This window comes from Arachis hypogaea, chromosome 11 (genome assembly GCF_003086295.3).
Source record: "Arachis hypogaea cultivar Tifrunner chromosome 11, arahy.Tifrunner.gnm2.J5K5, whole genome shotgun sequence".
In the NCBI taxonomy this organism is placed as follows: domain Eukaryota; kingdom Viridiplantae; phylum Streptophyta; class Magnoliopsida; order Fabales; family Fabaceae; genus Arachis; species Arachis hypogaea.
In genome coordinates this window covers 128093619-128165707 of record NC_092046.1, presented here as the reverse complement: position 1 = coordinate 128165707, position 72089 = coordinate 128093619, and the positions used below count along the sequence as shown (strand labels likewise).

At 36.8% G+C, this 72089-nt stretch overlaps 2 protein-coding genes and 2 long non-coding RNA genes across 4 annotated transcripts in view; 2 read left to right on the top strand and 2 right to left on the bottom strand.

Annotated features, from left to right (window-relative positions):
* The window catches only part of LOC112724052 (uncharacterized), a 3321-nt gene extending 2441 nt beyond the window's left edge, over window positions 1-880 (top strand). Inside the window, exon 3 of the long non-coding RNA XR_003163283.3 lies at window positions 437-880. This is a non-coding gene — a long non-coding RNA (uncharacterized lncRNA). The remainder of the gene's footprint in view (window positions 1-436) is intronic.
* A 29041-nt stretch (window positions 881-29921) lies between these two features.
* LOC112722583 (DNAJ protein JJJ1 homolog) lies at window positions 29922-33825 on the top strand. Its single transcript, XM_025773665.3, has 3 exons — window positions 29922-31753; window positions 33278-33336; window positions 33481-33825. Exons 1-3 carry the CDS (start codon window positions 30023-30025, stop codon window positions 33536-33538), a joined length of 1848 nt encoding a protein of 615 aa, XP_025629450.1. The 5' UTR covers window positions 29922-30022; the 3' UTR covers window positions 33539-33825.
* Window positions 33826-34702: 877 nt separating this feature from the next.
* On the bottom strand, window positions 34703-37275 carry LOC140176399 (uncharacterized). The gene is made up of 2 exons (XR_011867741.1): window positions 36983-37275; window positions 34703-36681 (listed from the first exon to the last, which is right to left on the bottom strand). It is a non-coding gene; the product is annotated as an uncharacterized lncRNA (long non-coding RNA).
* Window positions 37276-37566: 291 nt separating this feature from the next.
* On the bottom strand, window positions 37567-67066 carry LOC112722582 (histone deacetylase 5). Its single transcript, XM_025773664.3, has 14 exons — window positions 66747-67066; window positions 65027-65225; window positions 63714-63860; window positions 63486-63598; window positions 62630-62841; window positions 62335-62399; window positions 61832-62002; window positions 61537-61620; window positions 60885-61005; window positions 39162-39283; window positions 38712-38905; window positions 38411-38537; window positions 38227-38291; window positions 37567-38032 (listed from the first exon to the last, which is right to left on the bottom strand). The coding sequence occupies exons 1-14, from the start codon at window positions 66920-66922 to the stop codon at window positions 37861-37863; spliced, it is 1968 nt and encodes a 655-aa protein (XP_025629449.1). The 5' UTR covers window positions 66923-67066; the 3' UTR covers window positions 37567-37860.
* Window positions 67067-72089: the final 5023 nt, after the last annotated feature.

The following is a 72089-nucleotide window of genomic DNA, read 5'->3' as shown; positions in this document are numbered from 1 at the left end:
CTAAATATTTATTTGATCTAATAGTTAAAATAAAGATAACTTTACAATTAACACTTAGGATCACAGATAAAATACTTTATGGTTTTCTTAAATAAAATACTCAAAATTATCTAACAGCACTATTTTTTATTCCTCATTTTATTGAAGTGTCTTAGATAAATATTTTTTTTTTTTGCTTATCTTGCTTCATCATGGAAGTGTTTATTTATTGTACTTTTGGTTTTTTGAAAAACTTTTATGCTCTTTGGAAGTGTTGAGTTTTATTGCTTGATTATGCTAAGTAGTACTACTACTATTCTGAAGTTGAATCATTTCAAATTAAACTGAATTTAGCCCTGAAGACATGAACTACCAAATGGTAACTTGGAAGTTTAGGTATCTAGATATACTAATATGTACATTGTGCTTATGGTCATTTGATAATATGCATTTTCAGGTGGTCGCACCAAAGTCAGGTTCATTTTTCCCAAGCAAAAAAATTGGTAGCCTTGAGCGGAAAGGGAGTAATAAGGATCGCTAGGTATCTGACGTCTTCAACGGATATCACAAGTTAGCACATCAGAATCTGCTCTTTTTTTGTGGTACTCTTAACTAATATGCTATAGGCCTACAACTTTGGTTCTGAGGCTTTTCCCTTCAAAAAACACTTTGATCTGTTTGTAGATTCTTTCAGGAATTTAAAGATTGTGGTTTTGTCTTTGTTGTGAGCTCTGCAGTGTATTCAAATGCATTGTTAATTAAGTTGGCCATTTTTTTCTAACAGGTATTTTGACCTGTTTCTCTATTACAGCCAGCATGAATGTCTGTCTTTTATATATGTTTCCATGGAAACTATATTTTCCTTTAAGAAGTAATTGAAACCCTTTAATTCTGATATGAAGACACTTGATTTATGTGATGCTATTTTCAGCAAAAATAGTTCTATTGACTTGAATATAATGTTATGATCCTTTCAACTCCAACTTTATTTGTGGCATAGAAGTAGTTTACTTCTTTAAAATTTCTAAAGTTGAATATTTTTTTTAGCATTTTGAAGGCAACTCATATTGAGAAATAGTGAAATAGCAACCTTTGATGCCATCTTCAATTTCAAGTAACCACCTATATTGTGTTCCCTTTTTTTCCTGTTTCTCATATCACCATTGCAGGTTGTTCATTTTTTTATAACATTATTTTAATCCAGATGTGGAATATCTTAATTTCATATTTTCCATTATTGCATGTTTGAGTGATGAGAATTGAGAATTGAGAATTGAGAATTGAGATGGGTCTTTTTGTGCAGTGGAACAAAATCCCGATTATCTTGGAGAGCAGAAAAATCCTTTATCATTAGCTTTGTTTCCAGAAACTAAGAACTACATATCAACATATGAGAATATCACTTATACCATTCATTATGTTAATTTAACTATCGGTTTTCAAGTGCTCTTTGGCATCTCAGTTATCTTATTTTTGGTGCATGTATGAATAATATTATATCTAGCAGTAGTTGATTATATAGGGTGTATAAATTTTCAAATTGTACCCACTAGAACTTGATTTCATCAAAACACTTCGTCAGATATATTCTCTAGCTAATTGAAATGGCACAAGATAACAATAGTTTCTTTTAATGTGGATTAGGAATTTGAATTTTAACAACTATATATAAGCTTGCTAATACCACGATAAATGAACATTCAAGTTTATTCCGATGCACCGGATGGAAATGAACCATTGGCTTTGGACATAGAAAACATGGGAAATGGTCAGATATGGATTAATGGAGAGAGCATATGAAGATACTGATTGTAGAATTGAAAGAGGGGTTGTTCTTAAGTTCAAAGTTGCTCATGTATTTTTAACCACAAATTAGAATTTCTTTAAATCACATTAGGATTAATAAAAGTATGCGCTATGATGTTTTTTTTTTTGTGTATTATTTGAAATTTCAGCACATTGCAAATCTTGCTGCAACAAAACTTTGGTATTACCTATAGCTGCATTTAACTGATTATATTTTGTTGTAAGTTGTTGATAAGCGTGACTAGCAGAAAAACGCATATAGCAATATGTGTCAATAAGCATTTCCGTTAAGCTAAGTAGGGTAACACTTTCAAAAAACTTCTGGGAATATGAATTACCTTGAACCTAAAAAAAATTTAATATAACGATATTCAATTTGTATGTTATGTACTCTTTAAAAGTAATTCATGTGAACCAATCAGATTTACTTGGTCCCCCCTTTGTTTTTTCCATTTTCAGTACTTTAGGGCAGAATCGGTATTTGGTTTCATTTTCTATTTCATTTTTCCATCTTCCATTATTGATTTTATATTTTTGTTCTTATTGAGTGATTTTTATTTTCTAAAGAACAGTATATGAAAAAAGTGAAAGCATGATATAACAAAAGAAAATAGGAAATCTTTTGTTGACTTTATCTTAAAAATAGAGAATTGGTTTATGTGAAGGAAAGATTGAACTATTTTTTATATTTGTTTTTTATTTTCACTATTTATCTAACAAAATTGTGAACAAAACCAAACAAATGCGTGAAAAGCTAACAATTTTATTTTGGTAATTCTATATTTTGAAAAGCTTTCAAGCTTAATGGCCATCAAAATTTTTCTGTTTGGTGTTTGTGCACTTTTCATTTTAAGTGGATTGCTAAGTTATTTAAAGATCATATTAGGAATTTGGTCCTTCAAAAATATACTTGACATGATCTTAAAAATATTTGTGGTATTTTCACTCTTAATTGACAACTTTAAATTCTTTAGAATAATATTTTGGATTTTCGTCTTGCTTCTTATATTGAGTATGAGACTCAACCTACAAATTAAAATATAAGTTTCCACCATTTCATTAAGTTTGTGTATTTATTTATTTAAATTTTATGATTTTGAATTCTTTGTTGTAACTAATATTGTATGTGCTCTACTTTTAGGTTTGATCTTCTTGACATTATAAATTCATTGTTTGTAATGAAAAGCTGCTGATGCTGCATGATAAGATCTAAAGTGTCATCCTTCTAGACGGTCCTTTAACTTGCGAGGTATTAATTGGACTTTCATTTTGTCCATTGCAAGAGGTCTTTTAACTCCTTCAAACCCTTATATTTAGGAATAAAGATGGAAACATGGTAACTAACCTCATCCATTCTAATAACTATCTTTCATCAATGAATCTTCAATTATTGTTCTTAATCTATTTATTTTGTCTGTTAAAGCTTTGGTGGCTAATTGGTTTATGAAAATCCCATTAAATTCTTCTTCTAAGAAATTGTGCTGCTTTTATTATAAGGATTTTACTTTGGAGTTGTTTTTGTTTTTTTTTCGAAGAATGACAGCTTCAAGTTCCATTGCTCTATGATAAGCAAGGTTCTGAAAACCGGTTCGGACTGGCCGGTCGAACCGGTTGAACCGTAAACTGCACAGAAAAATGAATCGGTTAAAAAGCAAAACCACAGAATTTAAAAACCAGAATTGAACCGGTGAACCGGCCAGTTATCGGTCGGTCGAACCAAACCATGACCCGGCCGGTTTTTGAAATTGTGCCAAAAACGCAGCGTTTGGCATTTGTAGCTGAAAGGAACCCTAGCCTAGTCTTCCCCCAAACACCACACCCACAGACCCACTCTCGAGCCTCCAGCCCTCCATTCTCACCTCTCGCTCTCAGTTCCCACGTCTCCAATCTCCACCTCGAGCTTCCGGCGCAACCTCCGTCCAACCACCGCCGTCATCGCAAGTTCCGTGGAAGTCACTCACCGTCGCAAGTTCCTTTCAGCCAGCTTTTCGTTCGCGCAGCCACTTTCCGTCGTGAAGTCAGCCGTCGAAATCGCAGCCACCGCCACGCCACTTGCTGTCGTGCAGTGTCTTCCCACCAGCGCCAGCTCTGTTCGACCCTTCCACCCCTTCAGCTCTGTTCGCCGCCAGCTCTGTATTCTTCCCTATCTTCCACTAACCCTAGGTATAAATCTAATTTGTTGTAATAATAATTGTTGAAGCATGATTAATTGTTGGTTCTAAACCTTGCTGTTGATTGCTTGAAGCATGAATAATTGTTGTTGATTAATTTTTTGGTGCTGATTGCTTGAAGCATTATTAAAGGATTAATTGTTGAAGCTGATTGCTTGAAGCATTATAAAAAATAACAAGTTTGTTTTTGGAGAATTTCTTGATTCCTCTTACAAAAATTCTACAAGATAAATTTGAAATGGAATTGTTTGTTTTCTGTTTCCATATACATATTTACTATGCCATTAAACATGTTCATGAATTGGACAATTTCTGCAGAAAAACTTGGTAAAGAATAAATAACTTCAACATTACAGGATTGAACACCTTTATCTATAGGTTTTGAGGGGCCATCGAAACTTGCAAGATCTTTTTTCAAATATTTTGCTAGAGTCATATGATTAGCCTTCTCTCTTACATTTCTTTTTAGTGCACTACTATGACAAACCTCAGAAGCATGTTGAAGGAGTTCCCTATACAGATATCCCTATTTTTCTCTTAGGGCAATATAGACAAGTGAAGGTCTCATCTGATATTCTCACAATGTGAATTCCCTTCTTGAGCTCTTCATAAGATTCATCTACATACCATGAATTTATTTGAGGTGCACTTGCACTAGTATCCGTGTTAGATATGGAGCAATGAGCCATTACAATTTCTCCCAGCCAAGGTATTACAATAACTGAAACACAGATATTAACACTAGAACAGTGTATAGATGGTTGCCATTTTGGTTTACCTATCGCTTCCATGAAAAAAATAAAAAAATAAACAAACATTGTGAAGTAGCGAATTTCTTCAAAAAATTCTCCAATTTAATCAAATTTAATGTGTTTATTTATATTTATTTATTATTTTATTATAAAACGGTTTTTTCGGTTCAACCACGGTCGAGCCGGTTGAACCTATAAACCAGTGAACTAGTAACTAGAACGGTTCGATGATCGATTCGATTTTCAGAACCTTGATGATAAGTAGTGAATTAAAGTTCTTCATCATCTTTTTTGTTCTTTTTTTAACATTTTTATTAGAATAATTGTTTTATCTTTGTAATTTTTAATGAATTCATTTAAGTGTTTGGATTAGAATTTATAGATTCAGGAATTTATTATAATAATTTTTATATTTAAGTAAAATTTATTAATATAGACTAAAAAAATAATAAAATTATTTTGGTCTCTATAAGTAAAAAATATAATAATATTATATTCTGTATAATAAATTTTTATTACGAAAACCTTTTCAAGTTAAAAATAATAACTATTAATATTAATGAGTAGGTACTAATAAATTTTTATACTGAAAAAATCGTCCGGGTTTTACACTAATTCACATTAATGGAGAGTAATAACATATTAGGACGTTACAATATTTTTTTGTGCCCGTTATTGATAACATCTATAAACCGAGTTATAGTATTAAGGACGAGTTATAACAATCTGCCGAGTTATAGCATTAAAGATGAATTATAACAATCATATAACGTATACTACCAAATTATAGTATTAAGGACAAGTTATAGCGACCATATCACAAGTCATAACAATAAACTAACATAAGCAACCTACTTTAAACTTTAGGCGTAGACTATAGTGCAAATTGAATATAAAAATATTTGCACATGTAAAAATGTATTGTTAAAGTGTAGACGTGATAAATAGTCGATAGAAAAGATAACTTCTACAACTTTTACACGAATATAAAAAGAAAAATTATAGTTTACAGATTCTATTGTATAAATATTTACAGATGTTTGGATTGGAAGAAGCTAAAAGTGACATGTGTCCCTGAGAGATGTGGCTGAGAGCATCTTGAAGGTCTGTGTAGAAGGGTGTGTACGGAAGCCACCACGGAGCCGAACTGCTGAAGCTGGAATGGTGGATGGCTCCGTTTGGTATATATATATATATATATATATTTTGGAGAATTTCAAAATGGATAGTTGGAGCTGAGCATGCTATTGTAATGATTGGGCCTGGAGACCAAAAAACATTGCACAAAAGGCCTTGGTTGATGTAGATGGTATTATGAATAGGAAAAATCATGATGTAAGAGTTATATCATTGAAGAGTATATGACCCCTGAATAAAAAAATAAAAGTATATGACCCAAATGAAGAAAAAAAGGATATGTATATATATAAGGCCAGAAAAAAATATTTTTAAGTTAATATAGTAAATATGATTTTGTTAACATTAAATATGTGATTAGGCACTGTAGTATTAATAATAGTCTTAATAGATGTATGAGACCGTCAATGTTGTCCAAAAATTATAATAAAAAAATATTTTTAAGTGGGTAAATTACTTAAATAAAACAAATGGACCAAATATTTACCCAAATATAATAATTAAAAATTCATTACTTATTTATCCTATTTTTACTCTATGTAAACCGTGGAATCTATTTTTTTAGAAAACATGTAAACAGTGGTACAGCTTTCATGGTTTATGAATAAAGTAGACAACACATAAATAATGGTATCTCTCTCATGGTTTATGAATAATAAGCATGCATTCATAATCCTCTCTTCCCCTTCCATGGTTTATGAGGAGTAATTGACACAGCCAGAGACGGAGCTTTATTGGGGCAATGAGACCATGACCCTCCAAATATTTTATAAAACAACGAGTAGTGATGTTGTATATGATATTTTTCATCTAATTAGTTTGTTGTTTTTGTTTTTCTAACTCAACTATATGAGCACTATTCACATCATGTTACACTTTATTTTTTAAAAAATACTCTCAAAGCAATGAAATGATATTTAGACTTTTACAAAATATACTAATAATTCAAAAAAAATTTATAGAATATGGTAATAATAAATTTAAAAATAATCAATTTAATAAGTAAAAAGTATTTTATTTTATAAATTATACCTAATAAAAGACATTAAACTATTCTTATATTTCTTTTATATAATAGAAGATGAAAAATATATAATAGAGGACATTTTAAAAAGTAATTTAAACATTAAATTCTTCTCAAATATGAACTAAATAATTTGGTGTTCACTCCATTTTATTTGATGATCACTTGTAATTTATATAGCTAATGGCAATAAGCTTACACATTATTTGATAAGTTGATTGTACACATTTAAATGTGCTACCATATATGTTTTGCCTTTTTTAACCTATTGACAGTGTTGAAATTAGAAAAATCAAAAAACAAGAGAAGAAAAATTGGAAAAACAGAGGAGATAGCTTCTTTTGTTTGTATGTTATAGAATGAATCACCAATGATGCTATTATCAGTGTGGATTATTGCTTTGGATTTGTGCATTTATTACTTTCTGCTCCTCATAGTAAAATATATTTTTGGAAAAACTTTTTCTCGTTGTCATTATTTATCGATGTTCTATCTTAAATTTTTCAACTCATAAAATTTCGAGCATAAAAATAAGAATAAGATGACTTAGAACTTTATTAATAACAAAATTAAATAATTTAGATAAAAAATATTAATAAAATATATATACATTTTAATAGTTACAAAAAAGTGAATTGTTTTTATTTATATTTTAAGTTAGTAAACTGTTGATACTAATTTATAAAATATTAGTCAAAAACAATTTTGAATAGAAAATAGTATGGTATAAATTATTTACTTTACATAAAGAAAAAGAAAAATTACTAAAAGTTAAGTAATACAGAACAGTAAGAATAAGTGATGAAAAAATAAGAACCAATAGCAAAAAAGAAAAAAAAAGAGAATCTTGATGAATTAATAGAATAATTTTCATTCAATGAAAAAAACGTTTACAAAATGAAAAAAAATCACGCACACAACTCTAACAAACTGATCCCTTTTTATACACCCACACTTGTTAACTATTCTTAAAAGGTATTAACTGATGAATTGCTACTGATCATTAGACTGTTGTTGACTATTAGTAGTTAGGCTTATACTTTGCACTATGCTGATACATTGGACTGTTGTTGACTATTACTAGTTAACTACTCTCAATAGGCTAACTAATATACGTGAAGATTTAAATATCTAAATACATTAATATTAATTATTTAAATATTTTCGTATATTACTTTTGTAAGATCTAAGACTTTTGAAAAGTCCTATTTTGAACCAATCTCAAATTATATATTTATTTATGGTTTTAATTTTAGAAATTATTTTTATTGAAAACAATTAAAGGCAATTAATTGGACTTGAAATAAATTAAGGTTTTTATCCAAACTCTATACCTATAAATTATTTTCCTATTTATGATTTAAAGTTCTGAAAATTCGAAAATAATGAGGTTTGGCTATTTAAATTAGAATTTTGTCTAATTTTATAATTATTGAATTATTTTCTATATTTAAATTATAAAATTGGTAGTTATGAAATAATAAGAATTTTATATGATTTGATTTTAGATAATTTAATTTATATCGTTTAATACTTTAAGTTAAAGATAAAGAGAAATTAATTATATTATATTATCATGAATTTTCAATTAGAGTAATTTATTGAAAATCAATTAGTATTTTTATACTACAAATAATATTTTAAAGTAACTTTAGAGGTTAAATTAGTTTTTCAAATATTAATACTTTATGCTCCAATTTTATTAAAATTACCAAATTATCCCTAAACCTAATTTTTACCAAAACCCTAAATTCCCAAAATATCATCCTAACCCTAATTTCCCCAAAAACCTAGCCGCCTTATCTCCTCAGCCACCGAATCCCTTTTCTTCCCTAAACCCAGCAGCAAATTCAGAGAAAGAAAGAAAGGGGAAGCAGAGGGAAGGGAGAATGGAGAAGAAGGAAAGGGGGAGAGGAACGAGCCAGCACCGGTTGACCTCCCTGTCGACGCCGAGTTGCTCGCCGCCCGTCGCCTTCGTGAGGAAGCCCAGAATAGAGGGAAGGAGAGCTGCGCAAGGAGGAAAGGGCATGCGCCAGCCACGTGAACCACTGCCACGTCGCGTTTGTCACCGTCTTTGAGGGCTCCTATCGCCGCCATTGTCCTCGTCGTGAAGCCATCGCCGTTGCTGTAACTGTCCGCGCCGTTGTCATTGCCGAAGGGAGCTAGCATCGCCGCAGTCCATGGAGGAAGCAGAGGAGAGAGATCCGCAAGGAAGGGAGGATCGCGACCTGTCCAGCCGCCGTGCCCAGTCGCCGCTCGTGTCCCCGGCGCCGTCCTCGTCTGAACCGTCGCCAGATCCGCCGCTGCTAAAGCTTCTGGCCGCGCCTCTGCATCGCTGGAGCTCCATGCCACCACTGCTGCCGCCGAAAACCATCTCTGAAGCCTGTTTGCTTGGTAAACTCTAAACCTTGCTTCAGCTTCTTTGTCTATTAAGTCGATTTTCACCGTTAGAGTGGTTGCTGAGATTGTCTGTGTCAGGATATACGGTCACCGCGAGTTTCTCTGCCGCCGCAGAAAGTCCATCGCCGTCTCGTTGCTGCCGTCGCCAGAACCACCGCCAAACTTTCTACAGTTTGGTTTGGTCATTATTCCTTCATTACGGTAAGAGTTTACATTTCGGAACCTTTCAAAATCTGTATTCTATTATGTTTGATTAGAAATTCTGAGGTTTCGGTAACATATGGTTGAATCCCGATTACTGCACGTCATGATCAAAGCTATTCTTGTTGCTACGAATGGTTTGGAGCTGAAGTTTCATCTGCCGCCGTTGCGAGCCAAGAGAAAATGAATTTGTGACGCGTTCTAGAGTTTTCAAGTTTCAACTTTCGAGGTAGGGGTTTTTCTTAAAATCTATTTTACATTACGAAGTTGTTATAAATAGATATTAATGTGAGAAAACATATGTCTGTGATTATGATTGTCTTATAAATGTGGTTGTTTGCTGGACTGAATGACTGATTGCTTGATTACTTGAGTAGTTTGTGATTGCTGAAAAAAAATTAGTTTGAAAGGTTATTTAGTTGATTATTATGAAAAATGGCTTTCTTGGTTTTGAAGCTATTTTTGATAATGTAAAGGAATCGACTTTGGAAATGATTTGGAATATGAAGCTGAATTAATTTTGGAAACGGTTTAATTTTGAGTTAGTCTGACTTTATAAATGACTTTATAAATGATTTAGTATTTGTGTTGGTTTGATTTTAAAAAGAGATTTACTATGGGCACTGATTCGCTTTGAAAACAATTTAATATTGGAACTAGTCGAATTTTGGAAATGAATGAGATTTGGAAATGGTTGAGAAAAGGTTTGAGAAATGTTTGGATGGGACCCGAAAAGGGTGGCAGCGTCCGAGTTTTAGAGGAGATGCTGCCAAAATTTTATAAAATTGGAAGTTTTATTTGAAGTGATTAATTAAAAAGATTTGTTTTTAAATATTATATGTTTTAAGATTGATTTATTTATCAAAGAAAGAATTACATTTTGAATTGGGATTGTTAACGGACGGAATAGAAAGAAGGATGATGAGGATTTTCTTTGAAATATGGTTTTTGAATGAATTTGGAAATGAGATTTGGATTGATGAATGATTATGATGTTGATAATGTTAAGATATGAACTTTGAATTATTCATTTGGCTTATGAATTTGAATTATCTGAGATACGAGGTTCCCTGGATAAAGTACCATGGCTTGCCACCATGTGTACCAGGTTGAAAACTCGATACTCTATTGACCTTATGACATATGTGTGACTGGGCACTATATAAATTCCCGGGAATGTTACCCCCATTGAGCAATATTGATTATCTAAGAAAAAGCTATGCATGGACTATTCGGGATGCACATTGGGGGACAGTCTAAGGACAATTCAGACTTGTTGAGTTCGCTGGATAACCGACAGATGAGCCTCATCAGCCATAGGACAGGCATGCATCATATGCATTTGTATGCTTTGCTTGGGTTTGAACTTGTTTTGGTTTGCCTAATTGCTAAATCATTCTTAACTGCTACTTGAACTATTTGCAGTAACGGCTACCTAAACCTGTGCTTTCCTTGTCTGTCTTGCCTGTGTTTGTCCCGACGTGCAACATTTGAGAATGAACTTTGATGCTGAATTAATGATTGTGTTGTTTGATTGCGTGGTTGATTCCTGATTGAGATTTTCTTATAAGAAAGGAAAGGTTTCGGATTTCTGAAAGATTAAACATTGTTTCTTTGAAAAGGTTTTGAACGATTTCCTATGGGTTTTTAAAAGATTCATAAGGCAATGATAATCACTGATCTTGAGAACATTTTTCTTATTAAATATCTTCTTATGACAACTTTGAAATTCTGTGGTGAGACCGTGTGGTTAGGTTCTCACCCCCTATAGCTTTACCTTTTCAGGAACCGGATGGAGAAGCATTAAGAAGAGTTACACTGCGTTTGGTTTATATGTTGTTGTATTAATTAGATTATTTTCTTCCCTCGTCTTTGTTATTACAAGTTTGTAAGAGGGATAGGAATTGTATGTTTATATGTATAATATATTGAGTTATTATGTAAGGAGTCTTGTATATGAATCTATGCCTGCTTATATTTTTCTTAAGATAAAGTATTTATTTCTGATTTTCAAAGAAATTAGCGATACAATGTTAAGTCACAGGCTCCTATTTTAGTATTTAGTATGTAAAGTAGTCGTAATACTTCTTGCTATCAGAGTAGCGCAGTCGGAAGCGTGACTTCTGATAGTGAGGGTGTTACATTATGGTATCAGAGCGGTCTTTCCTGTAGAGCCTTGGGAATGGACTGATTATGCTTCAATTACATACTCTGAAAGTCTATCATGTAGTAGGTCTTGTTTGAATAACAAGAATAGAGCTTTATGCACATGACGGTCTACTGATTAATGCCATTAGTCTTGCATTGCATAATTCCTGATATTAAGTTTGGCCGGCTTAACACTAGTGAATTATATATATGTAAGCATTAATGGGTTGTCATAGACGATATGCGAGTCGTAGATAACGCGAGTCGCGGGTTTTGGGAATGTTAGAAACTGAGTTCTAGAGATTGGTTCCGTTTCGACGTATAATCTTTATTCGTTCTTGACATTAACTTTTCTTTATCAATTGTATTGGAATCCCTAGTTCTTGATTTCTTTCTTGGAATGTGATTTGGATATTTTTCTATTATATCTTGTCATTCATATATATCCTTGCTTGATTATGTCCCTAATTGTTGCTTGAATCTTTAAGGAACATTCAATTTTGATACTGTTCATAAATTTAGTATTTGTTGATTTGATCTCCAAATTAGTTTTGGTGCAATGCATAATCCTTCATTCCTAAATCGTTTGAAATCTTAAGAGTCGCGATTCATAATAAAAATGATAAAAGCTGATTTTGTTTTGATAAAATGTATCAATTCTAGTAATTTTCTTCTATAACTCTTATTTTGGAATATTTTTAAAAATAGTTCCATTTTGGTTCTTTTTCTGTTTGATTCTGATTGTAACCATTATTTGAATTCTGAATACGACAATCTTTGATTTTGTAAGTACTTTCCTACAAAAAAAATAATTAATAAATAATTTCTTTATATAGTTACAACATGCTTCTATCTAAGAGTACTACTTAGTCTTTATTTATCTTTACAAGAATACTTTACTTTAGATTTTCTTATTTGAACATAATTTAATCATTTTGTAACATTATCCCAAATTTTTATGCATATATATATTTACTTAACTATGTATCTACGAACTCTTCAAACTTCCTAAAGCAAGATTTCTATTTTCATTTTAGTTAATTTTCATTTAATAGACTTCAAACAAATCATTTTAATTTGAATTTGATATAGTATAACATAATATTTACCCTTGTTTAGTTTTTTTTTAATATTGAATTTATATACTTCTTTAGAAAAAGATAAACTAACTCCTTTAGATTCAATTTGAAGTTGTTCTAAATTGTTGTACTCTCTTTCCTATTATTGCCCATGTCAAAACTCTTTGATTCAGAATTCCTTCTTAAGCTTTCGAATTAACTCCCTTTACATTACACTTCATTGCTTATATACATCCTTGTTCAACTGTGAACCTGAGTATCCTCCCGATTTCTTGCAAATACCATTTGTGTCGCTTGTAATATTCTCAAGTTTAGTATTTCTTACGTGTTAGCTTTTAGGGACGCGATTTGTGTGCGTAGAAAGTGAATTTGGTAAGTGTACGGGGTTATAAGGAGTCGCGGAGTTTCGGTAATGCAAACATCTATACTTTGTTCAGTTCCCTCAATTGTTTATTTCATATCTTCTCTTTTTACTAGGTAATATGATCTTCCTCTTAAGTTTATCTATTCCTTATGGACCTCTCATTTGATTGCGTTCCTACATATTCCCTTGGATTTTGTAAATGACGTCCTTGACTCTGGTCACTTTCTTGTGAATCTTGTACTTTGATTTAGCTTGAATTCCATTCTAATGGATGCACCATTTTCTTTTCAAAGTATCCATTAAAGTTCTTTAATCTCTCCATACGTCCGCCTCTTATTTGTAAACTGCTATCTGAATCTTTAAGAACGTCTACCCTTGTCATTATACTTCTCTTTATGAAATCTTGCACTCTTTGACATAACATTGGAATTGTTTTAGGTATGATGCCGACCCTTAAATCTTTGAAAATGTAAAGTGTCCCTTTTTATTATATTGTATTGGCTTATGTGTTCTAAATTGTGCCATTCAATTTGATATATCGTTCTTCCTTCTCTTTTCTTGAAATGTAATTTAAATTTCCTTGCTTCGCCATTTGTACTTTACGCATATCTTGATTGTTTACACTTCTGACTATGTTAAAACTCTTGCAACACGGCTATTGATTCCATATTCTTCCACGAACTATGAAACCCCCGTGATCATTTAAAGTGGTTCCGCAGTAATGCGTCACCATAGTCTTTAATCATTCCTTTTCTATGAAATCTCATATTTCTTCAACTCAGCTTGGATATGTTTCAAACTAATGTGCTGATTTCCTTATTGATTCTATTGAATTTTTTTTATCCAAAGGTTATCCTTGAAGTTGTCAATTGATTTCTTTCTAGCAAACTCTATTGTTTGAGCATCCTTGTTTACCTGCAATTGTATTTATTCTTTCAAATTCTCAAGAACAAGGTCCTTGTTGCTTTTCTTTCTTTTCTATGGTCTATTATCCTTCTGAGTATACTCGAGATTAGTTTTGGTATGTTGTGCGACCGTTAGACTTAATAAACGACACCTTAGTTCTTTAGGACACGTTTGGTGAACGCAAAAGGTGAAACTCGTAAGTATACGACGTCACAGGGAGTTGTGAAACCTTGTTTTACGTGAAAGAGTTTTGTTGATGTGGGATTTATGACCAGTAGTAAGGTTTACAAAATTTTTAACAAAGTTGAGAACCTTCGGATGAGTTGCTCAATAAAGTACGATTAAGAATGGCGGAGATAAGTTATGTTGAAGTTTGAATAGTTGAATCTCTGAAGTTGGTATGAGATTAGTATACGGACGTTAAGCACATCGTTTTAACTCCAGCTTAATTTATAACCTTTTGCCGCCTTGTTTTACCATCACATGTTTGAAACATATCGCCTTGTACATCAAGCCTATATTGTAACTTCTATTTCGCATAACACTTATACCCTTCATACCTTTATGCTATATACTAAGAACTTTTTGCCTTTCCTTTAAATAAGTTCAAGAGTGAAGTAATATGAAATCTCTTTTATTTTGTATCAATTTTCGGGGACGAAAATTTTTATAAGGTGGGTAGGATGTAAGACCCAAAAGTGTTGAAAAGTCCTATTTTGAATCAATCTCAAATTATATATTTATTTATGGTTTTAATTTCAGAAATTATTTTTATTGAAAATAATTAAAGGCAATTAATTGGATTTGAAATAAATTAAGGTTTTTATCCAAACTCTATACCTATGGATTATTTTCCTATTTAAGATTTAAAGTTCTGGAAATTCGAAAATAATGAGGTTTGGCTATTTAAATTAGAATTTTGTCTAATTTTATAATTATTGAATTATTTTCTATATTTAAATTATAAAATTGGTAGTTATGAAATAATAAGAATTTTATATGATTTGATTTTAGATAATTTAATTTATATCGTTTAATACTTTAAGTTAAAGATAAGGAGAAATTAATTATATTATATTATCATGAATTTTCAATTAGAGTAATTTATTGAAAATCAATTAGTATTTGTATACTATAAATAATATTTTAAAGTAACTTTAGAGGTTAAATTAGTTTTTCAAATATTAATAATTTATGTTCCAATTTTATTAAAATTACCAAATTATCCATATACCTAATTTTTACCAAAATCCTAAATCCCCAAAATATCACCCTAACCATAATTTCCCTAAAAACCTAGCCGCCTTATCTCCTCAGCCACCGAATCCCTTTTCTTCCCTACACCCAGCAGCAAATTCAGAGAAAGAAAGAAAGGGGAAGCAGAGGGAAGGGAGAACGGAGAAGAAGGAAAGGGGAAGAGGGACGAGCCAGCACCGGTTGACCTCCCCGTCGCCGCCCGTCGCCTTCGTGAGGAACCCCAGAATAGAGGGAGGGAGAGCTACGTGAGGAGGAAAGGGCTTGCACCAGCCACGTGAACCACTGCCACGTCGCGTTTGTCGCCGTCTTTGAGGGCTCCTATCACCGCCGTTGTCCTCGTCGTGAAGCCGTCGCCGTTTCTGTAGCTGTCCGCGCCGTTGTCATCGCCGAAGGGAGCTAGCATCGCTGCCATCCATGGAGGAAGCAGAGGAGAGAGATCTGCGAGGAAGGGAGGACCGCGACCTGTCCAGCCGCCGTGCCTAGTCACCGCTCGTGTCACCGGCGCCGTCCTCGTCTGAACCGTCGCCAGATCCGCCACTACTAAAGCTTCTGGCCGCGCCTTTGCATCGCTGGAGCTCCACGCCACCGCTGTCGCCGCCGAAAACCATCTCTGAAGCCTGTTTGCTTGGTAAACTCTAAACCTTTCTTCAGCTTCTTTGTCTATTAAGTCGATTTTCACCGTTAGAGTGGTTGCTGAGGTTGTTCTGTGTCAGGATATACGGTAACCGCGAGTTTCTCTGCCGCCATTCTGCTTGCCGCCGCAGAAAGTCCATCACCGTCTCGTTGCTGCCGTCGCCAGAACCGCCGCCAAACTTTCTGCAGTTTGGTTCGGTCATTATTCCTTCATTACGGTAAGAGTTTACATTTCGGAACCTTTCAAAATCTGTATTCTATTATGTTTGATTAGAAATTCTGAGGTTTCGGTAACGTAAGGTTGAATCCCGATTACTGCATGTCATGATCAAAGCTATTGTTGTTGCTGCGAATGGTTCGGAGCTGAAGTTGCATATGCCGCCGTTGCGAGCCAAGAGAAAATGAATTTGTGACGCGTTCTAGAGTTTTCGAGTTTTAACTTTCGAGGTAGGGTTTTTTTTTAAATCTATTTTATATTACGGAGTTATTATAAATAGATATTAATGTGAGAAAATATATGTCTGTGATTATGGTTGTCTTATAAATGTGATTGTTTGCTGGACTGAATGACTGATTACTTGATTGCTTGAGTAGTTTGTGATTGCTGAAAAGAAATTAGTTTGAAAGGTTATTTAGTTGATTATTATGAAAAATGGCTTTCTTGGTTTTGAAGCTATTTTTGATAATATAAAGGAATTGGCTTTGGAAATTATTTGGAATATGAAACTGAATTAATTTTGGAAACGGTTTAATTTTGAGTTAGTCTGACTTTATAAATGACTTTATAAATGATTTAGTATTTGTGCTGGTTTGATTTTAAAAAGAGATTTATTATGGGCACTGATTCTCTTTGAAAACAATTTGATATTGGAACTGGTCGAATTTTAAAAATGAATGAGATTTGGAAATGGTTGAGAAAAGGTTTGAGAAATGTTTGGATGGGACCCGAAAAGGGTGGCAGCTTCCGAGTTTTAGAGGAGATACTGCCAAAATTTTATAAAATTGGAAGTTTTATTTGAAGTGATTAATTAAAAAGATTTGTTTTTAAACATTATATGTTTTAAGATTGATTTATTTATCAAAGAAAGAATTACAGTTTGAATTGGGATTGTTAACGGACGGAATAAAAAGAAGGATCATGAGGATTTTCTTTGAAATATGGTTTTTGAATGAATTTGGAAATGAGATTTGGATTGATGAATGATTATGATGTTGAGAATGTTGAGAATGTTAAGATTTCAACTTTGAATTATTCATTTGGCTCATGAATTTGAATTATCTGATATACGAGGTTTTCTGGATAAAGTACCATGGCTTGCCACCACGTGTACCAGGTTAAAAACTCGATACTCTGTTGACCCTACGACGTAAGTGTGACCGGACACTATATAAATTCCCGGGAATCTTATCCCCATTGAGCAATGTTGATTATTTAAGAAAAAGATATGCATAGACTCTTGGGGATGCACGTCAGGGGGACAGTCTAAGGACAATTCAAACTTGTCGGGTTGGCTGGATAACCGACAGATGAGCCTCATTAGCCATAGGACAGGCATGCATCATATGCATTTATATGCTTTGCTTGGGTTTGAACTTTTTGGTTTGCCTAATTGCTAAACTGTTCTTAACTGCTACTTGAACTATTTGTAGTAACCTGTGCTTTCCTTGTCTGTCTTGCCTGTGTTTGTCCCGACGTGCAACATTTGAGAATGAACTTTGATGCTGAATTAATGATTGTATTGTTTGATTGCGTGGTTGATTCCTGATTGAGATTTTCTTATAAGAAAGGAAAGGTTTCGAATTTCTGAAAGATTAAACATTGTTTCTTTGAAAAGGTTTTGAACGATTTCCTATGGGTTTTTAAAAGATTCATAAGGCAATGATAATCACTGAGCTTGAGAACAGTTTTCTTATTAAATATCTTCTTATGACAACTTTGAAATTCCGTGGTGAGACCGTGTGGTTAGGTTCTCACCCCCCTACAGCTTTACCTTTTCAAGAACCGGATGGAGAAGCATTAAGAAGAGTTATACCGCGTTTGGTTTATATGTTGTTGTATTAATTAGATTATTTTCTTCCCTCGTCTTTGTTATTACAAGTTTGTAAGAGGGATAGGAATTGTATGTTTTATATGTATAATATATTGAGTTATTATGTAAGGAGTCTTGTATATGAATCAATGCCTGCTTGTATTTTTCTTAAGATAAAGTATATATTTCTAATTTTCAAAGAAATTAGCGATACAGTGTCGATTCACAGGCTCCTATTTTAGTATTTAGTATGTAAAGTAGTCGTAATACTTCTTGCTATCAGAGTAGCGCAGCCGGAAGCGTGACTTCTGATAGTGAGAGTGTTACAACTTTTGTCTCGAAGTCTAAATTTTTCTGTGCCAGCCACTTATTGGCACTATAATTACTGAATGCTAAACCCATAGTCCAGTGTGGCATGTTCAGGTGATTTTTTTAGATTCTAAGAATTACTGTTAATTAAAAGAAAGCAATAGAAAAGGTTAGTGTGATTAGTGTAGATGTGGGTATACCTCCAATGTGAAAATAGCATTGGCGACACATAGAATGAAAAATAAGAAAACAGTTGGTCATTAGGGTATTTTGTGTTTGTTGCGAAAATTTAAAAGAGCTGTCCAAATCGTTCCGGAGGATGTAAAACGTTCCCGATTAAGTGGAAGTTATGAAATAGTGAAAGAAGTAACGATGAGACAAAATCAAGCTTAGATTCTTGAATAATGCAATTGACTTGTTAATTTCTTGTGATAAAAGTAAACCGTCTAAACCGTAACATTAAATCCTAAACACTAAACCGTAAATCCTGAACCCTGAACTTAAACCTTAAAACATGAACCATGAACTCTAAATCCCAAATCTGGAAACCCCAAACCCCAAAATTCTTAATCCTAATTCATAAAACACAAATCTTAACCCCGTTTAACCCTAAATGATAAATCCTAAACCCTAAAAATCAATTTATTTGTTTATTTCTTTTGGGGAGAGTACACGACAACAGTAATTCCAGAACCTCATCCCTGAATCCCAAACCCGAAAACACCAAATTTAAAAATTCTGAACCATAGTCCTCAAACCCGAAAATCAAAAACCCTAAACCTTATACCCAAAATCATAAATCGCAATAAAAAGGATAACAACGAAAGGACAAAAAATATATGAATCATAAAAAGATAACAAAAAAAAGATATGAATCAAAATAAAATCCATTGCTTCATAAAGCAAAGCTCCGTTGCGTTCTCTTTTCTTTATTCAAAAAACCCAAAATACAGCTGACAACTCCCTTATCTTTGTTCTTCAAACAAAATTAAAATACGCAAAAATATTATAAAAATGTAGGTAATTTTATACATTTAATTTAATGTTATTCTATTTACTGTTTATTTAATATAATTTTTGATATTATACAAAAATAGTAGAATTTTTAATAAATTTTTTTTTTTGTATTTTTATAGATTGATAGAGAATTTTGCAAGTTATAATTTAAGAAGTTCGAATCTTTTAAGCTAAATTTTGAGTTTAAGCAATTATATATTTTTGCATCATTTTTGTAAAATGAGGTCATTTTTTATTTATTTAGTTTAGTATTACTTTATATTTGTTGAATTTTAAATTGAATATCTTTTGGCTAAAAATAATATTTCATAAGTATTTTATAAATTTGAATATTTATGTTTCTAAATTTTTTTTTTTACATATTTTATAAGATACAAGATAGAAAATAATTTTCTCACAGATAGTTTGTTATATATATTGAAAAAAAAATTATTAAAAAATTTAATTCTGATCTAATTATTAAAAATTTTAAGCCAATTAAAAAATATTATTATAAACTAATTTTTTTCCTCTCACTTGAGCGTGAGAATCAACCTTTCCCTTTCCTGCACCTGTTTCACCTTAGCAAGTCGCCGACGTAAACTAACGAGAAATTTCCTCACAGTCACAGCAACACATCTCTTCTTTCTTTTTTTTTTCTAATATTAAGGTCACATGTTATTTTTTCTTGTACAATACATCACAACTTTTATACCTATTTTAAATGCTATGCTAACCTATGCCCGAAACCCATCAATACTCCTCCAAGTCCAATAATTTTGTTACCACCATCAATTCTCCACAAAAACTTTAAAAATGACCCAAAACACAACCCACCAACTCATGAAGCCCATTACTAACTACTAAAAAAAATAATAGATTATTGTAACTGCATTAGCTAGGCTCAATTAGGGGTGGCAACGGGGCGGGTAGGAGCGGGTTTTTGCTCTACTCGACCCCGCCCCGCCCTACAAAAAATCCACATAAAATCTGTCCCGCTTTACCCGCGGGTAGTAAAATGTTAAATCCTAACCCGCCCCTACGGGTACCCGCCTCTACCCGCCCCTATAATTATTAAATCTAACAAATAAAATAAAATTTTAAAAATTATATAACCACCATTTACATACATAACATAAATTAAAATAAAAATTTATATATAATATAATATTATTAATTATTTTACTAATTATTTTATATATATATATATACCGGAGCGGGTAGGGACAGGTTTAGCCTAAACCCGACTCCGCCCCGCTCCGCCCAAAAACTCGCCCCGTTAAAACCTACTCCGGTGTGGGGACGGGTAATTATCCGCCCCGAGCGGATAGGGACGGAGTGGATACCAGTGAGTTCGAATAGTGTTGCCACTCCTAGACTCAATCAAGCTAACCATCTACTATACACGAAATCCATGAGCTGACAAGTGACAACTTCCGTTATGCAAAATAAACGTGCACGTGTTCTATACTTCTATTACCAAACTCTCTTTAAATCTTTACCAACAAACATCTGTATACTAGATGGACCTATATAAAAAACACTTGTTTCAAGAGAGAGACAATTTTTACAGGTTCTTCAATTGCTTAATTATAATTAAATTTGCTAGTAAAGTGAGTCTTTTTGTTTTCCAGCTTGCATTTTGTGAATTTTTCTGTATTTTGGACCGAAAAGTATTATTTATTTGGGTGTAGCTTTCTTTTTTAAGTTTTATCAACCAAAATAGCTATTGTTAGTTTTAGTCTGAATTTTTTGAGTTTTATCTTTTCGTGTATTTGTTGCGTCGTTTTTTTAATAATCATATAAAATAACCATGCTTATTAAACTAAATAGAATTAGGCCTCTTGAGCCTGTTAGAAACAAAAGACTTGAGAGAGTAATCTGAAAAGTGTATTATTGAATTATATTTTAAGGTACAATATATAAAGGGTATTTATAGGTGCTAAATGAATCAGAGCAATAAAGGCATAGAATTCTACAATTAATATACAGATATACTAGACGATACTAATTGATCTAAATTGATTCTAATGATTCCCTAACATCCCCCCTCAAACTCAAGTGGAAGTTAAGGATACCAACTTGAGTTTGGATAACAAAGTCCGGAAACGAGTCGGATGATGAGCTTTCGTGAAGATATCAGCAGTTTGATCTAGTGTTCCAACAGCAATGAGACGAACAGCATCAATAAGGATACGTTGCTGAATAAAGTGACAATCAATCTCAATGTGTTTGGTGCGTTCATGAAACACGTCATTATGGGCGATCTGAATAGCACTGTGGTTATCACAAAAAATATCAGTAGGGGACGACTGAGGAGCACCTAAATCTTTGAGAAGCCAACGAACCGAGATAACTTCAGCAGTGGTGTCAGCGAGGGCATGGTACTCAGCTTCTGTGCTTGAGAGAGCAGTGAATGTTTGCTTCTTAGCACGCCAAGAGATGAGAGCGTCGCCAAGAAACAAACAGTAACCAGTAGTAGAACGACGATCAGTGGGATCACCAGCCCAATCAGCATCGGAGTAAGCCTAAAGAGACAAAGAGGAATGGGCAGAAAAATAAAGGCCATGAAATAGAGTGCCTTTGACGTAGCGAAGAATGCGAAGAACTGCCGCATAGTGAGGAGTACGAGGAGCTGACAAGAACTGGCTAAGTACATGAACCGGATAGGCGATGTCTGGTCGGGTGACAGTCAAGTAGACGAGACCGCCAACTAACTGTCAATAGAGAGTCGGATTATCCAAAACAGTGCCATCCATAGGGGTAAATCGAACATTAGGCTCAAGAGGAGTAGACTCAGTGCGACTATCGGTAATCCCAGCGCGAGCAAGAAGATCTGAAGCATACTTAGCCTGAGAGAGATAGATGCCATCATCGGTGGAGATGACCTCGAGACCAAGAAAATAGCTGAGAACCAAGATCTTTCATCTCAAAGGTACGGTGAAGTGAGGCCTTGAGATCAGAGATACCATCAACATCATCCCCAGTAATGATCATGTCATCAACATACAAGAGTAGAAGAACAACTTCACGTTCGTTTTTACAAATAAAGAGGGCATTCTCATGAGGGCTAGAAGTAAAACCAAGACTGCATATGGTAGTGCTGAACTTGTCAAACCATTCACGAGGAGCTTGCTTAAGTCCATAAAGTGCCTTGCGAAGGAGACAAACCATATTAGAAGGACAAGGATATCCTGGAGGTGGTTTCATATAAACTTTCTTTTTTAAATCTCCATTAAGAAATGTATTCTTCACATCCATCTGACTGATAGACCATTTTTTAACCGCGGCAATGGCAAGAAGAGCTCTAACAGACGTAAGACGAGCGACAGGGGCAAAAGTCTCTTCATAATCAATACCATACTCTTGCGTACAACCTTGAGCAACCAAGCGGGCTTTATAACGGTCAATTGAGCCATCAGAGCGAGTCTTGATCTTGTATACCCATCTACTGCCCACAACTTCCTGATCAGAAGGAGGATCAACCAAATTCCAAGTGTGTGCTTTTTCAAGTGCCTGTATTTCTTCTTGCATTGCTTGTTGCCAATTTGGGTTTGAGGAGGCTTCTCTGAATGTCTTAGGTTCATGTTGATGAAGAATAGTAGAAAAGCAATGGTAATCAAGAAGATAAGGAGGTGGATTCCTTACCCTAGAAGAACGAGCAGGAGGAGGAGGCATGACGGTAGGAGCAGGATCATCGGCTGGTCTGGAATCATCGGGAGATGGAGAAGGCGGAAGAACAGGAGGCTATGGAGGGTCACTCGAGATAGAATCTGTAGAATCATCACTAGGAAAAAGATCAACATTGGGATTAGTAAACAAAGGTGACTGAGTAGTAGGAATGGACTCAAAGGATGAGAATCGAGAAAACATGTGGTGCTCCCAGAAGACAACATGACGAGATATACGAATACGTTTAAAGAGAGGATCCCAACAACAATAACCCTTGTGTTCAGTGCCATAACCAAGAAAACAACACATACGAGCCCGAGGTTCAAGTTTACTATGTTCATGAGGCTGAAGAAGAACAAAACATACACAACTGAAAACTCGAAGAGAACTATAATCTGGGGAGGTATGATAAAGACGCTCAAAGGGAGTAACATTACCAAGAACAGAAGAAGGGAGTCTATTGATAACATGAACAACAGTAAGAACAACTTCACCCCAAGTACGCTCAGGACACGAAGAAGAAAGGAGCATTGCACGGACGGAGTCAAGAATGTGACAGTGTTTGCGTTCAGCTCTACCATTTTGTTGAGATGTACCAGGACAAGAAAACTCAAACAAAGTACCCTGTTCTGCAAGAAAGGCTAAGAGTTTGGAATCACGGTATTCCATAGCATTATCACGTCGAAAAATCTTAATGACCTTGAAAAACTGAGTTTTAATCATAGTAGCAAAGTTGATATAGATCTGAGGTAACTCATGGCGATTAGTCATCAAATACACCCAAGTAAAACGGGAATAATCATCAATGAAAATGACAAAGTATCGAGCTCCGCCCATAGAGACAGTGGGAGCGGGGCCCCAAACATCAGAGTGAATGAGATCAAAAGGAGAGCAAGCAAGAGAGGAATTATTGTGAAAAGATAAAGCAGGTTGTTTGGTAGTTTGACTAGAAATACAATCAAAAGATTCATTTGGAAGCTGACCTAAAACACCCTGAGACACAAGAGGACGCAGTTTTCCTAAGGAGGTGTGGGCAAGACGCTGATGCCATAAGTGGAGATTAGAGGGAGAAGAAGCAGCACAGAGATTTGGTACAGGAGGAATATGAAGATTCTCGAGTTCAAACAACCTTCCGACCTTACGTCCAGTCCCGATGATTTGTCCCGTCCGAGGATCCTGTACACGACAACCAGAAACAAAAAAAGTGACTTCAAAACCCAGATTAACAAGTTGACCAACAGAAATAAGATTGAAGTTTAATTTGGGAATATAATAAGTATCAGGAAGATTAAGAGTTGACTGGGATATAGAACCCTTGTGTGTTGCGTGCAAGAGGGAGCCATTTGCAGTATTGACAAAAGGTCCATTTGTAGTGGTAGACATGGACGAGAAAATATGACGCAACGGAGACATGTGATTAAAGCAACCCGAGTCAAAGTACCATTTAGAATTACCAGGAGGGGTGGAAAAAGCAGTAGGAGTATTACCAGAAACAGAGAGAAGACGCTGAAGAAGAGATGCAATATCAGAAAGAGAGACAGGAGACGAGTTGAGTGGGCTAGGACATGGTGGGCGAGTAGGACAGGCAGTAATTAAATGACCCGAGAGCTTGAAGTAACGGCAGAACAGCTGTGAACAATGGTAGCTAATATGACCTTTCTGGTAGCATGTGCGACATTCAACAGAAGGACAGTCGGGGAAGAAGTGCCCAGAACGGTTACAGTTTCGACAGAATTTACCCTTTCTGTCGGTGGCAGCAAAAACACCTGGCTTTCCATGATAGTAGTCACAAAGATCAAAGAGAGGAGAGAAAACAGCAATTTCGGAGCAGAAAAATGAGAAATCGGAGTGCAGAATCGGAAAGAGCTCACCAAAAAATCTTAGGGAGGGTCCCACTTGACTGCCACGTCAGTAGTGACGTCAGCGCCACGTCAATAGTGACGTCAGCGCCACGTCAGCAGAACGGTGACACGTGGCAGCCCGCGAGAAGACAGGGAAGACAGGCTGGCACTGAAGTGGAGGTTGGGTCAACCAGCAGGTCGAGCCAGGCGTGCGCGGGTCGGGGCAGGCGTGCGCGGGTTGGCCAAGGAGAGCTTCGTTGCGACACGTGGCAAAACCAGGAGCGTTGGATCTACACCGAGATCAACGGCTGCTGGAGGGCGAGGGGGCTCGCAACGCGACACGTGGCAGCGCGTGGATCGTCTGATTGGAGCGCAGATCCAACGGCTGCTGAACCTTCTGAAGGAGAAACAATGGAGGCGGGCAGCAGGATTCCGGCGGCGCGTGACGGCGCGTCCAGTGGCTGACGGCGGCGATCTCGGCGGCGTTGGAAAGCCGATGAAGAGTAGAACACGATGATGCCGGAGGTGACGAACCAAAGCGTCAGAAACAGATCGAAAAATGAGAGCAAAGAGGCACGGGTGGAATCTGGAAGGAAGATCAACCTGGTCGTGGCAGTGTCTTTCAGCGGCGCGTGGCGGCGCATCTGGCGGCGGTTCTGGTTGCGTTGGATTCACGGCGACAAGACGAATAAGATGGTTACAGGGGTGACGAATCAAAGCGTCGAAAAGGGAACGAAAAAGGAAGCCAAAGAACACTGCCGAAAAGGAAAAAACAATGGGGCTATGAACTAATATTCATTGAAAAAAAAAAAGACCTAAGCTCTTGATACCATGTTAGAAACAAGAGACTTGAGAGAGTAATCTGAAAAGTGTATTATTGAGTTTTATTTTAAGGTACAATATACAATGGGTATTTATAGGTGCTAAATGAATCAGAGCAATAAAGGCATAGAATCCTACAATTAATATACAGATATACTAGACGATACTAATTGATCTAAATTGATTCTAATAATTCTCTAACAGAGCCAATTTAAATTAATTTAGATTTCAGGTTCGGAAAATTAAAAAAACAAAACCTAATATCTCAAATATTTATTAGAATATTTATGTCTTTGATTACTCCAGTATTAATATTAGTTTTGTTCTTATTTATCTATTATTTTATAAATTAAATATATGTAATAATAATAAATTTACAACCAAAATAATAAGTATATTATATTAAACTAAAGTTTTAAATTCATATGTTACAAGTAATATTTTTTATAATTACATATAATAGAATTAAAAAAAAACAAATTATACATTAAATATCTCAAATTAATGATTAATATGCCATAGCTTTTTTTATATAATCATATAAAGATTTAATTTACCACTCTAATTCAAAAAGAAAATTTCAAATTAAACTTGTTTCTCACTTAACCAATTATTTAATTTTTAAAAATATAATACTATTGAATCGTTTTAAAATAAAATATTTTTCTTGGACCTAATGTTTGACATAGTAAATATTGGATATTCAAACAAATAATAGCTTTCAGCCCAAAATAGTGAAAATACAGAGAAACCCACCAAATCGAGGACGAAAACAAAAAGACCTATTTTATCAACAAAATTAATTAATCATAATAAAAAATCTGGAGAACTTGTAAAAGCCTTTTCTCAGAGAGCAAAATTTTTCTATATTTGCGTAGAAGTTGTCACCTCTATGTGACCACTTGTTATTTTCTTTTACTAAGGCATTTCTACTGAGTAAATTTCTAAAGTGGTTTTTAAAATTGGTGTAGTACATTAAAATTGTCTTTGAGATTTTAATTGCACCAATTACATTTTTAAAATTGAAAAAATTGCACCATATTAATCTCTGACTTATTTTTCGTTAACGATACTGACGTGGTTTGATGACGTGAATTTTTAGTGACACATATCACCTCATGGTTGGTCACGTGTAACAGTATGATGACGTGACAGTTAGCGACACGTGGCATGCTGATGTGGATGATTATATCACGTGTCACAATATTATTTTGTCATGTGTCAGATTATGCTATGTGTCACAATTTTATTTGTCCATGTATCATCTACTATGTGAATGACTATAAATACAGATAGTTTCAAAATTAGACCTTTTAGTGTGGCAGCTGCTAAACAATTAGGAGCAGAACAAGACAGCAGCAGAACAAGATAGCAGCAGAACAAGACAGCAGCAGTGTTTCATATCAACAAAATTAAGGTGGGGACTAGTGAAAGCAAGCACTCCTAAGTCCTAAGATCTTGAGTTGTTTCCATTGCCTATATTATAGTTGCTACTTGCTAGAGCGAGATATTCAAGGCAGTAAATAATGATAAGAAAAAGAAGGCCAAGGCAGAACACAGTTAATGATTTTTCAGAACAAAATTCTATTTACAACAAAAATCAGAACAACAAAGCCGGAAACATGTATAAGATAAGTTAGTTTTCTTCAACTAAATAATGATTTTTCATATGATTGCTAATTGAACCACAGTTAATACACTTCTTACTAAAGTTCTTGAATCAATGTCACCATTTGAAGTGTTCTTACTATCCCTCTTATGCAGCATTGTTCAAATTCATCATTCATCCCTGCAACTTCAACTACTAGTCTATTTCTTATGCAGCATTGTTCAAATTCATCATTCATCCCTGCAACTTCAACTACTAGTCTATCTAATTCTAATTCCTATAAGAGATTAGGAGATTGGTTGTTGGTTATATATATATATATAACCAAGTAGCACAATACATATAGAACACTTACATATTGGCTTAAATCAGCAAGTAGATTTTTTATGAAATCAAGTTTTAGGGGGGTTCAATTTGAAAATTCATACACCGTATATAAACAACTAGCGCTACATATATACTGTATATATTATGGTACATGCATGAACCAAAAAAATAATAAATGAGCATGGAAATCAGTTCATCAAGGATTCAACAAAACAGAACAAATCAGTATACTCATGAAGGAACAAAACAGAACAAATCAACAAAATAGAAAAAACCCAAATAAAACTCAGAACTCAGAACCAAGGGCAAGGAGGAGGCTTACCTCAATTGATGAGCATGAGCTCCGGCGAGCCACCAACGAAAGAAGAAGAGAACCGAAAAAGAGAGAAGACAGAGTCGCGAATGGGAGGTTGAGGCAGAGAGACAGAGTCTCGAATCAAAGTGAAGACTATAGACTCGAAGAGGTAGAGGCCGACGAACCACCGGCGAGCTCCGACGAGAGGCAGAGAGGAAGAAATATTGACGGTGGCGAAGAGTGGATTTGGTTTTGTTGAATGGATTTGTCGAAGAGGAGAAGACTCAATTAGGGTTTTTTTAGATCCGGATCTTAATTTGGATCTGGATCTGGATCCGGATTTAAAACCATTTAAATGGATTGGATCAAAAACCAAATTATAAAATAAATGTAATTTGGTTTGGATTTTTTTTGGTTTAAAACTGGTTTTTTTAAAATGGTTTGGTTTGGATTTGGTTTAAAATCCAAAATATGGATTTTTTTGCCCACCCCTAGATGACACGTGGATAAATAATATTGTGACACGTGACATAACCCGACACGTGACAAAATAGCATTGTAACACGTGACATAATTATCCACGTCAGCATGCCATGTTTCACTAACTGACACGTCATCATACTACTACACGTGACCAAACCATGAGGTGACACGTGTCACCAAAGGTCCATGTCATCTAGCCATGTCAGCGCGTCGTTAATGGAAAACGGATCAGGGATTAATATGGTGCAATTTTTTCAATCTCAAGAACATAATTGATGCAATTAAAATCTCAAGGACGATTTTGGTGTACAACATCAATCTCAGAAACCACTATGGGATTTAGTCAATTTCTATATGTGTAAATATTTTTATTAATCTACACTATAACAAACGCCTAAACTTTAAATTTAATACCATATATATGCTAAGGGAAAAAAATAGGATGGTTTTATTCAAATTTTGTTATGTATTTAAAGAAAAAAATGGGTATTTCAATATCGCAATTATAACGTTAACAGAAATTAAAAAGAATAAAATTAGTAAATAAACAGAGAAATGTGAGGTACCGAAAGCAAAGTAAATTGCAGAAATTAAAATAAATAAAAAATTAAAGAAAGGATGAAAAATAAAAGATAAACGTAAAAGAGAAGAACACGTAAAAATAGAGAAATTGTATTAATAAAAATTAAAAAAAAAATAAATTACAAGCATTTGAATTTCAAAAAAATTATTTAAGATTCCTAATTTTTACTATGTGATGTCAAATGACTGAGAATATTTTGAATTTCTTAAATATTTTTCAAAAGAATTGAACTTTTTTATAATGTTAATCTAAGACCTCTTTATAAACTTTCTATATTATATGACATATACAATTCATACATCATTTTTAGCTAATTTGAATCGTTTAATTATTTTTGTACTTTTTGCTTGATGTTAATTGAAAACATCATAAATAACTAAAACAACTAAATTACCAAATAATAAACATTATAAGTGTACTGAGACATCAATATATAACTATTTCTTTATATAATAATGATTTTTATCTAACATGGATAAAAAAAGGTGTAAGTGTTTGTTTGACTGTCCTTAAGTTAATAATAAAAAAAATTTTTCAAAAAAAATATATTATTTTATTTTTTAGCATATTTGATAAATTTTTAATAATAAAAATAAAAGTATTAAAAAAAATATTTTTTTAAAAAGTTATAATTTATATTTTTTTTAAAAGATTTTTTTAAAAAAATATTATTTAATAAATAAATGAAAAATTATTTTTATATTATTATATTTGAACATAATTGATAAATAAAAATATCTTTTTATATCAAATATTCAAATATAAAATTATTTTTATTTTTCTATAAAATCTTTTAACAAAAAATAATTCAAAAAAAATATTTTTTTAAAATTTCACCCAAATAAATTCTTAAGATTTTAGATAAAGCACAACTAACAAAAGTATATAAGTTAAAAGTTAATAAGTTGAGTAATAAATGAAAATTTAAATAAATTATTTAATTTTAAAAAAATATTAAAAAATAACAAAAATCATATTTTTAAATTCAAAAAATAATTTAATTAGTATGTATTGAGTATTGACTATTGACTATTGACTATTGAGTGTTTTACTTTTTTTTTTTTTAATTATTTATATAAAAAGGTGAAGTTTAAATTGCCTTCGTCTTCTTGCTCTGTTTCATAAATAGAGGGTAACAGCTACACTGAAAAAAAAAAAAAAAAAAAACCCTAATTCGACGCCATAGCCACCACCGTCAATGGCGTCGTCATCGGCGTCAGCGAAGCGATGCCACTATGAGGTTCTCGGCCTCCCCCGTGACTGCACTCCGGAGGAGATCCGCTCCGCCTACCGCCGCCTAGCCCTGCAGCGCCACCCCGACAAGCTGGTCCAATCAGGTATCTCCCAATCGGAAGCCACTGCGCAGTTTCAGGAGCTTCAGCACGCCTACGAGGTCCTCTCTGATCCCAAAGAACGCTCCTGGTACGACTCTCACCGCTCTCAGATCCTCTTCTCCGATCCCGACACCCTCCGCAACTCCTCCGTCCCCGACCTCTTCTCGTTTTTCTCCAATACCGTCTTCTCCGGCTACTCCGATTCCGGTAGAGGCTTCTACAAGGTGTATTCTGATGTTTTCGATAAGATTCACGCTAATGAGATCAATTTCGTAAAGAATTTAGGGTTAGGTGTTGATTCCATTAGACAAGCTCCTGTTATGGGTAATTTAGATAGCCCTTACGAGCAGGTTACTGCGTTTTATGGTTATTGGTTAGGGTTTTCGACTGTTATGGATTTTTGCTGGGTTGATGAGTATGATGTTTCGGCCGGTCCGAACCGGCGGTCGCGGCGGCTTATGGAGGAAGAAAATAACAAGGTAAGGAAGAAGGCGAGGAGGGAGTACAATGATACTGTGAGGAGATTGGCTGAGTTTGTGAAGAAGAGGGATAAGAGGGTGATTGATATGAAGATGAAGAAGGAGAAGGAGGAGTTGAAGCGGAAGGAGGAGCAGAAGGAGAAGAAGAAAAGGTTGGAAAAGGAGAGGAGGGAGAGGGCAATGGCATACGAGGAGCCAGAGTGGGCGAAGGTGGATGAGGGCGAGGACGGGGAGGATGATTTGTGGTTTGAGGAGGCAGAGGAGGGGGGGAAGAAGGGTGGTGAGAAGGAGTTTTATTGTGTGTTGTGTGGGAAGAAGTTCAAGAGTGAGAAGCAGTGGAAGAACCATGAGCAGTCCAAGAAGCATAAGGAGAAGGTTGCTGAGTTTAGGGATTCGATTGAGGATGAGGATGAGGAGGTTGCTATGGACGATTTGGAGAGTGAGATTGAGGTGGAAGGAAGAGAAGAGAAGGAAGGGTTGGAGAGTGAGGAGGATGCTGATCACGTGGTTGAGGATTTGGAGGAGAGGATTAGAGATAGTCTTAATGTTGCAGAGGAGAGCACTAGAAATGGAGTCGAGCCTGATGATGATGACGAGGAAGAATTTTATGATGCTTCACATGAAAAGGAAGGCAATGTGGTTAGTGTGTCTGTAGATGGTGATGATGATGATGATGAAATTGGTGCTCTTGAAGCAATGATTGCAGGTCACAAGAGCAGAAAGCCACATGCTTCAACACGCAAGCCCAATGCCCCAGTGCCTCCAACTCAAATTGAGAATGAGGATGATGGGGTTGGCCCTATGGAATACAAAAACCGGAAGGGCGCAAGAAAGAAACGCGGATCCAAGAAAGAAAAGGGTAGGAAAAATCCAGAAGAATCCCGCACAGCAGCCGTCAATGGCGATGAAGAGCATAATAACAACAACGATGATGGGAATGGCAATTCTCATGCAGAGGAGTCTTCCTTCCAATTTAACGTGGAGAATGTGATTAATGGTAAAGAGAACGGGCATGATGGTAGAGATAAGACTTCAAATAAACCAGCTGATAAGAGAGGAGATGCAAAGGACACAAAATCCAAAGCTAAAACTTCATCAAAAGGAAGAAAAGCCAAGGTAAGAACTTGTGACTAAGCTTGTTTCCATTATCTGATCATTTGTGGCGACTGGCGAGATGTTTATATGCTGTCTTTTGCTTAGGTAGCTTGCTAACTTGAGACCCGCAATTCGCCTTGGATAATTTTTGCTTTTCCTAAATGTAGTAGCTAGGATGATATAAGAAAAGGGGTAGCAGTCATAACGTGTTTGATTTCCATTTGTGTGGTTCTGTCCAGAAAATTTTAGCAGTGGGGGCAAAAATAATATATAAAAATAATAAAAATTTAACATAAATATATTTAGATATTGAAAAATTTAAAATATATTAGTCAAACTTTAAATAATTTAATTAAGGTTTAATTATTCTATTGGTTCCTATAGTTTCACGAAATTTTTAATTAGATTCCTATACTTTTTTTCCTTTTAATTGAGTCCTTGCACTAAATTTTTTTTAATTGGGTCCCTATACTTTTTTTTCTTTTTATTTGGGTCCCTTCACCAATTTTTTTTCTTTTAATTGGATTCCTATAAGATTAAGCTAATTACTGTTAATAGGGACCTAATTGAAAAAACAAATTGGTGCAGGGACCCAATTAAAAGGAAAAAAAGTATAAGAATCTAATTGAAAATTTTGCAAAATTATATATAGGACCAACAGAATAATTAAATCTTTAATTAACACATAAAAAGTATATTAATTTAAAAGTATTTTTTTGTCAAATATCCTCTATATCCATCAACTCACATTTTAATGATTATTTTTTATATAATACAAAAATTATAGCTCAATAATTAAAAAATCTATAAAAAATGTATAAGATTAAAAAAAGAAACACAAAAATAATTACGAAAAAATAAAAATTTAACTCAAATAATTATATTTTTTTATATATAAATATAAATAATGTCTTTTTTTCTATCAAGTAATTATTCAAATATTTTTTACTATTTAATTGCACAGTTGACACTCTATAATATTCATGGTAAAAATTTTTTTGATGAAAATAATTATTATATCTAATACCAAAACTAAATTAAATAAATAGTAAAAATAAATAAACCATATATAATATATATTATCTCAATTAAATTAAAAAACTATTAAATACTAACCGTCTCATTTTTATTTGAAAAACTAAATTTGATTTTGGATAATTAACTAATTAAATTATTATTATTTTTTAATCAAGCATATTTATTTTTCTAATATAAATAGATTAAATTTATATGATTCGATAATTTTTATTATTGTGTTGTTATTTAATAATCTAGATTTTTCACACATATTTAAAAAAATTAAATATGGGGGCAAACTTATTATTTTAAAGGGGGCATTTTATATTTATGTATATACTTATTATTTGTTTATAAAAATTTAATGGGGGCAATTGCCCCCATATCCTTGTAAGTAAATCCGTCTCTGGTTCTGTCAAAGTTTCATATTTGAGTCCATGATATTGTACAGCTATACAAGTTACAATTTAGATTATTTTGTACTCCATGACTCCAAGTTCTGATTTCTGATTGTGTTTCTTCTGTAAGGGTGCGTCAAAGAATCATGGCAATACTTGCGAGACCTGTGGAGAGGAGTTTGAGTCAAGGTAATTTATGTCTCATATTTATCATTATTTGTTATCTAGTTGGATAAGCTTTGCTGTTGTTACCGTTGTATATATTATCAGGCGAAATTTTTCTTGTCAAAAAGAGGGACAGCCATGTAACTTTCTGTATTTTCTTTTTCTCAGGAATAAATTACATAAACATCTTGGCGATTCTGGGCATGCAAAAATAAAAGGTAGATAGGGAGTAGGAAATTATTGAATTCAAGCCTTCCCTCGAGTAGTGTTGTTAGGGCTCCAGGATTCCAGCTATTTATTAGCATCAGTTATTGGTGGTCCATTCTTTAATTCTTACATTTCTGATAACTTGAATTAAGCCTTCGGCAGAACTGAAGGCATTCTGTAATTTTGCCAAAGTTCACCATTTTGCCATCCTTGTTAAAAAGGAAAACTAGTGATTACATTGTAAACTTATTATCATCTAACAGAAAATATAAATGAGTTATTATCGGTTGATTATAGTAATGAAAATTGGAAGTCTACAACATATTAATAATGTTATCATCTACCGCAAATAAATATTTTTTTGAAGGAGTACCATTATTTGTTTAGTTTTCCCCCGCAAAATTAATGATTACATTAAGTTACGTATTCGGTATTTGTGTGTCCATGTAAATTTAAAATTTTTTCAACAATCAGTTACTAGAACATTTATTTTTCACATTATAATTTATAATCGTAACTAAAACCTGTCGTTACAAAAAGAATATCAATTTTATTTTATCATTAACATAATCATTTTTTTTATAAATACTAATTATGCATCTTTATTTGTTGGGCACAAGTAAAAATTCTAAGACTAAACTACCAAAACTCCAAAAGTGCCTATGAAAGATGTATTTGTTGACAAGAGATACTCATAAATTTAGAGAACAACCTAAATACCCACAGAAAATCAATCCCGTATACAAAACTAACAAAATTTGATTCAACTTTAACTGAGTGTCCTATGTGGACATTTTTCTTTCACAGTATCATGTTGTCGATTTGACGTGTATTGAGCTTGAATTGGCAACACTATGAACCCTAGTTCTTTATTCTTCGTTGGACCCCAACGTTAGAAAAGTAAAATCCTTCCCAAATACTCCATCCATCCCCAACACTCCATCCATCGTTCCCTTCACCCCCGCTAAACAAGATGATAGCTAGAGCAACTTTAGCTATGTCAAGAAGAAAAATGACTTGGAGCGAAAGTTGCAACTTTTCTGGAACGTCGAATTCCAAGACGAAAAATGCAAAAATCCTGGATGGAAGATGTTACTGTGGTGGGAATGCTGTGCTGTTGGAGTCTTCAACGGTTGCGAATTCAGGAAGATGGTTCATTCGATGCCCGTTCTGAAATGTATGATCCTTGAGTTACGAGTTTCATAGTTAGGGTTTAGGGTTCTTCTCTAACTCTAATTTTTTTTTTTTTTTGGTTTCTATATAATGAAGACTGTAATTACTTTGTATGGGTTGATGAAATTGAGGGTGGATGACAAGGTTTGTCAAGGGCTTTAATCAGATGACTCAATGAGCATGAATGTCAAGAAGGTCTTATCCAAGTTAATAAATGGTCTGCATCCAGCTAAGAATCCCTTATTACAAACATCCAGAAAAATACAAATTCTTCTGAACAACAAAGTCGAGTCTGGCATTTGTCTAGTGCATTTATCTACTATAGATCCCGGATTGATTTTCAAGATTTTCATGCCATAATCTCGAAGTCTTGCATATTGTGCTCTCTCACTTCTTTCAATTCTATCTTTTGCCTTTGTCATGGATCTATAAATTTTTCTGTCATTCAGCAGTACATCATACTCTTAAAATAATCTTCAGCTTCCTTTATAGTCATTGCTGGATGCACCCTAATTTGCTGTTCCAACTCATCAACTGCTCACTTACCATCAGCAGACCTGTCATGCACAACTCTACAACATGTGTGCTCATTCACAAATGTTTTCACTTGATAGTTCATGGGGTAACTCCTCTTAGCACAAAATATCTACCAAGGACAGTTCTCATCTCAACAAAGCACCTTCACCCCTATACTATCAACTCTAGGAAAAAATATACTCCTGCCTAAGTTAATGTTGAACTTCCTCACAGCCTTTTTAAATTTTCTTAAGTTTCAAACTCCATTCCCACTTCAAGCCTAACTTCTGAAACTGGTGCATCAACATTATCTTGTGGAAACACATCTGGTTGCTCTTCATCAGAATCTGCACAGTTGTGAAGCTCCTCAAACTCATGACAATGTAACCCGGGATCCTCACCTGAATAGTCTTCAACATCATCTATTGGCACAAAAATTCTTGAAGCCTTGTTAGGATCTGAGTTCTGAATGAAGGATTGTCCAGTAGGTTCAGGTCTGGTTGTGCTCTTCCTATTTTATTTTTTAGGCACTTGTCTTATTCCCTACTCGGATGGATCCTGCTCTTGTTCTATATTTTGACTTGCTGATGGTGGTTGGGGCTGAGTGAGAGACTCAAACTCTTCTACATGGTTGGGATCACTTTGGGATTCATTATAAGACTGAGGTATATATTGTGTTAAAATTTCTGGTGTATTGGCTGTTACAACATGAAAAGGCTCAAAATTGGAATTGTGTTTTGAACTATTTGTGGCTTAGTGTGTCTGCTGAGTTTGGACAGGGATAATTGGAGTTTGCTGCTTTTTTGGTTGTATTTGGCTGTGAATGTTGCCTCTTCTGGGTATATTGCTTTCTAGGATTCTTGGGCTCATGATGGGGTTGGCTAAGAAAATATGTGTACTGTGGTAATGATCTTTTTGGTTGTGTATTGGACTAGTTCATGGACTGCTTATTGGACCTGCTACTAAGGTGTATAATGGGTTGGGTATTGGGCTGATCAGATGTGCTGGCTTGTTTCATAACCTTCATTTTTTTAGGAGTTGGAGTCCTCCTTGCATAGCTCTTTAGCCTCACCTTTGAGGGAATCACAATACCACCTTCTTTACTTATAGGTGCCTATTTTGAAGCTTGATCATCCTCTTCAACAACTTCTGGTAAGTTGATTGGGTGCTCAGTGTACACACATACCCTATTTCCATTGCTCAATGCAACTTCATACAACTCTATTATGTCCTTATCAGTTTTCAATAGCTTGAGACCACCATCAACCTCCATCCCAGACACTAACCAGTAGCGTTTACCGACCAAAGTGTATCCAATATCTCTAAGGAGACCATTAATAAAAAATCCATTCAAAGTGTTAACCCTTGGAATTTCAGATTTCTCACCACCTTCATACACGATTTTTCCATCCTTTGTTCTCTCAAATTTTCCTCCATGATATATCTCTAAAATAATATGCATTGTAGCTATCTCTGTAACAAAAAAAAAATCTACCATTAGTGGCCATCACAAACTACGAACTAGTGAAACCCTGACTCACTATCTCTCTAAATTCACCATGTTTATGGTTTCAGACACAATAAACACAACAGTATTCCAACCACAAAACAATATTCAGCTTAAATAAAAGGACCAAAATAAGATTCAGTTATTAAAAAACTAAACCTACCAAAAATTCACTAACAGTAATGATTCAATCTTTGACATGCGACGAAGAACTCTAACAAATTGGAGGTTACAAGGATTCACCAATTTTGGTTGTGAAAGGATTACCTCTTCAATGACTTCGACTATGAGACCACTCCTGTACAAAGTTCCTTGAAGCAACTACAACCTCCCCATCCTAAACTTTGAAGGCGAACTTGGAGATGAATGGCATCACGGGAATGGATTCACAGGAATGGGTTCAAAGAAGATTGTGTTTGGCTAAAGGAAAAGATCAAAAACTGCTCTATTAAGGCATGGTTGAGTTTTATACTCTATTCTGTGTTTAAATGGAATTTGAAGGAGTTACTAATTTTTTATTATTTAAGTAAATACAATACACATCCAAAAAAAAAAAAAAATGATTCACCTAAAAAAACTCTCTTGCCTCGTTAGAAAGGAAATAGACAAGTAGGACATGTAAACAAAGCCTTCTAACGTTTTTGGTTACATTTGACAAACTGAACTATATAATTGTGGATATTCGGGTTGTTTTCTAAATTCATGAGTACTCTTGTCAACGACTACATCTTTCATAGGTACCTTTGGTAGTTTAGTCTAATTCTAATTATATAGTTATTTGGTTCTAATAACATTGTATGAAAAAAGCAAATGATTCAGAACGGGATAACTACGTATTCAGCTGTAAAAGGGAGAAAGAAGGTTCTGTCCAACTATATATTAGCAATTCAATCTGGAGTAAGTTCCTGTCAACAACATTCAAGGAACTTCAAATACTATACACGAAAGTAATATATATATATATATATATATATATATATATATATATATATATATATATATATATATATATGCATGCAATCACATGACGAATGCCCTAGCAATAATAAATGGTCAGCCCACAAGCGAGGTGTATGCGAAGCTGGGAATAGAAATATATGTAAACTGTTAAATAAGATTTACACCCCGATTCAAAAGGCACATGTCTAGCTGCAAATTAAGGATTTAGAAGCAGCTTCAATGTAAGCAATGGCTTCCCCCTCAGAAAGTTGTTTGCCCTCTACCAATCCTTTAATTAAGGTTTTGGTATATGCCTCATTAGGGGCTCGTAATGGTAGCTTCCCAGATTTGAAGCCTTCAATATCAGCGAGCGAACACCTGGTTTGATTAAGGTAACACAACATGATTATATTATAACTAGGAAATAAATTGACATGGCAACTAGAGGAGAAATACTTGTGTCCTCGGACACATAACATTCGAACATGTTAATGGTTGTACATGTTTCTAAAGCACGCACTAAATGTGCTCTAAGAACATGTTCCTCATAGAAAGGGCAATATGTCACTCACGTCATGGTAACTATGGGGATGTCCTGCTCCTTCCCCAAGTAAACAACATTACCATACCAACCATCCTGCAACATTATTAGAGAGAGGGGAACAAACTAAATGAGGAGATTGTTAGGGAAAAAAAGAAAAAGAACGAACTAAATTCAGTAATCAAATTCAGAAAAACAAGGGGATCGGGTAATACCTTAACCTCCTGAGAATTGAATTCCTTCTCAGAGATAGCATTCAGGGTTGCTATATCAAGTAAAGGAGAGCCAGTATCAATGCTTAATCCATTTTCCTGAAATAAAATATCATTGAATTGCTCCATCCTGTAACAAACGGGGACAAGAAGTTAACTACAGAACTTCCGTAGAGTATGTAAGCAATTTAAAAATAAAACGGACGAAAACTCCACACTTGTGCTATAACTGCATATCACTGAAATGAAGAAAGGATCCTATGTAAACAGAAGTATAATTTCACAAATTCAAGGATTTGCTTACGAAATTTTGTACAGACACATGTGTGTCTTGTACTGAGATGTTTCTACTGGATTAAGCAATGCAACCCCTCCAGGACCCCACGTATGTGAAGCTTCACGGCCAAAAAATGTATGGCAAGGAAAAGTCTTCCATACTATTGCCTTCGGCAAAGCTTTATCCAGTGAACCAGAACAGGTGTTTTTCATGCCTTCCACCTGAACATAAACCGCACAAAAACTACATAAAAAGGAAAGAAAATAACCCCCCTCCTCCCACCCAACCAAAATCCACACCATAAACAATGAATGAAACTGAGGTTGCAAACTCTTGTTTAAGCAAGCAAATAATCATGGATGACAATTGAAGAAACAAGAAATTTCAGGTCTGGCATATCATTCACTTAACAACAATTTGACAGCTTATAGCAGTGCTAACATATATAAACTTACTGAGACATTGCAATAGCATTACCTGTCCACCTGCTACATAGCACAAAAATCTTGAATTCCACATATTTGATCCATATGAGGCATACCATATGTAAATATTTGAAAATTCTGTTCGCCAGGAATTCATATCATCAATCTGATGATCTGCATTAATTATAGACGACGTCAAATGATCAAGAATAAATAAGTGAAAAAAGTATATATGATTAATTTTCTGACCATTGATGATAACATGCCTTTTTCCGTCCAAGAGTTGTGGTAGTTTTTCTTTTCATTTTACAAGGTTCAACAACATTTGGCTTATCCTTTTCCTTAGAAGTCTTTCTTTTAATGGTCCATTGACAACCATGCATTGTTGACTTAGTCACTGAAGGTAATGCACAACATTTGTTGACTGTTCCAGCCCAGCTCAATAAGGGTCCCGGTCCGACTGTGGACCGCCAACCCGCCGGCTCACTAGACCTGAACCCAAAGGTGACCCACCCGGCACCTCACGCCCTGCTGAGAAGACTTGGACAACTAGCAGAAGCTTCCAGACAGATGCACCCAAGCTAAGGGGCCCACGTGAGTTCAGAGTATAAATAAAGAGGGACCTATCCCTCCCCAGCATTACGTCACCTTTTAACCCTAATTAGCCGCCTGATTTTGGCATCAGAGTGTCCTTGCAGGTGGCCCTCACCTGCCAACCCATCGACAATTCAAGTTGTCATTCCCTTAGAGAAGCTCGCGCACAAATCTAGAACTATCACCTCACCCTCGTCCGGACTACCATTTACCCGAGCAACCGAACATTGGTGCCGTTTGTGGGGATCTAGTGCGAACATGGATCTTTTCCCTCGTAGAGAGGAGATACGTGAAGAAGGGGGAGCCCGCTTGAGAAGCAGGGTAAGCTCCGCAGCCTCTTCTCAAGAACGCTCGAGATCGCTGTCCCGTCGGGATGACCCCCCTCTCAATCTCCCGAGACACGCCCATTTGGCAGCACAGGTGATGACAACTCAAAGATCATGCAAGAATTCCGGCACCGAGTGCAAAACTTGGAGAGGGACCTGGCCGCGAGGGACCGTTACCGTCCCGAACACAGCAGAGACTCCCGTCCGAGCCTGTCCTGTACCTGGTCACCGACTAGGGGACCGGAGGACCGCAGAGCCCCAGGAGGGACAACGAACATGGACGAGCCGACTCTCGGTCTCACACCTACACCCGCAGTAGATCAGAAGACTGTGGGAGACAAGAAGAAACAAAGGGAAGAAGCGACAGCACCCCATTATTATGGGCGCAACCCCTTTCCACCCCTCTATCTTCAAGGTCCGACTGTCGAAAAACTTCGACAAGTCCACGGACATGAGATTATGGCCTACAAGAGTCCATTACGGCCTTCGCGGATATCGCACAGAGATTCTTAGCGCAATTCACCGAGTTGAAACCCATTTTGGCCCCTGAAATTTTCGACCCCCAAATTTATAGTTACTCAATTAACACCCTCAAATATTAGATTGTGTCCCACGTTTGCCCCTGTAGCTATTTCCGTTAATGAAAATCTGATGTGACACGTTGTAAGACCCGGTTAATTAATGGTTAATTAACCCATAAATGAGAATTTATTCTAGAAAGCCAAAAATGTTATTTTTATAGCTAAATGTGATAGAGGAAATTGAGACGAGAATTTCGGTACCAATTTTATAGAAATCGGACCAAGATTGGATCGAATGGGCCAAACCGGACCAACCGGACCCAAAGTGGGCCCTTGGCCCAACATAACTAAACCAAAACCCTAGTTTTCAGCACTCTCTCTCCTCACACAACACCAAAACACGCTGAAAATTGAGATGGAAGGGGGAAGAACACTCTCTCAACTTCCTTCTCTCACTTGATCTTCAAACCACCATAACTTTTGATTTAGAGCTCCGATTGCCGCTCCGTTTGCGGCCACGCGTTCACCACGGAGAGCTCTACAAAACCCATACAATCAATCTTGAGGTAATCTACGTTTTACTGTTCGAAATTCCAGCCCTTGATTTCGAGTTTCATGAGCAAAAATGTTGAGATTTTGGGTTCTTTGATGTTATAGGACCCAACTCTCTTGAAGGAGAAGGTTAATCTTGTCTCCTTGGACCTTGGGTGTGGTAAGATTCTCAACCCTAGTATAATTTGTTGTTCTATGATGTTTGGGTATTGAGATGTTGTGTATGGGTATGATGATTGTGGCTTAGGTTGTGTATATGTGAATATTGGAGCTTGATTGGTGATTTTGGAAAGCTTGGAAGAGGGTTTTGTGTGATAAAATCTGTTCTTGGAGGTGTTGATACCTTGAGAGCTTGTGGACAAGTGGTTTGGAAGTGCTCCGGTTGAGCTTGGGGAATCGGCTAAGGTATGGTTTTGGTTTCCCGTATCTAATATGTAATGTGGTAGGAAATACTTAGGCTAGAGGCCCTAAGATAGGCATTGAATTGTTGGTGTTGTTGAATGGTTGAAATATATGATGTGTTCATATATGTGATTATGAATATTGATGCCTTGATTGTGTGAAATATGAGAAATGCATGTTGTGATATATGCTTGATGGATGATTGAGGTTGAATTGATGGGTGGTACCATGTTGATGGTGAGTATGATATTGATTATGTATAATAATGGTTAATTGGAAATGGTATTATTGGAAATTGGGATGAGGAAGGATGTATGACATGATATTGTGTTTGTCCTTTAGCCATTTGATTGAGAAGTGTTAAAATGGTTGGATGTGGTTTTGGAAACCTTGGTAAAGTGTCAATGTGTGAGTTGAGGATGGCTTGTTGTTGATTTTGGTACATTTTGAATGATTTCAAAGAGAAGGGTTGAAATTGGCATGTTTGATTGATTTTGAAAAGAGTTGAAAGTGGCTTGTTTTGAAAATGGCACCTTGTGGTTTTGTATGAAAACATGGTTTTTGGGCATACTTTGACGGGACATAACTTGGACTACGGATCTCTGATTTGTGCCAAATCTGTTTAGAAATGAAATTGGATCCGGGATGTCCATGCCGTTCGAAGAACGGGTGAAAAACGATTTAAAATGAGGAAGTTATGTCCGTCGGAAGATTGGGGTTTGAATCTGTAAATTCTGCAGCTTTTAACTTAGAAAATTTTTAGCAGAATGACCCCTCGCGCGTAGGCGCACTTGGTGCGTACGCGCCGTTCTTCGAGAAAGCGCCATCCATGCGTGCGCGTACGCGTGGACCTGTTTTCATCCCAAAGTTGATTTTTGAGTTTTAAAAGCCAAATTTCATACTCCTAAGCCTCCGATCTCACCACTTATGTCTTAAATCATTATGATATGCCTAGCATGAGAAAAAGGGCTAGTGAATGTGGTAACTTGCGAGTGAAGCAAGGGAAAAATGAATGATCATTGAGGATCAAAGATGATTATGTGAGATGCGGAGAATGGCGGTGGAAGTGCTTGTTGTGCCATGGGCCGAAGGGCCGTAATTGTTAATGAATTGGCTGGTTATGGATTTAACCGTGAGCCGGATGGCTAGATTATTGCCGTGTTACGGCGGAGCCATGTTTATGGCCAAGTATAAATGCATATATGATGTTGATTGAATTGTGAAGGTTTGCACTTCCACCATTGGAGATGAGGGTTTCCCTGGGTAGTAGCAATGGCTAGCCACCATGTGCTCCAGGTTGAGACTCGAAGCTCTTTTGACCCTATGTCGTAAGTGTGGCCGGGCACTGTGAAAGGCCCGGATGAGCTCGCCCCCATAAATATTCACCAGTGATGGTGATGGATAAATATTCACCAGTGAGGGTGATGGATATGGATCATGATTATGATCAAGTTTATGATGAGTATAACTCGAGTTGGGGATGCACGACAGAGGGACAGTCCAATGGCTAGCTACCAGGACTTGTCGGGTTGGCTCTATAACCGACAGATGATATCATCAGCCACTAGGGACAGGCATGCATCATAAGCATACTACATGAATTGTTTGAGATTGCCTATTTGACTGCATATTACTTGCTAATTGCCTAAATGCCTTATTTGTTCCTATTTGTAAATCTCTTGTCTGATATAACTGTGTTTGCTATATTATACTCCTGCTGGTTGTTGGGAGGTCTGAAGGAAGTAGAAAGGGAAGTATTAGTTAGACTGAAGGATCTTTAGTTAGTTGCCGCTTACGGTTTAGCTTGTTTATAAGCTTTGATATTTTCTGGAGGAAGTTCTAGGATTGCCTTCGGCTTTCCTCTATTATTATGTATTATATATGTGGAAGCTGTTACCGTACTGGGGACCTCTGGTTCTCACCCATGCGGATTTTGTGGTTTTCAGATGCAGGACACGAGGCTTCTCGTTGAGGCATGCTGGGGACTTCTGGATTAGCGAAGATTCTTGTTCTCGGGACTCTATCTTGATTTATATATCTTGTTTAGATACTTTTATCTCCATTAAATAATACAAACTGTGATGACTCCTTCTAGAGGGAATTTTGGAGATTAGGTTTTCGGTATTTGTGTCCCTTTGGGTTTTCCTTGGGGTTTTCCTTATTTTATTATATGTATATATTGCTATGCTCGAACCGGTTACCTTCGCAGCCGGATTTTGAGTCTTGATATTCCTGTTTTTGATACTCTTTATATATATGATCTTGCGTTAGCTTATCCTTTGCTCGTTGTGTTAGTGATCGGAGTGTTGCGCTTTCGAGTTGCGGTTTTTGTTTACCCCTTTTTTCTACAAGGCTCCTAGTTATAATCAATCATTCATACTACTATACGTACTAAATTTTTGTTTTAGAGGTCGTAATACCTTGCCATCTCTGAATTATGACTTAAGCATAAGACTCTGTATGGTAGGGTGTTACATTATGGTATCAGAGCAGTTCGTTCCTGTAGAGCCTGAGGAATGGACTGACTATGCTTCTATGCATTCTCTGTGTGTGTGTTATGTGCTGTTAGTATATCTACTTGATATAATTGGCATAAACGTTCATGAGCATGCATTTGGGACTTTGAAGCACTAAACTTCCGATATTGAGACTGATCAACTTAATATCGATTGTTTGGTGTGTATAGGAACCAGATGGCGCCTCGTGGACGCGGTAGAGGCCGTGGGAGAGGACATACGACTGCTCGTGCGCCGGAGACTAATCCTAATGACCCGGTGAACTTTATGGCTGCGTTGGAGAACATGGCTGCTGCTATGCAAGCCACTGCTGAGGCTCTTGGTCAACAGATGAACAACCATGGTAATGATGGAGGTGGAGTTCAGGGTCCGATGACCTTGGCAAACTTTTTGAAGGTTAATCCACCTAAGTTCAAGGGAACTACTAGCCCGACTGAGGCCGATACATGGTTTCAGGCTATAGAGCGAGCACTGCAAGCACAAGTGGTACCTGAAGGACAGCGTGTCGAGTTCGCTACCTATATGCTCACAGGTGAAGCGTCGCATTGGTGGCAAGGTATCCGTCGTCTTCTGCAGCACGGTGATGATTATATCACCTGGGATGTCTTCCAAGAGGAGTTCTATAAGAAGTACTTTCCGACTTCTGCTAGGACGGCCAAGGAGCTTGAATTGTTGCAGCTGAAGCAGGGTACTATGTCCGTATCTGAGTATACTGACAAGTTTGAGGAGTTGTTCAAATTCTCTCGTATGTGTCAAGGGACTCCGGTGGAATATGAGGAATGGAAGTGTGTTAAGTACGAGGGAGGACTCCGGAGTGATATTTTCGGTTCGGTGGGGCCAATGGAGATTAGGACTTTCTCCGAATTGGTGAACAAGTGTAGGGTTGCTGAAGAGTGTGTGAAGAAGGCAGCCGCTGAGAAAGGAAGTCACAAAGGATCATTTCCACAGAACCGAGGGAAGAGCTTTGCACCTAGAGGTCTGTCTTTCAAGAGGGGAGGTTCTTTTAGGAGGCCCAACAACAACTACTCCCAAGGGAAAAGGTTTGGGAAGCAGCCTCAGAATGATCAAGCTTGTACTAGGTGTGGGAGTCACCATCCGGGAGTACCATGCAAGGCCGGATGGGGTTTGTGCTACAATTGTGGAAAGGCGGGACATAAAGCCGCAAGTTGTCCAGAGAAGCAAAAGCAAGGTGCTGGGAAAGCACAACAGACTGGTCGGGTGTTCACCACCTCAGCTGTGGGTGCAGAAGGATCTGAGACACTCATTCGAGGTAATTGTGAAATGGCTGGTCAAACTTTAAATGCTTTATTTGATTCGGGAGCATCGCATTCATTTATTGCATTTGAGAAAGCCCATGAGTTAGGGTTGAAGATCGTAACCTTAGGTTATGACTTAAAAGTGTATAATGCTACCCATGAAGCTATGGTAACTAGACTAGGATGCCCGAAAGTTTCGTTTAGGTTCAAGCAGCGTGATTATGTCCATAATCTAATCTGCTTACCGATGATCGGTCTTGATCTTATCTTGGGATTGGACTGGTTATCCGAAAACCATGTCCTGCTTGATTGTTCTACCAAGTCGGTGTACTTTATGCCGGAGGATACAGAAGGGCCGGTTGTGGTGAATAATTATTACTTGAATTCAATGATGGTGAACTGTTCTGGAATCGAATGTCAGGGTATCCTATTGTTAACCGCGGGTGTTTCGGGTGATGATCAAAGGTTGGATCAGATTCCGGTAGTGTGTGAGTTTCCGGAAGTGTTTCCCGATGATATTGAGGAATTTCCACCTAACCGAGAGGTCGAGTTTGCTATTGAGTTGGTGCCTGGGGCGGGACCAATCTCAAGTGCTCCTTATAGGATGTCACCGTTAGAGATGGCCGAGCTAAAGTCTCAGTTAGAGGAATTGTTGGGTAAGAACTTTATCCGACCAAGTGTTTCCCCGTGGGGTGCTCCAGTATTACTGGTAAAGAAGAAAGATGGAAGTATGCGGCTCTGTGTGGATTACAGGCAGCTGAACAAGGTCACCATAAAGAATAAATACCCATTGCCGAGGATTGATGATCTCATGGATCAATTACAAGGAGCTGGGGTTTTCTCCAAGATCGATTTGCGATCCGGTTATCACCAGATAAGGGTGAGGGGTGAGGATATCCCTAAGACTGCTTTCAGGACTCGTTATGGTCATTATGAGTATACTGTAATGTCTTTTGGGTTGACGAACGCTCCTGCGGTGTTTATGGATTACATGAATAGAGTGTTCCGTCCGTTTCTGGATAAATTCGTTGTTGTCTTCATTGACGACATACTAATTTACTCCAAGACCAAAGAAGAGCATGCGGAACACTTGCGGACCGTGTTGTAAATTTTAAAGGAGAAGAAACTCTATGCGAAATTGTCTAAGTGTGAGTTTTGGAAGGATGAGGTAAAGTTTTTGGGTCACGTGGTGAGTAAGAGGGGAATAGCCGTAGATCCAACTAAGGTGGAGGCTGTAATGGAATGGAAGCAACCAACCACAGTAACTGAGATAAGGAGTTTTCTGGGTTTAGCTGGCTATTACCGAAGGTTCATCAAAGGCTTTTCGCAATTAGCTTTGCCGTTGACAAAGTTAACTCGCAAAGACACTCTGTTTGTTTGGACTCCTGAGTGCGAGGAGAGCTTTCAGGCATTGAAGAAAAAGTTGACCACTGCACCTGTGTTAGTGTTACCTGAGCCGAACGAGCCTTTTGAGGTGTACTGTGATGCATCGTTGAAGGGTCTAGGGTGCGTGCTGATGCAGCATCATAATGTGGTGGCGTATGCCTCACGACAGTTGAGACCTCATGAAGTTAGTTACCCTACGCACGATCTGGAACTCGCTGCGGTCGTATTTGCCTTGAAGGTGTGGAGGCATTATCTCTATGGGGTTAAGTTCCAAGTCTTTTCCGATCACAAGAGTTTGAAATACCTCTTTGATCAGAAAGAGCTTAATATGAGGCAAAGGAGGTGGATGGAATTATTGAAGGACTACGACTTTGAGTTGAATTACCATCCGGGAAAAGCGAATATAGTGGCGGATGCGTTAAGTCGGAAGTCGTTATATGCGTCTTGGATGATGCTTCAAGAGGAGAAGTTGCTCAAGGGATTCGAGAGTCTAAAAATTGGTGCTCGAGAAGTATCTGGAAACTTGTGTTTGAGCCGATTAGAAATCTCAAGTGACTTTAAGTCCAAACTCCTAAAGGCTCATGAAAATGATGAAGCATTATGGAAGGTGTTACCGGCTATCGAGCAAGGAAAACAGTGGAGAGTGTCGGAAGAAAAAGATGGGTTATGGAGATTCAAGGGTAGGATCATTGTGCCGGATGTTGGTACTTTGAGACAAGATATCTTAAGGGAGGCACACAAAAGCGGATTCTCCATTCACCCGGGAAGTACTAAGATGTACCATGATTTAAAGGCGATGTTTTGGTGGCCGGGTATGAAGAATGATGTGGCGGAATATGTTTCAAAGTGCTTAACTTGTCAAAAGGTAAAGATTGAACATCAAAGACCTTCCGGGATGTTGCAACCTTTAGAGGTTCCGCAATGGAAGTGGGAAAGTATTGCAATGGACTTTGTGTCGGGATTGCCAAGGACTAGGACTGGTTTTGATGCTATCTGGGTGATTGTGGACCGACTGACGAAGTCAGCTCACTTTTTGCCCATTCGGATGACTTACACCCTTGAGGAGCTAGCTCGGTTATACATAAAGGAGATTGTGAGACTCCATGGTGTACCTGCTACTATAATCTCTGATAGAGATCCTCGTTTCACTTCGAGGTTCTGGGGTGCATTTCAGAAAGCTTTTGGAACCCGATTAAGCTTGAGTACAGCTTACCATCCTCAAACAGATGGTCAATCTGAGAGGACGATCCAAACACTAGAGGATATGTTGAGAGCTTGTGTTTTGGACCAACCGACGAATTGGGATCGGTATATGCCGTTAGTGGAGTTTGCATACAATAATAGTTACCATGCGAGCATCGGAATGGCTCCGTATGAGGCATTGTATGGGAGGAAATGTCAATCTCCACTATGTTGGTATGAAGCTGGAGAGAAAGGCTTGTTGGGGCCAGAAATGATAGCTGAAACCACTGAACAAGTCAAGAAAATCCGAGACAGGATGCTTACGGCGCAGAGTCGCCAAAAGAGTTACGCCGATCAGAGGCGGAAGCCCTTGGAATTTGAGGAAGGAGATCATGTTTTCCTGAAGGTTACTCCGACCACAGGAGTAGGTAGAGCGATTAAAGCAAAGAAGTTGAATCCTCGATACATTGGTCCATTTCAGATCCTGGAGAGGATTGGGCCGGTGGCGTATCGGATGGCTCTACCACCTCATCTTTCGAACCTGCACGATGTGTTTCACGTGTCACAGCTTCGGAAGTACACTCCTGATGCTAGCCATGTGTTAGAACCTGAATCAGTTCAGTTAAGAGAAGATTTGACGCTTCCAGTGGCTCCAGTTAGAATTGACGATACTAGTATCAAACGATTGCGTGGAAAAGAGGTTTCATTAGTCAAAGTGGCTTGGAGTCGAGGCGGTGTTGAAGAACACACTTGGGAACTTGAGTCGGAGATACGAACGGATTATCCGCACTTATTCTCAGGTAATTGAATTTGAATTTTGTGGGCAAAATTCCCAATTAGGTGGGTAGAATGTAAGACCCGGTTAATTAATGGTTAATTAACCCATAAATGAGAATTTATTCTAGAAAGCCAAAAATGTTATTTTTATAGCTAAATGTGATAGAGGAAATTGAGACGAGAATTTCGGTACCAATTTTATAGAAATCGGACCAAGATTGGATCGAATGGGCCAAACCGGACCAACCGGACCCAAAGTGGGCCCTTGGCCCAACATAACTAAACCAAAACCCTAGTTTTCAGCACTCTCTCTCCTCACACAACACCAAAACACGCTGAAAATTGAGATGGAAGGGGGAAGAACACTCTCTCAACTTCCTTCTCTCACTTGATCTTCAAACCACCATAACTTTTGATCTAGAGCTCCGATTGCCGCTCCGTTTGCGGCCACGCGTTCACCACGGAGAGCTCTACAAAACCCATACAATCAATCTTGAGGTAATCTACGTTTTACTGTTCGAAATTCCAGCCCTTGATTTCGAGTTTCATGAGCAAAAATGTTGAGATTTTGGGTTCTTTGATGTTATAGGACCCAACTCTCTTGAAGGAGAAGGTTAATCTTGTCTCCTTGGACCTTGGGTGTGGTAAGATTCTCAACCCTAGTATAATTTGTTGTTCTATGATGTTTGGGTATTGAGATGTTGTGTATGGGTATGATGATTGTGGCTTAGGTTGTGTATATGTGAATATTGGAGCTTGATTGGTGATTTTGGAAAGCTTGGAAGAGGGTTTTGTGTGATAAAATCTGTTCTTGGAGGTGTTGATACCTTGAGAGCTTGTGGACAAGTGGTTTGGAAGTGCTCCGGTTGAGCTTGGGGAATCGGCTAAGGTATGGTTTTGGTTTCCCGTATCTAATATGTAATGTGGTAGGAAATACTTAGGCTAGAGGCCCTAAGATAGGCATTGAATTGTTGGTGTTGTTGAATGGTTGAAATATATGATGTGTTCATATATGTGATTATGAATATTGATGCCTTGATTGTGTGAAATATGAGAAATGCATGTTGTGATATATGCTTGATGGATGATTGAGGTTGAATTGATGGGTGGTACCATGTTGATGGTGAGTATGATATTGATTATGTATAATGATGGTTAATTGGAAATGGTATTATTGGAAATTGGGATGAGAAAGGATGTATGACATGATATTGTGTTTGTCCTTTAGCCATTTGATTGAGAAGTGTTAAAATGGTTAGATGTGGTTTTGGAAACCTTGGTAAAGTGTCAATGTGTGAGTTGAGGATGGCTTGTTGTTGATTTTGGTACATTTTGAATGATTTCAAAGAGAAGGGTTGAAATTGGCATGTTTGATTGATTTTGAAAAGAGTTGAAAGTGGCTTGTTTTGAAAATGGCACCTTGTGGTTTTGTATGAAAACATGGTTTTTGGGCATACTTTGACGGGACATAACTTGGACTACGGATCTCTGATTTGTGCCAAATCTGTTTAGAAATGAAATTGGATCCGGGATGTCCATGCCGTTCGAAGAACGGGTGAAAAACGATTTAAAATGAGGAAGTTATGTCCGTCGGAAGATTGGGGTTTGAATCTGTAAATTCTGCAGCTTTTAACTTAGAAAATTTTTAGCAGAATGACCCCTCGCGCGTAGGCGCACTTGGTGCGTACGCGCCGTTCTTCGAGAAAGCGCCATCCATGCGTGCGCGTACGCGTGGACCTGTTTTCATCCCAAAGTTGATTTTTGAGTTTTAAAAGCCAAATTTCATACTCCTAAGCCTCCGATCTCACCACTTATGTCTTAAATCATTATGATATGCCTAGCATGAGAAAAAGGGCTAGTGAATGTGGTAACTTGCGAGTGAAGCAAGGGAAAAATGAATGATCATTGAGGATCAAAGATGATTATGTGAGATGCGGAGAATGGCGGTGGAAGTGCTTGTTGTGCCATGGGCCGAAGGGCCGTAATTGTTAATGAATTGGCTGGTTATGGATTTAACCGTGAGCCGGATGGCTAGATTATTGCCGTGTTACGGCGGAGCCATGTTTATGGCCAAGTATAAATGCATATATGATGTTGATTGAATTGTGAAGGTTTGCACTTCCACCATTGGAGATGAGGGTTTCCCTGGGTAGTAGCAATGGCTAGCCACCATGTGCTCCAGGTTGAGACTCGAAGCTCTTTTGACCCTATGTCGTAAGTGTGGCCGGGCACTGTGAAAGGCCCGGATGAGCTCGCCCCCATAAATATTTACCAGTGATGGTGATGGATAAATATTCACCAGTGAGGGTGATGGATATGGATCATGATTATGATCAAGTTTATGATGAGTATAACTCGAGTTGGGGATGCACGACAGAGGGACAGTCCAATGGCTAGCTACCAGGACTTGTCGGGTTGGCTCTATAACCGACAGATGATATCATCAGCCACTAGGGACAGGCATGCATCATAAGCATACTACATGAATTGTTTGAGATTGCCTATTTGACTGCATATTACTTGCTAATTGCCTAAATGCCTTATTTGTTCCTATTTGTAAATCTCTTGTCTGATATAACTGTGTTTGCTATATTATACTCCTGCTGGTTGTTGGGAGGTCTGAAGGAAGTAGAAAGGGAAGTATTAGTTAGACTGAAGGATCTTTAGTTAGTTGCCGCTTACGGTTTAGCTTGTTTATAAGCTTTGATATTTTCTGGAGGAAGTTCTAGGATTGCCTTCGGCTTTCCTCTATTATTATGTATTATATATGTGGAAGCTGTTACCGTACTGGGGACCTCTGGTTCTCACCCATGCGGATTTTGTGGTTTTCAGATGCAGGACACGAGGCTTCTCGTTGAGGCATGCTGGGGACTTCTGGATTAGCGAAGATTCTTGTTCTCGGGACTCTATCTTGATTTATATATCTTGTTTAGATACTTTTATCTCCATTAAATAATACAAACTGTGATGACTCCTTCTAGAGGGAATTTTGGAGATTAGGTTTTTGGTATTTGTGTCCCTTTGGGTTTTCCTTGGGGTTTTCCTTATTTTATTATATGTATATATTGCTATGCTCGAACCGGTTACCTTCGCAGCCGGATTTTGAGTCTTGATATTCCTGTTTTTGATACTCTTTATATATATGATCTTGCGTTAGCTTATCCTTTGCTCGTTGTGTTAGTGATCGGAGTGTTGCGCTTTCGAGTTGCGGTTTTTGTTTACCCCTTTTTTCTACAAGGCTCCTAGTTATAATCAATCATTCATACTACTATACGTACTAAATTTTTGTTTTAGAGGTCGTAATACCTTGCCATCTCTGAATTATGACTTAAGCATAAGACTCTGTATGGTAGGGTGTTACACACGTTAAGTTGACAGAGTGTGTATCCACGTGGAACCCAGCTTGGCAGAATGAATGTGTAATGAGTGAATGACATGGCAAAAGTTGAATGAACTCAATTTCTCCAGCAAAGTCTAAAACATATTAGGAAAAGAGGGCTGCAAATTGATTTCATTCAACTTTTGCCACATCATTCACTCATCACACATTCATTCTAGCAAGTTAGGTACCACACACACTCTATCAACTTAACGTGCTACATCAGATCCCCGTTAACAGAGATAACTACAGGAGCAAGCGTGGGGCACAATCTAATATTTGGGGGTGTTAATTGAGTAACTATAAATTTGGAGGTCGAAATTGAGGCCGGTCAAAAATTTCAGGGGCCAAAATAGGTTTCAACTCGCAATTCACCACACGGATAGCCAAAGCCAAGCACCCGATCAACTTGCTAGATGTAACGTAACGCGCTAGCGAGCCGACGAGGAAGTTCCTCGAACGGTTCAACGATGAATGTCTAGAGATTAATGGCTTGACGGACTCGATGACAAGTCTATGCTTGACATGTTGAATGAGGACTTCGGGAAACATCTCACTACAAAGCCTGTTTTGACCATGCAAGAAATTCAAAATGTGACGAGAGAGTATATCAACAATGAAGAAGTTAGTCAAGTGGTGGCCGCCAATAAGCGGCAGCCTCCCAACCCATCAGCCCGTCAGGCCAGGTACACAGAAAAGCCAAGGGAGGTGCCAAAGAAAGGAACGTCCGAGAAGCCATTCAAACCGTTTCCCTAGGTGGGCAAGTTTACTAATTATACCCTCTCACAGCACCTATTGCGGAAGTCTATCAGCAAATTGCAGATAAGGGCATACTGTCCAAACCTCGGCAACTCAAAGATAGAACAAGGAAAAACAAAAGTTTGTATTGTGACTACCATAAGGGTTTTGGACACAAAACCCAAAACTGTTTCGATTTGAAAGACGCTTTGGATCAGGACATTCGGGAAGGCAAGCTGACTGAGTTTTTGCGATTCATTCGAGAACCGAGGAGGAGAGCGAGAACGGTCCAAGGAGGACCGCAACGCCAAGGCAGGGGCCACCTGACAATACGAAAAACGCCCCAACAGTAGTGATCAATGTTGTTGTTGGAAAAGACATTCTACCAAAGTCAAAATCAGCAACAAAAAAAGATGCGAATATCCTAGCCATGACCTCGGGAAACCTCAGTGCACAATCTGGAGAGCTCCCTAAAATATCTTTCGGCCCGGGAGATCGCTGATGCCACGACCTTCCCAAGGACCCGCCAATGGTGATCACGGCAAGAATCGTGACATATCTTGTCAAGTGAATCCTAGTGGACACTGAAACAAACTCAAATATCATGTGTAGGAACGTGTTTGATGCCTTAGGGCTCAAAGAAGGAGACCTCAAAAGCCATCAACATGGGGTTGTGGTCCTATGGGATTCCACAGCATACAATGTGATCTTGGGAAGGAGAACCATCAACAAGCTGTCGGCTATCATTTGCACAAAGCTTTTCACGATGAAGTTTGTAACGGATAGTGGAGTTGTATGATCTATTCGAGGAGACCTGGAAACGGCAGTCGCTTATGACAACACCAGTCTCTCGCTAAGGAAGAAGTCAAAATAAGCAGCTGGGGTGTTCCTGGCGGATTTGGATGCGAGGGTTGACGACAAGCCGAGGCCAGAACTTCAGGGAGACCTGGAGAAGTTCCGGGTGGAAGACACGGAGAAGTTTACCTTCATAAACCAAAACGTCCCCCACAAGTTAAAGGAGCTCCTCATCGAGGCCATCAGAGCAAACTGCGATTTGTTCACCTGGACCCCGGCTGACATGCCAAGAGTGGACCCCGATTTTATGTTACATCATCTGGCCATGAAACCAGACGCCAAGCCAGTGGCACAACGGCGAAGAAAGATGCGCCAGATAGGGCTAACAAGGTGGCCAAGTAGATGGCCAGCTTGTTAGAAGCCAGTTTCATAAGAGAGTTGGAGTACTCGACGTTGCTCTCAAACGTGGTCCTTATTAAGAAAGCCAACGAGAAGTGGAGGATGTGCGTCGACTATTCAGATCTTAACAAGGCATGTCCAAAAGATTCATTTCCACTCCCTAACATTAATGCCCTAGTAGATGCGGCTGCGAGATACTGATTTCTGAGCTTCATGGACGCGTACTTGGGTACAACCAAATCCCGATGCACCGCCCTGATGAGGAAAAAACGGCATTTATAACACCAGCAGAGACCTACTGTTACAGGGCCATGCCGTTTGGATTAAAGAATGCAGAAGCCACATATCAAAGATTAATGAGCAAAGTCTTCAGGAAACTTATCGACAAGTCGGTGGAGGTATACGTTGATGATATATTGGTAAAGACAGCCGAGCCGGAAACTTGGTTGCCGACCTGGAAGCTGTCTTCGGGTCGCTCCGAAAGCACAATATGAGGCTGAACCCTCTGAAATGTGCATTTGCTATGGAAGCAGGAAAGCTCTTGGGCTTTATGATCACGCAAAAAGGGGTTGAAGCCAACCTAGACAAATACAAAACCATCCTTCAAATGACAAGCCCAGGGGGTGTAAAAAACGTTCAAAGACTGGCTGGTAGACTCACGGCTTTGTCTCGTTTTCTCGGGACATCGGCAACAAAGACCCTTTCCTTCTTCAATCTAATTAAGAAAGGAATGACCTTCGAATAGACTCTAGCGTGCGAGGAAGCCTTCAACCACTTTAAGAAGATCCTATCGGAACCACCAGTGCTCGGAAAGCCAAAAGAACGAGAGGCCCTATACCTTTATCTAGCCGTGACGGAGGAGGCTATGGCAGCCGTTTTGATTCAGGAGGAAGACAAACTCCAACAACTGGTATACTTCATTAGCAAGGTGCTCCAAGGAGCGGAGCTGAGGTACACCAAATTGGAAATGTTAGCTTATGCTTTGTTAATCTCCTCTTAGAGATTAAGACAGTATTTTCAGGAGCACACAATCACATTGAGGACTGACCAGGCCATCCGAGAAATCTTGCAGAAACCCGACCTGGCGAGTCGTATGATGACTTGGGCAATAGAATTGTCCCAATATGAAATCCGGTACGAACCTCGACAAGATATCAAGGCATAAGCTATGGTAGATTTTTTGGTAGAAGTAACCGGCGATGCTCCCGAGAATCCGAACACACGGTGGAAGCTTCACATTGACGGAGCGTCCAACCAAGCATTCGGAGGGGCCGGAATCATCCTAGAGAGCTCGGAAAGGATGACCTATGAACAATCGACCAAATTCGACTTCCTGGTCTTGAACAACCAGTCAGAGTATGAGGCCTTAATAGTCGGCTTAACTCTAGCCAGAGCGGTCGGAGCGACGAAACTCTAAGTCAACAGCAACTCCCAGGTCGTGACCACTCAGATGAATGGAACTTACCAAGCCAAGGGCCCTTTGTTGCAAAAGTATTTGGAGAGAACAAAAAGACTATGCAAGGGTTTTGAATAGGTAGTGGCGCAACATGTTCCCAGAGAGAGAAACGCTAGGGCCGACCTCTTGACGAAGTTGGCGAGCACCAAACCTGGGGCGGAAAACCGATCCCTTATCCGGGGTTTGGTAAAAGAGCCATCGGTGGCCCTCTGCCTGACCCAAGCCCCAGACCATCCCTCTTGGATCAATTCGATCCAACGCTTCCTCGAAGACAGGACGCTCCCTGGAGATGAAAAGGAGACCAAAGTGGTAAAAAGAGAAGTCGCTAAGTACGTAATAATACAAGGGCAACTGTACAAACTAGGACTCAATCAGACCCTGTTGAGGTGCATTCGCCCTGACCAGACGGACTACGTTCTAAGCAAAGTCCATGAGGGGTGTTGTTGCCATCACATTGCAGGGAAAGCCTTAGCCAGTAAGCTCATCAAAGCAGGATATTATTGGCCCTCTATGATGTGGGACACCTTGGAGTTGGTAAGGAAGTGCAGAAAACGTCAGGAGAATGTGAATTTTTACAAAGCCCCAGCGGGATAGCTAAGTTCCATGTTGGCCTCCCGACCTTTCTCCTAATGGGGAGTCGACCTTTTGGGCCCGTTTCCGGTAGCCCCAGGGCAAGTTAAGTACCTCATTGTGGCCATTGATTATTACACCAAATGGGTGGAGGCAGAGCCGTTAGCCAGCATATTGTCAGCAAATTGCTAGAAGTTCCTTTGGAAATAAGTAATCGCCAGGTTTGGGATTCCAAAGATCGTGGTCTCGGACAATGGAACGCAACTTTCTGATAAAAAATTTGGGAAATTCTTAGCTGGTTTGAGGATCAAGCAGAAGTTTTTCTCGGTGGAACACCCCAGAGCAACGGTCAAGCCGAGGCAACGAACAAAATTATCCTTAATGGGTTAAAGTGTCTTGATTAGCGAAAAGGCTCTTGGGCAGACAAGCTAGCTTTCGTGTTGTGGTCTTACAAAACAACACCACAATCTTCTATCGGAGAGACACCCTTCCAGCTTACATATGGTGTTGATACAGTCATTCCAAGGAAGATAGCTCATTTGTCGGAAGCTGCGCTAAAACAAAAGATAGCTTTATGTTGCAATCGCAAGGTGCTGAACAAGAGTTTGGAGAAAGGAGATTTAGTGTTGCAGTGCAACGATATCGGCACGCCAACCCCAGGACAATGCAAGCTAGCAGCTAACTAGAAAGGGCCCTACAGAGTAAGAGAAGTCCTCGAGAAAGGCGCATACAAGCTGGAGCAGTTTGATGGGACCAAGGTACCGAAGACATGGAATATGGCAAACTTGAAGAGTTTTTACTCTTGAAGGATGACTTCCCTCCCTAACGATTACCACTTCGCATTCCTCACCTTTGTTATTTAAATTACTGTCGTCCTTTATTTGTTATTTTTCTGTTAGATGCTTCATTTCTCTTTCATTAAACTTGTTGCAAAGGACTTTTGTATTTTCGTGGTTAATTTACATCATGCTTAGTGTCATATCTGTGATTTATTACTATTAAGTTATAAAAACGACAACCCAAGATTGATCACCCCGAGCGCCACGATATTGCAAGAAACGGATATCCAACTTACTACGAATAACAGTTTGACGGTCAAGCGAGGTAATAACAAGCAACAAAAATGTGCTCTAACTACGGATGAAAATGGTAGCTTAAAGAAAGGCATCGCATCGGTCCGATAATGATCTAAAGCACGAGGTATCAAGGTCACATTAATTATTAAAGATAAAATTGTTCATTCAAGACAAGGGCATCAGATCGGCCCAATACAACAAAGTACAAAAAAGTACAAGATTCACATTTTTTACAAAGATCTCACTGCCTCAGGATATCCACAATCTTCCCATCCTGAATCATCTTGAAAGCTCCAATCATTGAGGTATCCAGGTCGGGAGCAAGGAGAAAGACCTGAGCTTTAATCCTCTCCTCGGTAGCCTTGACTACTCCCCGTGCATCCCTCACAATTTCCTTATTCTTTTTCTTCAAAGCTAAGGCCTCTTGCTTAGCAGCCTCAGCCGATTTTGTGACCTCGGCAAGTTTCTCCTCCAACTCCTTCACCTTCGCCTCTGCAACAGTGGCCCGACCTTGAGCACTATTAAGTTGGCTTGAGAGAGAGAGATCGCGATCCACCAGATAGTTGATCTTGGTGGCACTCTCCTCAGCCTTTTTCTCTTCCTCGGCAAGGCGGGCCTTGAGCAACTCTTCCTGGGCCTTCAACTTGGAAATATCCTTCTGGGAAGCCCTAAGTTTACCTTCCGCGAGTTGGCTTTGCGCCAACACGAGTTCCATTTTCCTCACAATGGCCGCTGCCCGAAGGAGGCTGCGGTAAGTCCATCTAACTTGGGCAGCGAGGTCTTCTTCCCGGAAGAATTCTTCAGTGCCCAGAAGGAGCTGGGAGTCAATGAAATATCCCGCGTCAAAGTTCTTCTCCATGACAGTAAGAGTCTTGCTAGAGCCCGGGGTTGTTTTCCTTTTCTTGGGGTTGGTTACAATGGTTAGCTCGGGTCGTCTTCGAACCCCACCCCCTGACCCTGGCCCGCCTCGTCGACAGCAAGGTTCTGAAGCAGTGCTTCAGCAGAAGGTTGGGGCTGTTCGTCACCTTCGTCGATGACCTGGCGAATTCCTTCACCGACGGCATCAGGCATAGGCTCCACCGAAGGAGTTGCCGTGGTGTCATCGTCACTGTCTTCCGAGGGAAAGAAGTGGGCCATCAAGCGAGCCATTTTGGCATTACCAGTAGCCATGGCAACTACAAGAAGTGGAAAGAAAAGCAAAGTTAGGAAGTCGGAAGAATGGGACATTTTAAAGCAAGCAAAATAGACAAACAGATCGGGAGATCAAGACAACAAAGAAATTCAAAATTTTACCTACGCATTCACGATCGGACTCCCGGTCACCCATTAGTAAATGGGAGTTAAGATTTTTTTAGCCAAAAACAGCTAACAAGATATCTGTGATCTGACAGTCCTCCGGACTTAACCCCTCATAAGACACTTTTATTAGATAGTCAGAGCCAACACCAAAGCTCTAATAAGTCGGGATCCGCCTTTCACCCTCGAGGGTAAGCCAAAAGGTATGGCAACTCAGAGCCGGTCTAACTTTGAAGTACTTACTTTTGAAACCATGAAAAGAATCTTCAAAAAGGCCAAAAAATTTGCCTATTCTGTACAGTCTTGAAGGAAAGGTAGCCTTTCTTGTGCTTGCCTTCTCGGGAAGGGTTAGTGAGTAAGAAAAGGTAAAAAAAAAAAAAAACACGTTGAGAGAAGTCTGGAGCTCCCAATATTCACACACCATCTCAAAAGTACGAAGGCGGCCCAGCTGTTTGGATGAAGCTGTTACAGGGCGACGTCACAACGATTTAGCAAAGAGATGATGAACGGAGAACAAGGAAGACGGACACCTAGCGTGGTGAACATTGCTTTGTACACCCACAACCAGTCGACTACCCAGGGAGACACCAGGTTCAGGTGTCAAATACACTCTCGGTCACCCAGGACGAAAACTTGGTAATTCGCTTCTACCGGGCCTCCGCCACACAAGGGCCCGGAGTCGCGAAGCTCTTGTAGCTTCTCTCAGGTTACCCAGGAAGCCATATCTTTCTCGTCGGATGTGACCCAGATATCATGATCAACACGATTCGGCACCGCAGGTTGCTGAGCCATACCTACAGTGGGGGCACCACTTAAGTTAACTCGGGAGATCGGAAACCCGCAAGAAATGAAGAAACAAAGACTACGTTCTACTACGTCACTACTCTAATTTGCACCACTATTCTAAGGCCTAAAAGGCCTAGATCCAAGAAAAAAGACACCTAATGGTACCCCCCCCCCTTTTTAAGAACTAGCTAACATTGGCAAATCTAACCTAGACAAGACAAGAACCAAACAAATGCACTAGAAGTAATGCAAAATGCATGTAGCAACAGTGGTAACAAAGGCAAGCACAACAATCATCAACGAAGGAAGAAGGAAATGATTGCTTACCAGTAAATGAAGAAAGTAGAAGGAATGAAGAGAGGGCGGGTGTGGGATTCGCAGCAAGCAAGATGCAGAATTCCGAAGGCACAGCGATCAGAAAGCAGAGAAAGACGAAGGGAATGTGTGAGAAAAGTGAAGAAGTGGTGAAGACAAAAGCAAAAGAATGCAAAATGGTAACCGTCAGGGAAGTGCAAAAAGACAGAGGTAGAATTGATTTTTCCCCCTGCTTTCAAATCAACCATAAAGAGCATTTAATGCTTTCAGCACAGAAACCGAAGCAACGCCCTAAGCCACAGTTGGGGGCAACTCACGCGCACTGGAGCTGTGGACCTTGTCAACAGGTTCCAGGGTTGATTAGGACTCTACCCGAGCGAGCGCGAGTAACTTGAACGCATCAACCACGAGCTTCTAGCTTCACGGTTGGTACGTTCCGGCCCAGCCCAACAACTGTCCCGGTCCGACTGTGGACCACCAACCCGCCGGGTCACTTGACACGGACCCAAGTGACCCACCCGGCACCTCACGCCCCTGCCAAAAAGACTTGAACAGCTAGCAGAAGCTTCCAGGCAGATGGGCCCAAGCGAAAGGACCCACTCGAGTTCAGAGTATAAATAGGGAGGGACCTACCCCTCCCTAGAAGTACGTCACATTTTAACCCTAATTAGCTGCCTCATCATATGAACACTGACTTTGGCATTGGTGTATCCTTGCAGGTGGCCCCCACCCGCCAACCCATCGACGATTCAGGCTGTCATTCCCTTCAAGAAGCGTGCGCACAAGTCCAAAACTATCACCTCACCCCATTTGCTCCAACCTCAGCCCCGTTCAAATTACCATTTACCTGAGCAACCGAACATTGACAAAGATGCAACATTTTTTTTTATCAGAGAGAACATCAATTTACTGTACGGTGGGTAACGAACAATACATTAACATTTTGCATCTTGCTATTCATGTGTGGACATATCAAACATATTCCCAAAATACTTCCAACATTCAGTTGGATTGGAAGTTGGTCAGCCATCTTAAAGGGCCCCGCATAAGGTAAAAGACATATTTTGATCCAAAAAAGTTCTGCCATCCTAAGAGTTACAATCATGTGCCAAAAATTCTACTTGGGTGATTTTGGATCCAAATCAACATGCAAACCAAAACACCCACATTTGTGAATTTGACTATGGCAAATTATGTGGATTAGCTGGTCTCACCAAACCCACTAAACATCATACTAAATGATGGATAGTTTTCTTATCCACATATTGCTCAAAAGTTGCCATCTGAAATTTCTAATTACTGACGTGATTCTCGAAAGGTATACACACATCAATGATCAATTCTTCTACGTAAAATATTTATTTGGTTTAAAATTTTGCCATGAATGATATTAAAACTTCAGGATGTTTCTCAAATTTTATATCAATCTTTGGTGTAAAAAAGCGACAGTTACCTGCATCAACCTTCAGCTCAGAAAGTGGTTTTATGACATCCTGTAGAAGCTCTGCAAGATCTGAATTCTGCCGACCCTTGTCATCCTCTGTCTCGGAGTCGGAGCTTGAGATAAGAGTATGCTGCAAATGCAGTGTTGCAGAAAGAATTCCAATGAGAATATTATCGTAAAATAATCTATTCGAAACTTTTCATAACCCAAATTGCATGTATTTGGAATGCATATAGGATAAAATACGAGCAGTAAATCATCTAATGAAAAATTAATGTCCCTTAAAACATAAGTTGCTTCTTGCACATAAACTTAATCCATTAAGTTACCAATAAAATGTGGAATCTACGACTTTGCAATGTAAAGGTCATGGTTCTTTTCAAAATGTATGAGCCAGCAGCAAAAAGCTATAAGATAGCATGGCAATTTTTGCATTGTGAATATAAGGTAATCAACCAGAATTTTAAGTTATAGTTATTGTCTCATTAAATTACAGATTATTTAGAAAAGGTTAAAAAAATAAGGGAGACCATACCACTATTTGCTAAAATATTTTTTGATTTGTATTATGCAAGAACAAATAATGAAAAAGAAATTATACGATAGCGAAATAACAAAATTAACTGTAAAAAAGGAACAATAGTAATCGAAAGAACATTACTGGGGGAGGAGCAATCTGAGAAATTAATTTTTGTGGCAATTCATTAGCAAGTGTAGGCCAAAAGCAACTTAATTCCTGGCGAACCTGCAAGGCAAACACAAAAGATTTAGCACTAAATAGATGTCAAATACCTTTGGGTAACAAAAGCCCATATGATGCTTTTAGGAAAGAAAAGAATACATTTTCCATTTCCCACTGCTCACCCCCTAACCAAAAATAATAAGAAATGAAATCACAAAACCCTTTTGCCCCTTGAAGGATCAAAACAGCATATATTAGAGTCATGAGTTATTACTGCTTGAATCACACGCCAGGTGGACTCAAATGGATAGGCCTCAGATGAACCAACAATAGGCTCGTCTTCAAGCAAAACCTCCACGCAAGCATGCGTCGACTTTGCAATGGAGTCAAGGTTATATCCTCCTTCTAAAATTAGTGCAATCCTACCTTCAGCGAAATTCATCAACTGAAATGTATAGAAGGTAAAACAATATGTAACAGCCATTCATATATTTGATCACCCAAGTTAAAATCTTCACATATAAAACTTATATCAGATTTTATTCTAGAAAATAATGCTAAAGTTAGATCATATAAACTTGATACTCAAGCAAGCAGTAGCACTATATGTTTAAGAAAGATAACTGCCCATCTTTAAGCAACATGAAAATAGTGACACTAAAGTGCAATATACACAGTAAAAAATTTCACAGTTAATTGAACAGTTTTATCAGGAAATTAGCATTACAAGAAACAAATGCAAGGCGCAATCATGAAAAGTCAATGTTTAAAATTAACCTTTTTCAACAGGACAGAATAACCAAATGGCGAAACACGACAGCCCCCCAGAGGATCACCAATGGCTGTTTCATTAAAAATTATCAAAGTTATTACGTTTCAGTAATAATAAATTAATGATCAACTGATTAGTAGTTTAGTACAAAATCAGAAGTAATGGTGATACTCCTTCAAGATACAAAGAAGTAAAATAATAATTAAACCAACAACACTGGCTACAAACCCTGAGAAAGAGTATAAACAACCAGTAACTCGCCCCTATAAAACATCAAATTTAAATTATGCTACAATAGACCTGCATCAAAGCCAGCAGAAACAATAATCATGTCTGGATTAAACTCTTTGGCAACAGGTAGCAAAATGTGGTCCCACACTGCAAAGTAATCTGCATCACCACATCTTCCATTCTCCCATGGTACATTTATATTATATCCAGCACCTGCTCCTTCTCCAACCATCGTATAAAAGCCATCATCACTTGCAGGATAAAAGCTCCCAAATTCATGCCTGCATGAGATGATCTGAGATCAACAATGAAAGTGATAAAACCACCTATGGAGATTCACATTCATTTTAAAGTCTTGATTGAAAACCACCTCTAAGACCCGATGCTAAACTATTAAATATAGACACACTATTTGGGTGTCATGTCCACATGTTCGAGTCAAATGTTACACCACGCAGAAAGGATGCACGTACGCATGTGATTTTTTTTCCCCTCCCCACTTTTACTCTAACAAGACAAGACACATAGTGTGAATTCTTTTCAAATCTGTAATCAATTTATATTTTATAACAATAAAAAAAAGGAAAGCTTATATATATATTATTAAATAAAAATAAATTAAATCATTAAAATTAAAATGAATTTTTTTCTTTAAAATATACATGTACAATTATATACAAGCCATGTTGTTCTACAATTTTAAAATTTAACATGATTCGCAAATTCATGCAATGTCCTATCCCATATATAGCAACATATATTTTCCTAAATCACCAGTGTATAAAAGGAAACAATCTAGCAGTCAGGTCTAGGGCCTCAAAACCAATAGAAACAAAATTTTACATATTTTGAGGTAGAGAGAAACAATTACAACAGGACAAATCAGTTCAAGTGGACAGAAAATACATGAAAATAATAATAATACCTGTGAACAGAGAAGAATAAAACTCGAGAGTCATTCCAGAACATTTTTTGTGTACCATTTCCATGATGGATGTCCCAATCAACAATTAAAATTTTTTTAATACCTAATTCTGGCTGTCAAACAGGGCAACACAACAGTGAGGTGCCTGTGGAAATAAAGCAACTGACAGATTAACTGCCAAAAACTCTTGGTAAATACAGAATTGAAAGTAGAAATCATGTTACCCACACGTTCCTCTAAGAGATACGTTGCCGCAATCGCCACATTGTTGAATAGACAAAAACCCATGGGTTCATCACGTTCTGCATGATGACCTGGAGGCCTAACAATTGCAAAAGCAGAATTGAATTCCCTGCTTGCCACTCTTTCAACAACCTATTAATCATAGGATCTTCAGTTATGTTAAAAAGAATAGTATTAACATAAAACCTTACTTCAATCTAAATAAATGTATGTGTTCACTGATAGATTGGAAAAATTCAGATGGATACATGATAAAGTTCTTTAATTTAAATGATAATTCTTTTGATGATAAAATGATGTATCAATATAGCCAACCAAATCTATAGCATTATGATAAAAGTACATGATACAAAAAGAAAGTTTTAATTATTTTTATGTTTGATTTTGTAAACAGTCCTTGATATTGCTCCATTGTCTTTTAACCCAGATAACAATTACGGTCTCTTGATTCATTTGGTATATTTAGATGTAAATCTTATTTCTAGTTCTTATTTCTTAACTCCTTCCTCAAATACAATCTCTTTCCACCTTGATATACTTATTTGAAGGCCACATATGGATATTTCTCACAATGTGTGTCAGGTGAGTGCGGGGTGGCACAGATTCAAAATTACTGTCGCACCTATTTTTACATTGTCGTCTTGCTGTTTTTTCTTGGAATACCTTTTTGTATCTTTGGTGACTGTTGGGTGTGCCCTGCAACCTCATCAGTTTCTCTTGACTAGGTTTGCTCATTTTTTGAGAATAGTAGCCAAACATTTGTGGCAATGTGCAGAAACATATGACCTCCAAGTTACAAGTCAACAACCTTACTTTTAAGCCTTAACTTCCCCTTTTTTTTTATTATTTGTAAGTACAAAAATTGATATTTTTTTTTATATTTACAAAAATTGATAATTAAAATGAGAAATATTATATGGAAAGAACCTCCAAGTTGAAATACAAATTGAAAAGCTAAAATGTTTGTAAAACATTGCTGCTCCCAAACAACTTCAAGAAAAACTTCATGATGGCCCAAATTTTGTACCAGTTTCTTTTAGTAGGAAAAAAAAGTTGTCTAAGATATTGAATGCAATCAATACTACCAATATGAGCAAAGTCAGTAACTTAAAATTAAGTGGAATACTAGAAACAGGAAAGTATATTTTTTAGATCAGATGGCAAACTCTGCTTTAGTGGCAGGCACAGACAAATCTAGACTTCGAAAAGGCTGTAATAATGGATCCACAGTTATCTCATTAATACACATAAAAAATCACAGATATTTATACTATGTGAATAATCCATGTAAATATCACCTCTATAGCAGAGCCAGCAGCAAGATAAGCAGCTTCTGATGAACCTTCATTGAAGTATATCGAATCAAATTTTGACGCAGTCTTAAGCCTCCGTGAATCTGACTCTGAGCTTATTTTCTTGATAAAATTCACATGTTTTTTGGAATGTACTGACAGTATATGTTTGTCTTCAGCTTCTTTAGCATCCAAAATCACACATCTGGAATGATGTTACACCACATTTATTAAAAGCACAAAACAGAGAAGTAAGATTTTGTCACTTTATGCAAAGTCATCCTAGTATTAGAAATTCAGAACTAAAAATTGAACAGCACAACTTTCACAGAAGAGAGAACAATTTACTCTAAACCATCACAATGGAGTCTAATTATAGGAAAAACCTTAAGTAAACATAAAGAGACTGATACAGGCTCTCCAATCATCCATTCGCTCGTTGGTGGTTGAAACTAGACTAGCAATTTCAACATGGCTCCGTTGTAAGGCTGCAAGCTCAGTCTGCTGATGGAGTTCTCCGAATGTCACCATCAGTCTCTCAATGAAAGCACCTTTTTTTATTATTATGCTACTTCAAAGACTACGGGGACACATGCCTCCATCTCAGCATTGGAAAGTTTCTTACTCGTATTAGGCCTTCACCATTCTTAAAACCATCATATTTTTCTAACTTTACCACAATTTAATGAACCATTGAATAGATGTCAAAAGAAATTAAAACACATCTCGCATTATTTTCCCAAGCTCCAGAAGATCTGCAGTGTAAATACTAAATATACCACCTAAAGCTTCTCCAAACCATAATTATAGTTTTGTAGTAGCATTAATATGTAGAAATAATTATTAAAAACTCCATTTTTCTTTTACTTGTGGCCATCAATCATCCTTTACACCACTGCCTATATTACATTTCATGTCACATAGTTAATTTCATCAACAAAATTCAAAAAACAAAAGGTAGATTTCAAGACAAATTTAAATATCAGTCACAAAACGAGTAAATGAAGAAAAGTACACGTGTAAGAGTTTGGCAGAGACAAAAATGTACACCAAATATTCCTAAATAACAAAGTACACCCTAGAGATTATTTTCGATGGACAAAAATACTCACAAAAGATTTATAAATATCAAACCCTTACTAACAGCACGACACTATTGTCCATCGTAAACAATCTTGATGTGTATTTTGATATTTACTAATCTTTGGTGTACTTTTATCTACCCAAAACCCTTTCACGTGTACTTTAGTCCATTTACTCATCACAAAACCTAGTTAAGGTTGGGTTTGTTTACAGAGGACAATGAGACAGGAACACAAAGACAGATAGAAACACAGAGACATAAGATATTGTGCCTAAAAACACTAACAAAGACACAACTTATTTTTTATTTTTTTATTATTTTTGTTAATTTTTATTATTATATTTTTTGTCTCAAATTTTTTAAATAAAAAAAATAAGAATAAATTGAATTTTACTCAAGAGCACAAAATTTTGTATATCTGTTTTCTATATCTTCTTGTGAGTATTTCGTCTTGTTCCATTGTCAGATGGCAACCTAAATTTCATCAATAAAACGAGTCTGAAAGTGTTACAGAAGGAACCACAGCTCAGCGAAAACTAGAGCAATCAAAATAACATCTCTAGCTAACGTAACCCACAACAATAATAATAAGAAAAAAATGGTGAAATTTAAAACCCTAAAGAGGAGTAAAGTAGTTAGTACCGTTGGGTAATGCCCGTGGATTGAAGCTTGTTCCAAATGGACCTAATACGGTTGGGGGTTTCGGGATGGTAACCGTCGTGAAGGTTCTCGTGCTTACACATCCTCTCGTCGTAGAGTAGACCCACGCGCCGTTGACCGGTGAGTTTGGTGCCGTTGTCTTTCCCTGACTCCATCATGGTTTCCGAAAGGAGCAGCTACTTCAAAGTTCAAAGTAATCGCGCGCTTTACTTGGAATTTCTCTCTCACTCACTCTCTGTAAAAGGGAGTCCAAAAGTTGAACACCACCAAGTTACCTTGAAATTTGAACGATTAAAATGGTCCTAAACTTATAGTGAGTACTAAATTCTCAAAAGATCTCATATTGGGTTTATGCACCAATTTTTTTACTCAAGTTGTATATTATATTTTTTTTAACTAAATTCAACCAAAAATAATAAAATTTAGAATAATATTATTTATAATTAATTTTTGTTAATATTAGACTAATTTAATTAAATTTAATGAACAAAAATTATTAAATGAATAGTATTATTTAATTTTTAGGCCAATTTACGTAAATAAAATGTTTGAATTTTAATTTTACGTAAATACAACTTTTGAAATACGAAGACGCAAATTCATTTTTTTATATTTCTATAAAAATTGTTACTGGCAGCAGCGGTTTACAGAAGAACATCATCCACTATAGGTAGTGGCAGATTATGTGGTTACTGATTAGGGTGCAACACAGAAATCACGGTTGTTTATACCAAAATTGATTATAATAAAATAAATATTGTTTGGATTATAGTACTCAAAATCACTTTTAGATGAAAAATTACTAAAAGAGACATCGATTTAAATAATTTTTTTATATGCATGCAAAATCAAAACACTAAGAAAAATAATATAAAAATATATTTATCATATAAATAAAATAAATACAATAAAAAATAAAAATATGAAAGAGAGTACTATAAATTTTATAATTTCAAACAAAAAGAAAATATTCTATAATTTTTCTAGCACTGTCAGTACTCTTTAATTTAGTATTATTTTGAACTATAAATTTTTATTATTTATGGCTATATTGTTACTTATAATTAATTTTTTATTTATTTTGCCTTTTTTTATAGAGTACATCAAAGAAATAAAAAAAATCAAACAGATAAGAAATAATAAAAATTTCATAAAACCAACAACATATATCATGTGAAAAAAATACAATAATAAATAAATAAAATTCATATGAATAAAATGAAATAAAAAATAAAAAAATTTCATACACAACATAAATACAATGTAGTAAAGGATCAAAAAAATTTATATGAACAAAAAATAATAAAAATATCATAAAAATAAATAAAATACTTAAAAAATTAGAGCACTATACAAAATAAAAAAAAATTCAACAACATTTGTCATATGAATAAAAGAAATACAATAAAATAAATAAAAAATCATATGAACAAAGCCAAACAAAAATAAAAAAAATTCATACAAAACATACATATAAAAAATAGGGCAATTTACGAAAACAAAATATTTAGCTTTTAAAATTACGGAAATGCAACTTTTGCAGTTTAAATACGAAAATGCAAATTTACGTTAATGAACCATTTGGAAAGAAAACGTGGTAGGGGTTCCATGATTTCTGTGAGAATGCAAAACATGCATAAATCGTGGAAGGAATTCAACGGTTTATATACGAGTTTCACTATATATACCAACTTAGAGTGAGTGGGATATATTTACATCTATTATTTGTATTGTCAACGAAATAAGACTATATTTTGTAGTATATTTTAAATTTATTCAAATTATAAAAATGATATAATTTTAAATGATTTAAAAAATATTGATTTGATTTATACGTTTCAATCTAATTCAATTTTATGCAAATGATTGATTTGTACGGTGCTAATTTAAATTTAATTTTTAAATTATTTTGATTTAATCTAATATAATTTGAATTAAATAAAATTATATTCTAATTAAATTTTAATTTTTTAATTTAAGTAACTCATTCAAATTTTTAATACATATATTCAAATAATATTTTAAATTTTTAATACGTATATTTATATATATATATATATATATTTAAATAATACTTTCAAATTTTTATTAATAAATAACATATTTTACTCCAAAACATTTAAAATTTAAATAAATATAATTTAAATTTTTAAAATTTTAAACTTTATTATTGAATGATATATAATTCCATATATTTGCTACTAATTTTGTTTGGTGACTTAAGAAGGATAAATTCAAAATAAAAGAAAAAAAATAAGCCTTAAAAGAAGTTGTAAGTCTACAATATTACTAGGGACAAACATTTTGAAGATCTGATTATGTCAACAACCATTTAGTATACTCAACTTTTTCTTTTTTGGTGAGAACTCAACTTTTTCTTTTAACTAAATTCAAATATACTCCCTATTTTGGACTATTATTTTAGAATCTTTTCAATTTTTAAGCGTAAAAGGACAAATTATTGAAATAAAAATGACACTCTAGGTTGGTATATATATATATATATAGAACTTGATGCGTGTTTTGCATATTTATGCATGTTTTGTATCTTCACAAAAACCATAGAACCTCTGCTACGGTTTCTTCCCAAACGTTTCATCAACGTAAACCGTGCAATCCCTCCGGCGGTTTACGTGTATTTCAAATCTATGGGACTCCTTCCACGGTTTATATAGATTTGTAGAAGTTACATTTTCGTATCCAAACTACAAAAGTTGTATTTTCATAATTTTGGAATGTCAAATATTTTATTTTTGTAAATTGCCCTAAAAAACAGTATAGTAAATGATAAAAAAACTTATATAAAAATATAATATGAGAAATCAGAACACTACACAAATAATATAAATATATTTATCATATAAATAAAAAATACAATAAAAAATAAAAATTAAAATATGAAAATGAGTACTAAAAATAATAAAAAAATTAAAATAATCAATTTGCTCATGATTGAAACAAATTTGAAAGATTTTGATAAAAAAAAAATAGAACGAAAAACTATGAAGAAGTAGGAAGAACTACAAATTAGTCCTTGTCTCTTATTATGAACTCTAAAAGTAATTCTTCTTTCTTTCATTCCGATTCTGTTCGTCTACTTCTTTATGTTCTTCTTCTTCTTTCTCTTGATATTGCACCATGATAGAGAGTGATAGTCACGTTTTAAGAAATTCGAACCAATCATCTGCGACAAAAAAAATTTGACAAGGAACATTGTGTGAAGCAGGCACGAGTGGGTTTCAGAGTGGTGTGGCTGTGAATGTCGGCCGATCCTTAAGTGGTTAGGGACCGAGACATTTCCTAATAAGTTGTTGTTTGGGTATCCAAATTATAATATGAGTGTCCTAACTCTATATTTTTAAGTTTCGTTGATTTGATTTTAAATGTTTAGTGAACTCGATACATGTTTACATACTAATGGAAAGAAATGGTGCGCATTATTTGTTTAGACAGATTCTGTATAAGATAAGGTACCCGTGAAAGTTGATGAAGGAAATTAGAAGGGTGAAATGAAGATGAACTTTGCATGGAGGATTGAGAAATTAAAAGTAGATGTTATAAATGTGAAAGTGATGATCTAAGTGCTGGATTTAGGGTAGTAGTTGTGTTTGTATTAATGCTGTTAGTGAAGATTTGAAGAAAAGATGGTTGCAATGAAGAACCATGATGTCAATATAATCCACATTACGAATGTTAATTGGAATAACTTAGATATTTTTTTTTGTATGAATTGATTGTGTTCTGTGATAGCTATTTTTATTGGTTTTGTTGATGTAAATTTAATTCAACACACAATTTCTATATGGATAAACAACAATAAAAACAGATAACGTAAATATTATCCTTAAATAATCCAAAACAACATAAGTTCATCTAAAGTACTATATAATGCATAAATGACAACAACAAACAAAAAGAAACTTAGCATTGTCTGAATAGTTTTTCAATATTTTAAATATAATAACATAGTTGCATGAAGTTTAGAAATCATCACCAACAAATAAAAAGAAATGTAGCATTGTCATAATTGTTTTACAAAATATCCCTAACTTGCAAGTTGACACCATAATTCTATGGATACTAAGCTCAGACGTCACACTTCTTTCTTGGAAGTTTGAATTCTAGTGCGAGAAAAAATTTTATGAAGCTTTCCAACCATGCTGCAATGGCTGAATTAACTCCCTCATTGGATCTAAGGCTGCAGAGGTTGTTGGAGGAGGTGACCTTCTTCTAAGTGCCAGCTTCGCAAGTCTTGTTGGTATCTTGTTATTCGTTTCAGAAACCTATAGTGAATGCAAATGAAAAAAAAAACAGATGAACAAATTAGAATATTTCAAAATTTACAATTCCATAGTTTTTCATAGTCATGAGAAATACTTGCCGACAGTCATTTGGTTTAGAATATGATGGCTGAGATAGATCAATCTCAGCATATTGGATATCCACATCCACAAGAGGGGTATGTTCAGTAGTTGCAGCGGTAGCAATTGATGTAATAATAGTGGTGGCTAAAACAATAGCCATTGTAGTAGTAGTAATAGTAGTAGTAGCAGTAGTATTGGTAGATGTAGCAGTAGTAGCATTTTTAGGGTCCTTTGCAGCCTCAGCAGTAGTAGCTACAGCTTCTGCAGTATCGACAGCTCTCTTTTTTTCATATCTCTCTTGGTGTGACCCTTCTGTAGACAATACTTGCAAGTAAATGGTCGTAGCTGCCTCTTCAAAGTGGTGCTTGGCTTAGACTTCTTATTAGAGTGACCTCCTTCATCCGCATCTTTTCTCCTCTTGATTTGGAGCTTGTCTGGCTTCTTCTTAACCAATGTTTTCAAAGGTATGTTGTATTCATATTGTTCCCATAAAAGTTAGTCAAGAAGTGAGTTTATGTAGTAGTTTTAAGTGGCTTTGTAGGACTCCATAGTTGACAAATTGTGGGAAAAATCCTCTAGATGCCTGTTGACTTTAGCAAGGGCTGCACAAGCATTGACACATGGGATTCCTGAAAATATAGAAATAATGTACAAGTTATTAAGTATTGAATAAATAATTTAATTCAAAATATAAAATACTTGTGACATAAATTTAAAATTGTCACCAGTTAGCATCCAAAATTGAAAGTGAACATCTTTTTTTTCGAGTCAACTACATATTTTGTAGGATGCCAGTGCACTTCAAACTTCTCATAACCAGTGTCTCCGGCCTAAATGGGGTGTCAGTGTTTAGATTCCTTCCTCACTTTCTCAAGTCTAATCTTGATTATTGAGGAAAAGTATACCACATGGTTATCCAGCTTAACCTTATTCTTAGTCATTGTCCTTATTACAAACATCC

Excerpts from the sequence above, each read along its gene's own strand:
- LOC112722583 (XM_025773665.3), top strand. The coding sequence starts at position 30,023 with ATGGCGTCGTCATCGGCGTCAGCGAAGCGATGCCACTATGAGGTTCTC. Across the intron at positions 31,754-33,277 it reads CAAAAGGAAGAAAAGCCAAG|GGTGCGTCAAAGAATCATGG; the intron begins GTAAGAACTTGT and ends TTCTTCTGTAAG. Across the intron at positions 33,337-33,480 it reads GGAGAGGAGTTTGAGTCAAG|GAATAAATTACATAAACATC; the intron begins GTAATTTATGTC and ends TCTTTTTCTCAG.
- LOC112722582 (XM_025773664.3), bottom strand. The coding sequence starts at position 66,922 with ATGATGGAGTCAGGGAAAGACAACGGCACCAAACTCACCGGTCAACGG. Across the intron at positions 39,284-60,884 it reads TGAGCTGAAGGTTGATGCAG|ATCATCAGATTGATGATATG; the intron begins GTAACTGTCGCT and ends TAATTAATGCAG. Across the intron at positions 38,033-38,226 it reads ATCCCCATAGTTACCATGAC|GTGTTCGCTCGCTGATATTG; the intron begins GTGAGTGACATA and ends TAATCAAACCAG.